The 72,089-nt window shown below is 36.1% G+C and overlaps 1 protein-coding gene and 1 long non-coding RNA gene across 2 annotated transcripts; one reads left to right on the top strand and one right to left on the bottom strand.

The window, feature by feature from the left end:
* Window positions 1–42,578: 42,578 nt before the first annotated feature.
* LOC129890599 (phenylalanine ammonia-lyase-like) lies at window positions 42,579–47,246 on the bottom strand. Its single transcript, XM_055966122.1, has 3 exons — window positions 47,139–47,246; window positions 46,470–46,774; window positions 42,579–42,702 (listed from the first exon to the last, which is right to left on the bottom strand). Exons 1-3 carry the CDS (start codon window positions 47,244–47,246, stop codon window positions 42,579–42,581), a joined length of 537 nt encoding a protein of 178 aa, XP_055822097.1.
* Window positions 47,247–47,747: 501 nt separating this feature from the next.
* Window positions 47,748–53,288, top strand: LOC129888323 (uncharacterized). Its single transcript, XR_008766624.1, has 2 exons — window positions 47,748–48,319; window positions 53,023–53,288. It is a non-coding gene; the product is annotated as an uncharacterized LOC129888323 (long non-coding RNA).
* Window positions 53,289–72,089: the final 18,801 nt, after the last annotated feature.

Below are 72,089 nucleotides of genomic sequence, written 5' to 3' on the forward strand. Positions count from 1 at the left end.
CATGACCATGCACCAAGAATGCTTCCCAATTCCAACTCCACGACTCCGCATCTGAAGAATCAGAGCATGACTCAGAACATGAGTTGGAGCAAGGGTTGGAAAGTAATGAATCAAGTAATTCAGAGGTCCAAGTGGCTACCCACATCTCTCCTCATTCTCCCCCAACAAATAGATCCAAAGAAGCTACCGAGGCTGAGACCACTCCCTCCCAGTCTGAAAAAGTGGAAGCCAACTCGACTAATGAGGCAAACGGGGATGATGCACAATACCAAAAGGAAGGCAGTGATGTTGGTAATAAGTATTATTGGTGTTGGGGATGATGGACTTGACTCTATAGAGAGGTTTTCTCATGCAAAGGAAAGTTACCTAATTTCACATTGAAAATTCATCATTTTTCTGAGAAATAAGTGGATGGTTTTGGGCCAACATGATATCTTTCTAAATGGCCTAACAAAAGGGTCTAAAGGTTTGTCTAAATGAGTCATTGCGACAGAGGTTCGAGTGGTCCCTGATAACCTCTCCTCCTTATCTGAGCTTAAAGACCTCTTCTACAAGCATCATTTTGGGTGGATGACCAAAGACCCAGGATATTATGGTGAAAGTCTATTCTGGGAGTTATATTCAGCCTATACAACCTCAATGCTAAATGATATGGTCGAGGGGCTCTCTAAAAATAAAAGAAGGGCATTAGTGTTCAAGAAACCATCATTGAATAAAGTCACAGTTCGAGGCATGATAGTGGATATCTCAAAGACTAGTAATCAACAGGTTCCTATATGGTCTTGAATTCCATACTGATGTTTGGATAAGTCTTGACGAGCACCAACACCACGAGGTTAGTGATGAGGCGAAGATAAGTGATCCTACGGTACGCTGAATAGTTGTGGAATGGATCGGAAAGCATATTGCTACTGAGGGAGAAAATGTGTCATAGGTCACAAATGTGAGGCAGCTGATTACTAAGGCTTCCCTCACATTTCCAGTTTAGTTTTGGTGGGCCATTATCCATGCCCGTCTCCGACCAACTACGAATGACAACACCCTTCATCCCATAAAGACATCTCTAGTAGCCTGCATCATGGCTTGATTTGGACTACACAATAGGAGGCTAATTGCATTTGAAATTTGGGACTGAGCATTTAATGAATGGGTTAAACTCCCATTCCCATGTTTGATCACTGCGTTATGAGAGGCCACAGGGATAATGGTAAATTATCACTTTGACAATAGCATACTAGCAACTAAGTCCACAAATGAGGTGCTAATAGAGGATTTGGACAACCTACTGTACAAATCCAAGCTGAGCTGACCTATTGGGCTAGTCATTTTGCCTACAAGCCCACCTTCTTATACTCTTACTTTGTAGGATGAGTCTTCATGCCCTCCGATGGAGGAGGAAACCGAGCAACCCGAGGTTGACACTATATCTAGCCCATCTATACTTGCAGTTTCAGCTATGATGATCACTATCCCTTATGCACTCCTTGAGCGAATGGTGTAGGACCAGAGGCAGACACAAGAATTGGTTGATCAGGTGATTGAGGGACTACCTAAGGTGGTCCAGACATAGATACAAGTGGAGGCCACTCAGATTCGCACCGAGCTCTAGCAGGAGGTAACATTGATACACAACCATATTGATGGCCTTGAGGTGCACATCACTACTCAGAGTGGTCTCCTAGGTGATGTAGAGACTGCAGCCTTAAACAAAGAGCTTGCTTCTTTATGAGAAGATGTAGATAAATGGGAAGTAAAGTCATCCTCTACTATCCCAGCGAGAGCTATAAATATATTGCTATAGTTGTTATCGGCACCGCCCGTACCTATACAGCTAGATAGAGTAAAGGGCTCCACTTCGGCACTTGAGCCCGATAAAAAAAGGCAATGTTAAGAAGTGGCGATAGGGAGATGATTCCCCAGATGAGGCAGAAAAGGATAGGAGAGCAAATAGAAAAGAGGAGAAAAGGGCTAAGCGTGCTTCTAGGAAAGAATTTCAGGAGAAGCAGGAGATTGAGAGGCAGAAGCTTGAAGCTGCTAAGAGTGGAGCAGTATCTAGTGTTACTTTACTTTCTATCACTATAGTTGAGATGGGGAGTGAGGTTCTTCCTAGCACACTTACTCATGTAACTGGCGATGACCCTTCGGGGAAGCCTCCATCATTGAGTGCACCAGACCACACTGGTGCAACCATACCACCACCTATTGACGCTTAAGGCATCACACGTATGATCACTTCCCTTGTATTTACCTTTTAGTATATTGACGTGCAATTGGGGATAGTGCACATATTTTTGTTAGGGGTTTGGGCATCCTGATGCTTAGAGTTTTTGTTGCCATGTTTCTTTTCTCTCAAGCGTATATCTAGTAGAACTAACATGTTTAGGATTGTTGTTGTGTAAATACAAGAGTTTGTAGATGGATACAATAGTTTGTGAAAGAAAAGAGTTGAACTGAGCTAAAATGACTCCCAACTGAAATTTTTGTAAAACACCATGTGATTGATCTGATTGTTGAAAACTGACTTGTTAGGATCATTTTAGGACATTGTATATATTGACTTGTCGATCAAATGCTAGCTATGACATGACTGGGTTGATTAGTGCTTAATAGTATATCATATGTTCCATGTGCATGTGAGCTTAACTACATAGTTTGAACAATGCACTTGTAAGCTAGAACTTGCCTGGTTTGTCTGAAATGATTGAATAGCCTTATTAAGACATATTCATAGGCCATTATTGATAATGAGTCACTTAGCCTAAATTGAACCAACCAAATGAAATTGTACTCTTTGAACCAAAAATTAGATATTTAATGACACTTTCTTTCAATAACCAAAATTCAACTTCCCTTGCTGTCAGTGAATTCAAATTTTGGCCTTGGGCCCTCCAAGGACATTGTGTACCTCAACTCATGCCAAAATCATAAGTTGAGAGTGGCTACTATAAGGAGAATCGGTTTTGTGAACCTTTATCTTGGCCATGATCCCTCTTAGGTGATTATGTACTTCAACTCAGGCCAAAAACCTAAGTTGAGGGTGGCTACCATAAGGAAATAAGAAAAGTTAGGGTATGAAAAGAATAGTGGAGTGAGAGGAAAAGAAAATCATGGGTAATGTCCGCAAATGAAAAAGAAAATTCTATGCAAAAAATGAGTCCTAAAGAAAAAGAAAAAGAATAAAATAGAGTGAACGAAAGGGGAAACCACACCTGAAAAGGAAAAATGAGGAAATAAGGGAACAACAAGAGTTTGGAGGGTTGAAAACAAGTAAGCTAAGCCAAAGTAGCATTTGGAGGGACAAAGTAGTCACTTTTATCTTAAATATATCCTACCCAAACCCCCAGCCTATATTACAAGCCTAAAAAGTCCTATTTTGATCCTAACAAGGTTATTCAAGAGTTGAAGTATTGAAAATAAGGGCAAACCTATGGTCTTTACTTCTACATTATTTGAATTTCTTTTGAGAGTGGGAGAGTTTTATTCTAGTCTTTGTTTATCCTCTATACACTGTGAGAGAGAATTCTTTATGGTGAGGGTACTATGATTATATTGTTGAGTTGCTATATTGCTTAGTACACTAGCAGTTGCATTTTTTGGTTGACTGTGAGTAGTGCTATGTCGTAAATCGAGCCTTGTGAGTTAGTTGGACTGTTAGTGTATTGCATAGTTTGTAATGAGTCATGATTAACGAGATGGGTTGCTATATATGTATACTACAGTCCTTTGAATTTGCATGTCGTGTTGTTTTGTTTTATATGAATGCTTGAGGAAAATCAATGGTTCTAAGTTGAGGGTGTTGATGTGTCCCATATTTAGGACATTTTTGATGCTCAAAATAATGAATTGGTGTGTGTTGCAAGCATGTTTTTGTAGATATGATGTGGTTTTTGTTTATGTAGAAGGAAAACTAAGTCGCACACAAGTTTTGCTGATTCTGTGGGTCTGAGTACTCTTTTTCTGAGTATTGAGGAGTACGAGCCTCACCACAGACCATAGTGCCTTGCACAGGCCGTGGTGATGGGCGTAGAGATGATGAGAGAAGTAAGTTATGTTGGAGGATTTTCCCAGTATAACTCCACAAAACCTACCACGGACAGTAGTGCCTTGCATAGACCGTGGTGGATGTCGTATTGTTGATCTTGTGAAGATGCTGTTGGTACAAATTTTGTCCAAGTGTAACTCAACGGAACCCATCACGGGTCATGGAGTCCACTACGGCCCGTGTTGGATGTTCCTGAAGGGTGAGGGAAGATGTGGGAGAATTGACAGGCTATTAACACAGAGGTCAGTACATACCGTTTTTATCAACATGATCCATGAGGATTGCCCATGAATAAGTGAGGATCTACACAATGTTGAAGCCCACGATAAACACTATGAGAGAAGGACCATGGACTATTAATTCTAGTACGGTCCATAATGGTCAAGCATGAAATGTGTCGACTTTAGTTTTTCTATTTGGTTTTCTATTTCTATAAATACCCGAATTTATTTTAGTTTTAGGGTTCCGAATTTTCACTAGTTTTTGAGTACTTTGTGAACATAGTGAAGCTACACTTAGTTACTTTTGGACATTGATTCTTGAAACATCATTCCCATTTTGATTCTTGATTTATGATTCGTGTGATTGATTCAAGATTGAATTCTTCATCTACATAGGTATTAATTCATTAATTCTACACAAATTGTTATTCTTTTACTGACAAGTATGAATAGCTAAACCTATAATAAGGGTTGTGGGAACCATGATGACCTAACTAGAATAGGCAAAAGTAGGATTGATATCTATGATTTGTTTTTATATGTATTATAATTTCTTCATTCAAAAGTCTTTCTTAGTGAGTGCACGCATTAAGAACTTGCTAGTATTTATTGCTTGACTAGGAAGGAGGTAGTGATTGGGAAAAGAATATCACAACGGTAATTCGAAGATCCTGACTTCACAAGAATGGATAAACTTTGTCTAAGTTACTTGAGACTGAGAGGAGATAGTACTCTGAGATCTAGAGTGAGGTTTAGTAAAGTATACATTTTGAGACCGGGAGGTAATGAATGAGATACGACTAAGAATCATCGGGAGGTGAATTAGATATTACCTAAATCGCTAGATTTTGCATGCAATACAATGAATGATAGCATGAATACAATTACCCTATTAAGTTACAAGTCATGGGGAACACAATCCTAGTCTAACCTTCATATTGTTTACAACCTTAATCCTGTTTACTTGTTATTACTTTGTCGTTTGTTATTAAATCATAATCAAAATGTCCACTTTTACTTTATGCAGATTTATTTTCGGGAAGTAGCAACTACGACTGATTAGTAATAGCTAATAGAACTTATTTCAACCTATTTCCTATGGGTTCGACCCCGACTCTTAGTTGGATAAAATATACTTTTATCAATCTTTTATATCTCTTTCGAGAGGTGTAATTGAGTGTTATCAATTAACCATCCTTACTTTCTAGAGCATCTCATGGCACAAAGTCAAGAAATCATGCGCATCCTTTCTTCACAGCCCTAAAATGATGGTGATTTCATCTTCTAAAATATCTCATAACACTGCAGGTTATCTACTGTTAGAACCACCGCAAGAGCAACTTGTACATAGATAGCTGGTGCAGGAACCAATGTTTGTTGACCCACGTAATCCCTAACAATCAAAAATTGATGTTTCTCTAGGGTTTGAGCCTTGTTCTAGTCAGAGAATGCTCGGAAGTACCTATCGCACCCACACTCTATGTAAAGCCCTCAATAACACCCAACACTTCCATCAAAGTGGCCTAAAGCAACGGCATAGTAGCAAGCTCTAAAAGGACCTAGTCCTCTCTAGCATCAACTTCTGGCTCACAAGAAACCTCTCTAGCACGGCCTATGACTAGTTCCTCTCCTCATGAATGGCCTCTATCTAATGTTGCTCCATGGCCACAGCCTTTAGCTTGGGACCTAACCCTACCCTTAGTTGGGGTCTCAACAAATGCCTTAGAAACTACCTCATCTCTACTGCATGAGATAGAAGATCTAGTTCTCAGCATCTACCAAAATAACATGCGACACTCAGCACTAGCGATAATAACCACGCACAATAAGAAAGAACGAATAAAGTAAGTTTCCTAATAGTTCTCATAGCCTCTTGAAGATAATTACATACATCTCCATAAAGATCCTCGAGACTCTACTTAGACTTGGCTTGTACACTTGAGACTTACGAACCTAGGGCTCTAACATAATTTTCTCACGATCCGAATTCAGGTGTGATGACACTTGTCCAATTCTACCAGAATAAGTCACCCTAATCCCAAATAAACTATGGAAAATAATATGGAAGCAATTTAAATGGGATAGATCGACAAAAGTGGAAGACTTAATAGCTACAATAACCCAATAAAGACTAGTTGTCACTTGTACAAGCCTCTAAATAAATATAAATGAAAGATAATTACATGTTTTGATGACTTTGTTCCTCAATTAGAACAAAGCATAGTAAAATGGATATGAAAGATCACCGATATTAATCAACTACCTCTCAAGTCTTTTCGAAGCCTTGGATAAGGAAAAGGAATATAGAGTAATGGTTTAGGCTCGGAACCTACACAAGGGATGAAGTAATGATTGATTACCAAACAACACAATACTTAGAAAGCTAACTAATAAAACAACGCAAATATAATAGAACACTAGAACTCCTTTCATCCCAAACGAACCTCCTCAACTACAAACCTGCAAAGAAATTAACCCAATCTAGAGTACGCAGTTTATATGGTACATAGATCAACAATAGCTCATTAACATCACCAAATAATCACATCAATATCAGGTATGTCAACCACAAAGACAACAAGGAATATATACACGACTTCATGATGACAGATCAAATGTAATGAAATGCAATATGATGCCAAGTAAAGTGATGCATGTCTGTCCTAATAATACACATTTGTTGTAAATTAGACCAGAACATATGGGGACTCACAAGGTCTATATATTCACCGAAATCATTTTCCATCAACATAATTATCAATCGACAGAATTATTTCTCATCAGCAATGCTAGAACCATTGCCCATCGGTATAATCATCACTTGCTGGAACTATTTCACGATGGCATCGCCAACATCATTTTTCATAATCATAATCATCAATTGGGTCTCATCACGGTGTTCCAGAACCAATGCAAATAAGCATGTTCATAAAAATAATGAGAATATAATAGTGTCCACAACAACAACACAATTTTTATCAATACAATTCACGTCACTCTGTCAATAGTTTATCAACACAAACTTTTACATCATTCACATAAAAATAAGTCATCAAAGTCTCTATTTCACTATCCTTTTATCACATAATGTAAAATCCCACGTGTTTGAAGGTTGGAATATGATTTAATAAGATTAAACATTGTAAAAATGGCCTTCATTGATTTTTAGATCAAGTATTCCAGAAAATAAAATTTTCAAATAAATTGAATTTCCAGTGGAGTCCGCAACCACTCTGCGTCGTAGACTTGTTCCAGGGTAGTTCAATTTTGTCAGTAATCAATTTGGCTCAAAATTTCCCTGTCATAAAATATTTACCCGTCGTGGACTTGGGTGCATATTTTTGTTCAAATTTAGTTTTTAAGTAGGGACACTTTAGACCTTTTTCTACCTATTAGTTAATGAACCTGGACATTTTGAGAACTTAATTTGACCCTATTAATTAACATAAACCCCAATTCCCCCTTATTCTTTCACAATTCTTTAATTAAAAAATGTTCTCTCTACAAAGAGTCTCAAACCTCCATTAAAGGACAAGCAAGCAATTCATTCAGGTTCTTCACCAAAATCTAATATTTCTTCAAGTTTCATATAGTTACTTATTCAAGGTAAGTGGTATCCATCCATTGGTTCTTTTCACCCATGGAGACGAACAAATTCATAATATTTTCACTCAATTCAAAGTATGTATTTTATGGGTTTTGTGATCTCAATTTTAATTACATGATATGATTTAAATTATGATTATGAACTTATTTTCAACATGAATTAATGATTATTGCATGGAATTGGAGAGTTTTCTATGAATTTTCTACATTACTATTTAGGGTTCATGACATGAATGATGGGTATTTTCAATTATACTTTCAATTGATATTATTTTTATTGATTATGTATGGTTTGATATAAATTATATGATTATGTATGTTTTCAATTTCATTTCATGATTTTAAGCCAATTAATTGTTAATCCATGTTTTTACCTTAATTGCAAGTATAAGTCATGATTATGGAATTTCAAGAGTTCAAGCAAGTTTTATGAGTAAGGGTGACTTAAGACCCTAATGATACACTTTATGAAATAAAATTTGTAATAATGGAAGTTCTATACCCATATTACATGAATCACATGATAATGAGATATTCCTATGAATAAGTTTTGTGAACTATTATTTATGAAAAGCATATAATTTATGACATGTATGATTTACGATGATAATATAAATTATGTGGGATATTGACTTAGCACCGATAGGACTTTGAGATTGGGAGTTAACCTTAGAAGACCTTAGTAGCAATCTCTAGTCCCTTAACTATGTTTCCACCGTAGGTTTGCCTTTACAGCCTAGTTAGTGGATCCACCTGTAGATCATTTTATGTTTATGATACGGAGCCTACCTTGGCAAGATGTCTCTCACTTCTCGATGTGCGAGTTATATCAAATTCTATGTTATAGCTCGCATAGTCTTAAATGTCAGTTATGGTTATTTCCTATATATGTATGGTCCCTTATGATGGTTTACTTGACTAATTCTAGCCTTTACTTTTACATGATACTCTTATGGTTTATTGTGAATTGATCCTTTTCATGTCTACTTATGATTTTACTACATCTTTTATCATGTTATTTGAAATATTCATTTGTACAACATCATTTTATTATGCATTACATTGCCAAATACTTAGTACATTCAAACATACTAATGCATACTTCATTGCCTACATTATATCACAATGTAGGGACGGATGCTCCATCCTATTCTTGTAGCTAGTTGGTGATTGTCGAAGATTGTGTGGTGAGTCATCATGCTTCAAGGGCAATCCGAGTCTATCTTTCCTTCTCTTTCCATTCTTAGAATACGATGATACATTGAGAATATTCCACATTTTTTCATTACTTTTCTTTGAGGGTGAACTAGGAACATGTCCTAATTCCCGCCTATCTTAGCTCATGTAGAGGCATGTTGGATATGTGTGTGGATTCTATGTTGTCTTATTTCGTTCTCGTTGTTCTATGTTCTTTGATTTTCTTATGAGTTTCCGCTTTATTGTTACCCTATGTATACTTATGATATGCTAAGAGGGTTTCTTCGGGAATCCTAATCGCCATGTCATACCTAAGGCCTAGCTTGGATCGTGACACATAATTAGGATCAACTAGTAAGCAAGTACTTCAAGCCAATTCCCACTATCAATAATGCGTAAATGGCAATTTCATTGAGTTCACAATAATATTAGGGCAATCATAGCATTTCATCGAATTCACATCAATGTAAAGGTCAAGAACTTAACATTGCCGATCACAATCATAGCACACATTGCCTTTTTTTTAGCTCCATTCATTCATTAAGGTTAATACACATGATTAAAGTCACATACCTAATTCCCATTAAACACTTACAAAATGAAATTGAGGGTTCGAAAAGATTTACGGCGATTTAGAAATTCACTTGCCGTAATCAATAATCGATCAATTAAAAAGTTGAGCCTTCCACTTTAGAACTAAATCCAAATCACAAAAATCTAATCAAACAATGATTCACAACCAAATTCCAGAACTAATGACACCAAAATCATGAAATTCGGCCAAAAGGGTCAAAACAACTAAAATATTTTATTCTGAAAACGAGATTCCAATTTGGAATTTTTTACACGAAAATGATCCCCCAAAGTATTTGAAATCCATTAGTTAAAACCATTAAGAAAATGGAATTGTAATCAACTCATAATCACAATTTTAAAAAATACCAAGTTTGTGAACAAATTTCCTAAAATTTGAAGTCCAAAATAAAGAATTTGAAGTGGAAATCACAATGTAATTGATGGATATTGAGAATTATTGGTTAAAAACACTTACCCTATCAACAAGCGTTGAAAAATTACTTCAAAATTGAATATATCGAGCTCTAGGATCCCAACAATGGAGATACGGGGAAAATGTAATATCCCTGGCGTTGGAAGGTTTGAATATGATATGATAAGGTTAAGCATTGCAAAAATGGCCTCGGTGGATTTTTACGTCATGTAAAAATCATTTCCTTTTTATTAACTCCATTGCCTTTTTATTAACTCTAGTCATTCATTAAGGTTAATGCATATGATTAAAGTTCCATACCTCATTCTCATTACTTATTAAAACACATATAGAATGAAATCGAGGGTTCTAAAAGATTTATGGAGGTTTAGAAATTCACATTCCTTAATAAATAATCGATCAATTAAACAAGTGAGACTTCCTCTTATGAATTAAATTCAAATCACCACAATCTAATCAAACAATGATTCACAACCAAATTCCGGAACTAATGACACCAAAATTATGAAATTCGGGCAAAAGAGTCAAAACGGCTAAAAAAATCAATTCCGGAAACGACATTCAAATTTGGAATTTTTTGTATATGAAAATGATCCCAAAGTATTTGGAATCCATTAGTTAAAATCATTTCAAAAATGCAATTTGAATCAACTCGTAATTACAATTTTATCAAAACCCAAGTTTTTGAACAAATTTCCTAAAATTTGAAGTCCAAAATCAAGAATGTGAAGTGGAAGTCACAATATAATTGTTGGGTATTGAATATTCTTGGTTAAAAACACCTACCCTATCAACAAGCCTTGAAAAATCACTTCAAAATCGACATCTCGAGCTCTAGGATCCCAACGATGGAGAAATAGGGAAAATGTAATATCACTAGTGTTTGAAGGTTGGAATATGATTAATAATGTTAAGCATTGAAAAAATGGCATCGGTGGATTTTTACGTCAAGTATTTCTAAAGATAACTGTTTCCAAAAAATTGTTTATCTAGTAGGGTGCACGATAGGTCCGCTTCGCAAACCTTCTCCTCCTAGTGCAATTTTTGCCCAGGTCAAATTTTTGGCCAAAATTCTCATTTGCTCAAAATTGACCTACCAGGGACCATCTCCGCATCACGGACTTGGATGAATTTTTCCGTCCGATTTAAGCTTTTAAGTAGGGGCACTTTAGAATTTTTCCTACTTATTAGTGAATGAACCTAGATATTTTTACGACTTAATTCGACCCTATAAACTACCCTAAACCCCTATTCTCATTCATTCTTTCACAATTCATCTATTTCAAATAATTCTCTCTCTACAAAAGCTCTCAAATCACCGTTGAAGAAATTCAAGCAATTCTCTCAAGATCTTCATCAAAAATATAAAATTTCTTCAAGTTTCTTCTAGATTCTAATTCAAGGTATGTCAGCATTTATCCAAGGGTACCTTTCACCCATTGAGCCCAAACTATTTTTAACTTTTTCAATCAATAAAAGTATGTATTTATATGGGTTTTGTAATTTCAATTTCAATTAAATGAATTTTGATTTAATTTATGATTATGAACCTATGTCAACGTGAATTAATGATTATTGCATGGAATTGAAGAGTTTTATATGAATTTTCAATATTACTCTTTAGGGATCATGATATGGATGAAAGGTATTTTCAATTATACTTTCACTTGATATTATTTACATGAATTATATATGGGTTGATATAAATTATAGGGAAAGGGGTCATATATGCCCCTAAACTTTCTGAAAATGTCAAGATATACCCTCTATTTGAAGTTTGGCTCATCCATACCCTCGCCGTCCAACTTATGTACCCCTTTAACCATTAGTTGCCTTGCTAGAAATAATCTGTCCCTTTTCCTTTCTTTTTTTTAAAAGGAAAAAGGGTCATATACGCCCCTAAACTTTATAAAAATATCTAGATATATCCTCCATTTGAAGTTTGGCCTATCCATACCCTTGCCGTCCAACTTTTTGAATATGTAGGTATACCCTCTAAACGTTATTTGCTTTGCTGGAGATGACCAACCTATTTTATTTTTATTAAAATGACATTTGAAATTGTCACATAACCCATTAATTGTCACATGACATTTTTATTAAATTCACCCTTTTAATATCTCACAATTATCCGACCCAAAAAACCCGTCCCTTTAAATCCAAAATCAAAGCTCTAACTGTGGATCCTCTTCTTCATTTGTCCCACTGAAGATTTGTCTTCATCTTCTTCTTTGCCAAATTCTTCTATTTCTGCATATTATCAAGCTGTAAATAATGCTGCTGTAAACAAATTCAAAAAGTTCATTTTTTTAATTGACAAAAACAGAACTGGTCATGCCAGATTCTTTTGACCTCCCTGTTTCAAAGTCATGAGCTTGTGTGCCTATTTTGAGTGATCTTCCTGCAGTAAATCACTTTGAAATCTGGAGACTAGACAAAAGTTCTTGATATAAACTCTTTGGGAAAAATAGGTAAGGGTAATATCTTTTCTACTTTAGAATTTTGCTTTCTTTCTAGCAATTTTTGGCTTAAGTTTCCGCTCCATCTCTTCCTTCGTTTTTCATCCATTAAACTGGCTTCCAACGTTTCAAATGCCAAAAGATCCCGCCCAAAGTTTCAACGAGAAAAGCCTTAGTTTGTTACTATAAATATCAACCCATGCACTCAATTTTGGCGAAGAACTTTTCGTCCATCCATACTCTTATAAACACGAATATTTTGCTCTATAAGATCTCATATTTACACTCTCTTTCGATCCCTGGCGAGATTCTAGCTTCGAGCGTATTCGAACTCATCTTTGTTCGACTGTATACTTGTGATCGAAGTGCCCCGCTCACTGCTTTGCAACCGGTGATTTTCCCCCTTTTTTCCCCTCTGTTTTGTCTCTGTGACAAAATGCTATATGTGATATATGAAAATGGCTTAGTTGCTATAATAAAAGTAATGTTAAAATGCATTTGTGTCATGGTTGAGATCTGAAAATGTGTTCTTCTCACATTTCAAAACTTGAACTTAAATAATGTTTGTTTTTATGTTTACATGAAATGGTTGGCTTGAACTTAAGAAATTTACATTTTTGTTTGTTTGTTTACTTGTTAGGCAGAAGCTTATTTTAAGGGAGGTGATTAACATTTGGTTTAGTTAGAAACGTTGTGTAGAGCATGTTTAAATATCTCTTCCGAGCTTCTTTTTTTTCTTTTCTTTATACATGCTCTATTTAGCAAAAATATGTGTATAAGTTATCATTTTTCTAAAAAAAAGATGATATAATGTTGGGAAGGCTCACGAATCAAATTTTATTTTTTAAGGTTTAGAAAAGTGGCATTTCTTTCCAGTTTAAATTTGTTGAATTTGAGAACTAATTTCGTGCGTAAAAGACATCTCTAGTGGCTTGGGTTATTTTGAATTTGGTTTAAAATTACTAATTGTGAGACGAGTATCTTGATAGGCATTTGCACGTCTTCATGTTTTGGATAACATATTCGTTCTATAACTTCACTTGGCCCTATGTTTGGTTTATTCGATAGAGTTTGAAGTGGATTCGTCTTACTAATCTTTTTATTCTCTCTTTTTTTGCATGAACACATTTGGAGCAAAAATGTAGTCTCTTTGAAAGACTCATACTACCCAAGTAGTCTCGCTTCGAGACTCAATGCCGCTGCTACATCCAAAACGTGCATCTCCCTCTTTCACTCAGTGTCTGTCACTCCCTCGAAAGTATCCGAACAGAAAAAATGAAAGTGGGAGTTGGAGAAAGTCTCGATTATACACCTGCTCGTATTTATTTCTCCTCTTTATTGAACTATCCTAACAGTGTTAAAAGGAGTGGAGGGGAAGAAAAAATATTTGCTGCATTTTTTATATTGTTGATTTGTCTTATTTCCTAGTTTAGATTTGTTAGTTGCATTGTTTCTTTGTTTATTTATTACTAGTTACTTACTTTTGAATTTTGATCATTAACATAGGTAGTAACGACTTTGGGGAAACACCATTACGTTAGAACTAATTTGCAAAGTACTAATTTTCTAGCCTATATCAATTTATATGTAAAATCATTTACGTATTTTACACTAGCTTAAGAGCTAATAAATTTTTGAAAAACATATTTTTAACAAGTATAAGACTTATTTTTGATTAACAAAGCCCGTGATTTTCTCAATTTTCTTGTCATTTGGCTCAAAAACGTGATTTTACTTCTGGTATATAAAAATGGATAAACTTTCGAATCATTTTCTTAAGGCATCCTTTTAACAAATATGGTCTTTTCTTACCTATGATTTGCTTGCAAAATTTTGCTTACTTGACCATTATATTTTCTTTAAATACCGATGAAGTAATTAGAATTTATTTCATATCTTATTAATTAACCAAAGTTTGACTGGTAATCACTCTTAATGAATCTTAAATGATGTTTAACCCCTTTCCTTTAGGATAATTAGAACTCCTACTTAGAATCACATAAGTTAAGTATACCACTAATTGGAGTTTATTTTAGCATTTTTAATTAATTATTTAGGTATCTTAATTTACCTTAAAAATAATTAGGTGGCGACTCCTTAAGTTAAATAATTGAGGAATCACCAATATGTTGTACACTATATTTGACGCGATTTAAAATAGGGTATAATAGCTAGACGGCTCTGTTGGGGACCTTAGGCTCTAAACCACAACAAACATAGGGTAATAATTTATTTATTCATATGTTTGCTTATTTTATTTGAATTATTTGGTTTTTTTTTATCTCATTTATGTGATCTAATTGTTTTATTTCTTATTGCTTTACATAAATTATGTATTTATATATTATTGCTTTATATAAATTGTTAATTTGTTATTTTTTTATATAAATTGTCATTCTATTCATACTTCCTCCAATTCTGGAAAATTAATATGATCACACGCACACGTGACGTGTGTTTTGTGCACCTGCAATTTTCTTCAAAATTCTAAAATTTAGGAGAGTTGGCGTATGTGTGGGGTTTACGGATCTTTTTTCATATGACCGCATAGCCTTCTCACTTGAGTTGCCCGCTCGAGAATCTTGTGTCCAGTAAACCCCTCTTAATTCAGCCAGGATAGAGCTAAACCTACACATTTTTAGGGATATGCATCATGCAAACTTAGGAGGCTTAATATCCTTGATATATTATATCCATTAGTCAACTTTGTCCAAATGCCAAGTGGGTTCATGATCCCAAGTGACTCTTATCATTTGTATGTGCAATATTTGAAAAATAGTTGTGTCAAAACATGAATCATTTGTCTAAATTAATTAAACTTTAGGAGGGAGGGTATTACTAATCCTTTTAAGATGCAGATAGCTGTGATGATCCCAAGCTTTAGCCTATGGAGATTGAACCATGAGCATGTAATAGAGTGAAGATGCTTAGATGCGATGAAGAATATTTTTTGTTAGTTCTTTCTTTTTTGGCATGTAATAAAGCTTAAGTCTATTTTTTGTATATAATTTTGGGAATAGATTTGTTTAATTAATTAAATAGCAATGGAATGACATATTATGGCACATTTATTTTACAAATACACGTTAGGCCTACCTATGGCATAAAGAGGTCACCCATATATTAGGACGCATTATGCTTGTGTTATGTGCTTCGTAAATATTTGCTAGATTACTTTCTACTTGACTTATATGAATTTATTTTCAACATGACTTTAATTGATTATTACTAACAACATTTTTATTTTTTTTTCTTATTTTTCAGAAGAGAGAATTATTTTTTCTTCATCTATCTTTTATTTGATTACCTATTGCATTTTTACAAATTCTTATCTCATGTTCATAAATTTTTATTGTTTTAATAATAAACTTTCCGCGATTAGCGCATTTTAACGAGTCTAGAGCAATGTTTAGGCTCATAATTATTCTAAGCTCGTGGAAATTCTTAGTGTCCTCAATTAAGACTTTCTTTCTTTAAATTTTATGTAACATTATCTTAAAATTTCTTCCTTTGATCCTTTCTATGCTTGCGTCTACAATTTACTTTAAGAATTTTCTTCTTACTCTTTTTAAATGGGCATAATTGTTCATCATTAGGTGTGATATTTTTGTCCGTTGATTCACTCCAAATTTTGCTAGTGTCATGCCAAAATTTTAGCATTTTAGATTATTCTTTTCTTCTCAAGCTCTTTCAAGTTCCTCTTTTATGGGTATAATCTTATTTTAACAACAAAATATATTTTTTTCAGTTCCATATTTCATAGAAATAATTTAGCACTTAATCTACGTCAGGGAGCTTTTACTTATGCTCTCAAACTCTTCCAATTTATCAGTAATCTTCACGCCGTTTGTTGCTTCTTAAATTGGTAGATGTCCAAATTTATTTTGCGCAATCTACCAAATTGCACTTGCTGATTATATCTTCAATTTATTTTCATCAAGTTGTTCAAGAACAACTATCCAAGTGCAATACTTCTCCAAATTTTCACTCTCTTAATTCAAACTATTTGTTTCTTTCTTATAATGGTTTGTCAAGATTTATCTTTTATGCACCCACTAATTTCAAGTTTTGGCATGCGAGTCGAGGAAAATCTCATAGACCACCCATTGTTTGACATAGTTTCCATCCTCGACCATTTTTAATATGCCAATACTAAAATAGAATTTTAAAATCATTCACAATCCTCCAATTTAGCAAGTCCAACTCTTGTGCGCTCGATTGACCTTAATTTTTTTTATCAATTATCTTAATTTCGTGCTTGCCATCAAATTTTAATATCCCTTATAGGACTGAATCCGTTAGTTTCTAAATGCTCTACTCTTAGCCTTTACGTACTTACTCTACGCTTATCAAATATTCATTTTCTGTCACGACCCAAGCCTAGGGCCTAGACGTGACATGGAGAATGAGAAACCCGAAAGTACCTCAAACAAGCCTCTTAGCATTCTTTTAGCCTTTCATAGGTAATGATGATAAATAAAACAAGCGGAAATCATAATAATATATCTTTAACTTACATATGTCCAACAATACCTCTAACTATTAGATTTAACGGGGCTAAGACAAGTCCCTAGCTCACCCTTAATCATGATAGAAGAAATACCATAGTAAAATATCTCAACATATCATAAGCTAGAAATATAAAGGAGTATTGTTCCGGGAACATGGAAACTCACCAAAAGTAGTCTTCAAACGAAGTCTCAAATAGCCACGTGGAGGAGAACGAGAAGGAGCACCGATCCCTACATGGTGATATCATGTAGGCAAAAGAGTATGCGTTAGTACTTTGAATGTACTAAGTATGTAAGGATGCATGAACATTGAGGAAACATTATAACATTTATGTAATATGGAACATAATGTAATACATGCATAATAAATCTTATGGATATCTTTTAAAACATTCATTTTGTGGGAAATTAACCATAACCGACATTTAAGACCATGCGAGCTATTATATGGAATCCAACATAACCCCCTACGTTGGCCAGGGAAACTACTTGCCGGGTAGAACTCCGTCAACTTCATTCATTTCTTTAACTTTAACTTTAAGGGCTTTCATGGATCCATTAGCCTAAGCCTACAAGGACTCCTATGTTGGCACATAGTTAATGAGACAAAGGGTTGCTACTAGGATTCCCTTACCGAATCCCACCTAAATGCCTCATTCGGTGCTAAGTCAATCCCACGGAATAGTTTAATACTTCAAAATATTCATAGCATATAACTTGAGAATTCAAACATCATATTCGGTAGAATAGCTCATTAAACCATTTGATAATTCAAATATGCAAGAATTGTCCTTATTACATAAAGAATCCATCATTCGTATCATTTCATCGTTCTTTCATTTCATAAGACTCCCTTTTTGATCATAAATATTGGTTCCATAAACATTTATTTGGTGTCAAAGTTTTCAAGTCAAACTTTATTAAAAACATAGTAAAACTAGGTGGGTTCAAATCACTTCAACTTGCAAATATGTGTGTAAATAAATATACATAAATACTTTGAAATCCATTAATTAAAAATCATTCTTTAAACAACCCACCATGAATTTCAAGAACCTTTAAATAGATAAATAGAGAAATTACTTGCAAACCATCAATTCATACATATGAAATTATGTTGCATCAAAATAGACCAATAATCATTAGTTTAACCATGATTCATACTATTAAATAAAAATAAGAATTACCATAAGAAAATATTACTTGAAATCAAAAGACTTAATTGAAAGAGTTTTTTGGACTACATGGGTAAAAGAACCCATGGATAAACACCCGCATAACTTAGAGTAGAGCTTAAAAAAAATATAATTTATCATATAATCAAAATAATTTAGACATGAGAGTGGAAGAAATACTCTCGTTGAAGCCTTACATACCTGGAATCCGAAGCTTTAGTCGGAATCGAAAGACTTAATGAATACTATTGAGTCCTAGCTTTTCTCCTCTCTGGAATGTTTTGTGTACTATCCGGAGTATATGAATCACCGGAATAGTATTTCTTCACTACTAAGAACTAAAACTATATTTGAGAATGAGTAAAGAAGTGTATAGATTGAAGACTTGCTTGAGAAAGCTTGATGAATAAAATGAGGAAATAAGGTGGGTATTTATAGGTGGGAAAGAGGGACCTAACAATAAATAAAATAATTATAAAGAATAATCTAAAAATTTAATGAAATATATTGATGTCATGGATGATGTTAAATGGAGGACAATTTATGTCATGAGTGATGTCAAATGTATCTAGATCTTTCCATGGTAGGTGAGATGAGTTCTTTTTAACAGAATACTCTTTTTCAGAGCTATATTTGAATAAGCTAAATTTCTTATTAGGATTTGATGTCTTCATAAGAAATGTAGATATGGAAGTCTAGTTGCATATCATTCAATAATCAACCCATTTGGATAATCCTACAGTGAGATATGATTTTTCTTCTATAAACACTCTTTTCCGTCATAGCATCCTGCCTTACAAAAATTAATTTATTTGACCTACTTAAACTCCGAAACTTAAAATATGATCCGCATACAAGTTGTAGGTTATGATCTTGTGGTTACTCAGAAATTTAAATCACCCAATGTAGATATTCCTATGAAAAGTTATGCCCAAAATACAAAGGTTGTATCATGTTTAGGCGAGAATTGAAACATCGTATACAACATTTTTAGGGGATGTTACATTATCTCCCCCTTGGGAACATTCGCCCTCGAATGAGGAAAGACTTAGCTTGAGTAGAGTAGAGTGTAAACAAACAACCTATCATTACAGCAATAGTATAATTTAAAACATTGTTTAAAACATATTTAATAATTTTGCAAGCATATGACAAGAAAAGTTGAGATGTAAAGATTTCTAGTAATTGAGCAAGGACAACTTAATACCTTAGGTTTGGGTAGAGGGGAAAAGATAAGGGTATCTCTTAATCATATCCGCTTCCACTTCCTATGTTGCACTTTCTATTTGTTGATTTCTCCAAAGGACTTTAACAGATGCAACTTCTTTGTTCCTCAATCTCTTAACTTGCCGGTCCAAAATTTCTACAGGAACTTCTTCATAGGTCAAGTTTTCTTCTATATTCACTACTCCCATAGGTACAATGGAACTAGGATCACCCACACATTTTTTCAACATAGACACGTGAAACACCGGATGAACCATGGCCATTTCCAATGGTAATTCCAACTCATATGCAACCTTACCAACACGTCTCACGATTCTATAAGGCCCTACATACCTAGGGCTCAATTTCTCTTTCTTACCAAATCGAACCACACCTTTCATGGGTGAAACCTTTAGATACACCCAATCGTCCACATTAAACTCAAGATCCCTTCTTCTAGTGTCAGAATAGGACTTTTGACGACTTTGAGCCATCTTCAACCTTTCTCTAATGATCTTCACCTTCTCTAAAGTATCAAGTACCAAATCGGGGCCTAACAAGGTCATCTCGCCTACTTCGAACCAACCAACCGGTGATCTACATCGTCTCCCATACAAAGCCTCAAACGGCGCCATCTCAATACTTGAGTGGTAACTATTATTATAGGCAAATTCAATGAGAGGTAGATGGTCATCCCAATTTCCTTTAAACTCTAACACACAAGCCCTTAACATATCCTCTAGTGTTTGAATCGTCCTTTCGGCTTGCCCATCCGTTTGAGGATGGAATGCTGTGCTCAACTTTACCTTAGTACCGAGGCCTTTTTGAAATGATCTCCAGAAGTGAGAAGTGAATTGGGTACCACGATCTCAAATAATGGATAACGGCATACCATGCAACCTCACCAACTCCTGAATATACAACTTAGCATAGTCTTTGGCACTATAGGAAGTTTTTATCGGTAGGAAGTGAGCTGACTTAGTCATTCTATCAATAATTATCCAAATTGAGTCATGACGCTTCTGGGTATGAGGCAAACCCACTACAAAATCCATATTCACATCTTCCCACTTCCAAGTAGGGATTTCAATGTCTTGGGCTAGGCCACCCGACCTTTGATGTTCGGCCTTCACTTGTTGGCAATTTGTACATTCGGACACAAACCTTGCTATGTCCTTCTTCATGCCACCCCACCAATCCAACTCCTTTAAGTCTCGGTACATTTTCGTTGAACCGGGATGAATGGAGTATCTAGAATTATGAGCCTCCATCAATATCAAACTCCTTAGGCCATCAACATCTGGAACACATATCCAACCTTGGTAGTATAGAACCCCATCTCCCCTTTGGGAAAAGACCTCTATCTTCTTTTCCTTTACCAACTTCTTTAACTCAATAAACTTTGGGTCAAGATCTTGCTTTGATTTAACATCCACTACCAAAGAGGATTTAGACCTATTTTGAACAACCATACCCCCATTATTAGTACTACCCAACTTTACCCCTAATCTAGCCAATTGGTGAACATCTTTCACCAACTCCCTCTTCCTTTTATCCACATGGCCCACACTCCCCATAGACACTCTATTAAGTGCATTAGCACCCACAGTGGCTTTACCCGGATGATAGTGCACACTCATGTCATAGTTCTTAAGGAGTTCTAGCCACCTCCTTTGCCTTAGATTAAGGTCCTTTTGGGTGAACACATATTGCAGACTCTTATGATCAGTATACACATCCACATGCACACCATAGAGGTAATGCCTCCAAATCTTCAGAGCAAAAACAACGGCCGCCAATTCAAGGTCATGGGTAGGGTAGTTGCACTCATGCACCTTTAATTGCCTAGAAGCATAGGCTATGACCTTGCCGTTTTGCATTAAGATACAACCTAAACCAATATTTGAAGCATCACAATAAACTACAAACCCTTCTAATCCTTCTGGGAGAGTCAAAATAGGAGCAGAGGTAAGTCGATCTTTTAAGGTCTGGAAACTCTCCTCACACTCATCTGTCCATATGAATTTGGATTTCTTTTGGGTCAATTTTGTCATAGGAGATGAGATGGAAGAAAAGCCTTTGACGAACCTTCTATAGTACCCGGCTAGACCTAAGAAGCTCCTAATGTCTGAAGGAGATAATGGTCTAGGCCAATTTTTGACTGCCTCTATTTTTTTAAGATCAACCTTGATCCCATCACCGAACACTACATGACCAAGAAATGCTACCTCCTTTAACAAAAATTCACACTTACTAAATTTTACAAATAATTGCCTATCCCTCAATATTTGAAGCACAACTCTCAAGTGATTTTTATGTTCTTCCTCACCCTGAGAGTAAATTAAAATATCATCAACGAAGACCACCACAAAGGTATCAAGGTAAGGTTTGAAAACCCTATTCATCAAGTCCATAAACACCGTCGGTGCATTCGTTAATCCAAAACTCATCACCACAAACCCATAGGAACCATACCTTATTCGGAAGGCCGTTTTGGAAATGTCACACTCCCTCACCCGTAGTTGGTGATAGACAGACCGAAGGTCGATCTTAGAGAAGTGACTTGCCCTTTGCAATTGATCAAACAAGTCATCTATTCTAGGGAGTGGGTACTTGTTCTTAATGGTCATCTTATTTAATTGACAGTAGTCTATGCACATTCGAAGCGATCCATCCTTCTTTCTCACAAATAACACAGGAGCACCCTATGGCGAAATACTTGGTCTTATGAACCCCTTCTCTAACAAGTCCTTTAACTGTTCCTTCAACTCTTTCAATTCTGCCAGGGCCATATGGTAAGGAGGAATAGAGATAGGTTGGGTATCAGGGAGGAGATCGGTACCAAAATCAACTTCCCTTTGGGGAGGGACATTGGGAAGGTCATCGGGAAAGACATCGGGGAATTCATTGACTATAGGAACTGACTCAAGAGAAGGACTTTTTGAGTTGACATCCCTAACCCTCACAATGTGGTAAATACATCCCTTAGAAATCATTTTGCGGGCCTTAAGATAAGAAATAAACTGACTCTTCACCACCAAATCACGACCCTGCCATTCAATAACAGGCTCATTTGGAAATTGGAACTTGACTCGATGATTTCTATAATCTATGGAAATATAAGATGCATGTAACTAATCCATCCCAAGAATGACATCGAAATCTGTCATGTCAAGCTCAATGAGATCACAAGGAATAACTTTATGCAAGATAGACACAAGGCAACCCCTATAGACCTTTCTAGCAATAACTGACTCACCAACAGGGGTAGACACCAAATAAGGCTCTAATAACATTTCAGGTAAAATATCAAATTTATTAGCAAGGAATGGAGTAACAAAAGATAAATTTGTACCCGGATCTAATAGTGCATGCACATCAAAAGAAAAGACCTTTAACATACCGGTAATGACATTGGGTGCATCCTCAACCTCTTGTCTGTCATGCAAGGCGTAAAAGCGGTTGGTGCATTAGACACCTCCTTAGACTTGTTGACCATGAGTAATTTGTCCTTGAGTCCTACCACCACTATCTCTACAATCCTTATCATGGTGGCCCAGCTTGCCACACTTAAAGCATGCATTGGAGCCGGCTAAACATTCCCCTTTGTGAGTCCTTCCACACTTCTTGCAAGCGGGGAAAGTTTGAGTAGCAACATTCTCTCTTGGAATCATTGGTTTACCACTATTGTCTTTGTTGAACTTTAGAGAAGGAGTATTGGTGGAACTTTTTCCCACAAATCATTGCCCACCTTGGCCTTTTCCATTGTTACCATGATCGGACCTTTGAGGATTAAACCCTCCACCATCCACTCTAGCCTTTTTGAACCCCCTTGATCTCTCTCTAAGCTTCTCTTCTTCAATTTGTTTTGTGTAAGTCATTAACCGAGAGATGTCCATCTCCTTGACCAACATGGCCATTTTGCACTCCTTGGACACCAAGCTTGAGACACCGGAAATAAACATGCTCATCCTAGCTCTTGGGTCGGAGACCATGAAGGGAGCATACTTTGACAGCTTAGTGAATTTGAAAGCATACTCTCTCACGCTCATACTCCCTTGATGGAGGTTGATGAACTCTTGGATTTTGGCCTCTCTTAGCTTCAATGGGAAGAAGCGGTCTAGGAAGGCACCTTTTAACTCTTCCCATCCTATCGACCCTATTTCTTCATCCCTCTCAACAACCCATTGTTTGTACCACACTCGAGACACACCTTTGAGTTGATAGGCCACTAGCTCGGCCTTCTCATTTGGTGGCATACCCATGATAGCCACAATATGGTACACCTCACTAATGAACTCCATAGGGTCCTCACCTAGTTTAGAACCATCGAACTCGGGCGGATTCATCCTTTAGAAATCCTAAATCCTAGAGGCTGGATTTTGCATTTGGGGAGGAGGAACACCTAGATTCCCTTGGTTGGCTACGACTTGAGCTAACAAAGTAATAATACTGCGAAACTCAGCATGGGTTACCCCATCCTCATGATGTTGGGCATTGGGAACTGGAGGAGTTTGGTCCTCATCGTCAACCCTTGCTCTTTGAGGTGCTTTTCCATGAGTCATTATCTAGAGAACACGAAATGGGTCATTAGTTAAAGGAAAGCTTAGAAAACTCTAAGGCATGACATGAATTTGAAAGAAGTGAAATTTTTTTCCTAAAAGCCTCATAGTCTCTTATTCATAATTGTGGTGTGCTTCACAACCATGAACAAAACCCTATTCGATGCAGTATGTTGGACTCCAAGGATTATTCAAAACCTCGTCTCTGATACCAAGTTTGTCACGGCCCAAGCCTAGGGCCTAGACGTGACATGGAGAATGAGAAACCCGAAAGTACCTCAAACAAGCCTCTTAGCATTCTTTTAGCCTTTCATAGGTAATGATGATAAATAAAACAAGCGGAAATCATAATAATATATCTTTAACTTACATATGTCCAACAATACCTCTAACTATTAGATTTAACGGGGCTAAGACAAGTCCCTAGCTCACCCTTAATCATGATAGAAGAAATACCACAGTAAAATATCTCAACATATCATAAGCTAGAAATATAAAGGAGTATTGTTCCCGGAACATGGAAACTCACCAAAAGTAGTCTTCAAATGAAGTCTCAAATAGCCACGTGGAGGAGAACGAGAAGGAGCACCGATCCCTATATGGTGATATCATGTAGGCAAAAGAGTATGCGTTAGTACTTTGAATGTACTAAGTATGTAAGGATGCATGAACATTGAGGAAATATTATAACATTTATGTAATATGGAACATAATGTAATACATGCATAATAAATCATATGGATATCTTATAAAATATTCATTTTGTGGGAAATTAACCATAACCGATATTTAAGACCATGCGAGCTATTACATGGAATCCAACATAACCCCCTACGTTGGCCGGGGAGACTACTTGCTGGGTAGAACTCCGTTAACTTCATTCATTTCTTTAACTTTAACTTTAAGGGCTTTCATGGATCCATTAGCATAAGCCTACAAGGGCTCCTATGTTGGCACATAGTTAATGAGACAAGGGGTTGCTACTAGGATTCCCTTACCGAATCCCACCTCAATGCCTCATTCGGTGCTAAGTCAATCCCACGGAATAGCTTAATACTTCAAAATATTCATAGCATATAACTTGAGAATTCAAACATCATATTCGGTAGAATAGCTCATTAAAACATTTGATAATTCAAATATGCAAGAATTGTCCTTATTGCATAAAGAATTCATTATTCCTATCATTTCATCATTCTTTCATTTCATAAGACTCGTTTTTTGATCATAAATATTGGTTTCATAAACATTTATTTGGAGTCAAAGCTTTCAAGTCAAACTTTATTAAAAACATAGTAAAACTTGGTGGGTTCAAATTACTTCAACTTGCAAATATGTGTGTAAATAAATATACATAAATACTTTGAAATCCATTAATTAAAAATCATGCTTTAAACAACCCACCATGAATTTCAAGAACCTTTAAATAGATAAATAGAGAAATTACTTGCAAACCATCAATTCATACATATGAAATTATGTTGCATCAAAATAGACCAATAATCATTAGTTTAACCATGATTCATACTATTAAGTAAAAATAAGAATTACCATAAGAAAATATTACATGAAATCAAAAGACTTAATTGAAAGAGTTTTTTGGACTACATGGGTGAAAGAACCCATGGATAAACACCCACATAACTTAGAGTAGAGCTTAAAAAAAATAAATATAATTTATCATATAATCAAAATAATTTAGACATGAGAGTGGAAGGAATACTCTCATTGAAGCCTTACATACCTGGAATCCGAAGCTTTAGTCGGAACCGAAAGACTTAATGAATACTCTTGAGTCCTAGCTTTTCTCCTCGCCAGAACGTTTTGTGTAATACCCGGAGTATATGAATCACCGGAATAGTATTTCTTCACTACTAAGAACTAAAACTATATTTGAGAATGAGTAAAGAAGTGTATAGAGAGAAGACTTGCTTGAGAAAGCTTGATGAATAAAATGAGAAAATAAGGTGGGTATTTATAGGTGAAAGAGGGACCTAATAATAAATAAAATAATTATAAAGAATAATCTGAAAATTTAATGGAATATATTGATGTCATGGATGATGTTAAATGGAGGACAATTTATGTCATGAGTGATGTCAAATGTATCTAGATCTTTCCATGGTAGGTGAGATGAGTTCTTTTTAACAGAATACTCTTTTTTCAGAGCTATATTTGAATAAGCTAAATTTCTTATTAGGATTCGATGTCTTCATAAGAATTGTAGATATGGAAGTTTAGTTTCATATAGTTCAATAATCAACCCATTTGGATAATCCTACAGTGAGATATGATTTTTCTTCTATAAACACTCCTTTCCGTCACAGCATCCTACCTTATAAAAATTAATTTATTTGACCTACTTAAACTCTGAAACTTAAAATATGGTCTTCTTACAAGTTGTAGGTAATGATCTTGTGGTTACTCAGAAATTTGAATCACCCAATTTAGATATTACTATAAAAAGTCATGCCCAAAATACAGAGGCTGTATCATGTTTAGGCGAGAATTGAAATGTTGTATACAACGTTTTTAGGGAATGTTACATTTTCCTTCCAAAGGTTGACTCTATTTGAGCACCAAAGGCATATACAAGGAAGATATGGCTGACCAAATAACTGTGATTGACCTAGTTGAAGATGAGTTTGATAGTAAAGAAACCAAGTCATACCAGGATAAAATTTCTAATCTTGAGGAAAGAATGAGAAAAATAGAACAAGAAATTCACGGCATCAAGGAAATGATAGCAAATCTTAAGAACTCTTCCAATTAAGACTCAGTAGGCTGCAACCTTAGGGACTCATCTTATGAAGATTCAGAAGGATACTCTCCCATTAACACAAATGAACCAAACTTTGATTGTAATAACACTTTTCAAACATGCATCCTCTTTTATAGAATGAGGCATTCGATAATTAAAACGAAACAAGCAAGGATGGAGAAAATGGTAGAAGATTGTAATGACCCTTCAGGTAATTTTTGTCTTTTCTGATCTTTTTATCTTTTAGATCTTTCGTGTAGCGACCCCAAGCTACTTATGACTTGTTGGCGCTGAAAGTTTAGTCGCATGATTGTTCGTTTGAGTTTAATGACTGATTCCCTATTTTGGAGCTCTTAAAGTTCGTCAGAACGGAATTTTAACAGTTTTATCAACTCCGAAATGGCCAAATTAGGCTAGTAGCATGGTTGGCACGAGTATTGAGTCAATCAGTACGAGTTTGAGGTCATTTGGCACTTTAGCCTTTGAAATTTGGCCTAAGGTTGACTTTAGTCAACATTCTTGAAAAAGGTTCTGGGATTGAAATTTTGTCAGTGAGGTTAGCCTGGAATGTCAAGTTTGGCCTAGAACAACCTTTTGTTTGTGTTCCAAGGCTTCTGATCTCATTTTGAGCCTCATTTTAGAATTGGCAAAAATTATGCTTGGGATTGGGACCCATATTTTTTCAAGCCAACCTTAGATGTAAATTTTGACATCGCTATTGAGTCTAGAATGTCGGATTTAGTAGGGTAGGATAGTCCATTTGCATGCACAGGATTCCAAATAAATTCCAAACCCCCATTGGAGAATCCAAAATTTCCTTGGCCTTAGCTAATGTAGGGTTACTGGTGCAGCCCACCCTTGTGCTCCGCATTCACGGACCTCTTGGGCGCGTTCACTAAAGTGTGGCAGCCAAGCCTCCGCATTAGTGGAGGGACAATCCCTGGACCTCTGTGCTCGCAGGAGTACTCTCCGCATTCGAGGAGGTTTAGCATGTTTAACCTCTGCATTTGAGGGCTTGTCTCTGCTTTCATTGAGAAAAAATAAGGTCAGTCAATGGTCTTAAAATAGACTTGTTCAGCAGCTAAGTCTCATTTTTTAACTTGGCATTCTTGGGGGGGGTTGAGAGCAATTCTCGACAAAAATTCGTTATTCTTATTCCTGTGAGTTAGAAATTCTTGTGGGAATATTCCAGGACCCTTTCTCATCCTAAAAATCTTGTAAGTTCTGCGTAAATTTGTTGTTTCCTTGCATCTTTGACTATTCTGGCGCTTGAAATTGATGGGGTTGTTTTGAGCTCTTTCGGTGCTCAGAATGTACCCATTTTTGGGGCATGGGTTCGTTGAGTATTTGGGAACTTGTGACAGAGTTAGTTATATGATTTCATGCGTGGGTCTCATAATTTAATTTTTGAATCAATTTTGGGTCTGTCTCAGAAAAATACGATCTTGGTGTCAAAACATTTGTATTGAAGAAGTGATCTACATTTTGATAGCATGGAGGCATTTGGGGTTGGTTTTAGAGAGAAAAGTTATCAGGAAGTGGATTTGGAGCGCGCGTGTTTGGCTTCGAGGTAGGCTACAGTTTATTTTCTTTTCATTGAGCTTTATGAGGTATTGTTTTATAAATACCTTTTGGTTTGGATTGTATATGAAGGGTTACATTTGATTCCTAGTTTATCGTCCTTTGTCCCGGTATGAGCCTTAGGATATGTTGCCTTAATGAGATTTCCAGTCTAGTTTGTAAGAATGTTTATTGTGACTTAGTTTGGCCGTGATTATCCTATTTTAGGTGGCTCATTCAATGTTGATGGTGGTTGGTGGATTTGCATCTTAGATTTGTTTTTGGGATGAAACTTATTTGATGTAGCTATTATTGTCTGGAATTTATAAGACTTAGTGTCCTTCACTATTGTAGCACCTATCTTGAAGCCTTGGTGTAGAGATGTCCATCCGGTAGGCTTTTGAATCACTATTGGATCCCATTTCTAGATTCAGATATAGAATTCCCTATGTTTTATTTGGATGTTTGGTGCGGCTAGCTGTGGTGGTAATCTTGAGGTTGTATTCCCAGTTGGATCAGGATGTATTATTTGACTAATTGAGCGTATGTTTCCTTATTTCCTCCTCCTTGTTGCCTAGTTATGATTGAGTTCCCTTTTAGGCCTTGTGATTAAGTTAGAGGAGGAGAGTTAAGCTTTAGGTCTTGATTGGAGGTTGGTTGCTTTTGTTAGCCCAGGTTTTCATGCTCTAGATGGTAAGGTATTGGTTGCGTCATTATTGTATGTGATTGTGCGTGTTGTATGGGTGCTGGTGATGACATGCATTATATTGGATCATTATTTTCTCACGGATGTAGTCGACCCTAGTGCATGAATTGGTTTATGGAATTGATTTGAGGAAGCTGGGTTGTAACCCAAACTATTTTATACTAATTCTTTGATTGTGGGGTCATACTACCTTTATTACTACTATTTTCAGTCGACTAGAGAAATAGAGGAAGCACTCATTTTATGATATTTACCTGGTCGTAGAGATTTTTGACCCTTTCTATGCAGATTGGACTTTTATCTTTGATCACCGAAACAAAGCGAACTTCGATAATCAGATATACAAATTGATATTTGCATTAATATAAGCACTGGATCGGGATCAGATAGGTATATAGGAGCATTCTCGAGCCCCCCATAGTGATCCTAGAGTGGAGCATGGGTCTTACTTTATGGCCGGGATTGGAAGTAGGTGTATAAATCTTGGTTTGAGACACTTGGAACTGATGGTACTACTGGTTTTCTTGCATGACTCTCATACATATATGCATTGCACATCACTAGCATAGTTGTTTATACCTATCGGTAGTATGGAATGTCGTGCGGGTTTACCTATTTGTGAATTAACTTCCTGGGTACATCTGGGCTCGGGAGATATTGTCTTAATATTTGTGAACTTATGGCGGTATAAATGGTGGTCTCTTGTTCGAAGGTAGTTACTACCCTTGTTCTTATTTATCTATCTTTTTGTGTATGGTGCAAGCATGTTTCTCTAGATATGATGTAGGTTTTTGTTTGTTTTTGCAGGAAAACTATGTCACGCACAAGTTTTGATGATTCTGTGGGTTTAATTACTATTTTGCTGAGTATTGAGAAGTACGAGCCTCACTATGGAGCATAGTGCATTGCACGGGCTGTGGTGGAGCGTAGAGATGATGAGAGAAGGAAGTTGTGCAGGAGGTACTAAGTAAAAATCCACGGAACCCACTACGGACCGTAGTGTCTTGCACGGGCCATGGTGGGTGTCATACTGCTGATCTTGTGAAGGTCTTGATGTTATAATTTTTTGCCAAGTGTAACTCCACGAAACATATCACTGGCTGTGGAGTCCACTACGGATCGTGCAGGATGATCATGAAGGTTAAGGGCAGATGTAGGAGAATTCGCAAAGGCTATCAACACGAAGGTCATCACGGACCGTATTCATCACCACGGGCCATGAGGATTACCCATGAAGAAGTGAAGAGCTACACAGTATTGAAGCCCAAGTTAAACACTATGGGAGAAGGACCACAGACCGTTAACTCCCGTATGGTCCGTAGTGGTCGAGCGTGAAACGTGTCGACTTCAGTTTTCCTAGGTGGTTTAGGATTTGGTTTTGTATTTTTATAAATACCCGAATTTATTTTATTTTTAGAGTTCGGCGGTTTTACTAGTTTTTGAGTACTTTGTAAACATAGTAAAGCTACACTTAGTTACTTTTGAAGATTGATTGTTGGAATATAATTCTGGTTTCCATCCTTGATTGGTGATTAGTGTGATTGATTCAAGAATGAATTCTTCACCTGCGTAGGTATTAATCATGAATTCTTCACAAATTCTTATTCTTTTACTTACAAGTATGAGTAGCTAAACCACAACTAGGGTTGTGGGAACTATAATGACTTAACTAGAATAGGCAAAAGTAGGATTGATATTGGTGAATTGTTTTTGCATGTATTATGATTTCTTCATTTAAAAGTCTTTTTATCTATCTTTTTATGTAGGGATTTAGTGATATGGTCCTTTAGGCCTTTATGTGATATTTGTGCTTAGTCCTGTTAGTAGGTTGTCAATTTGTTTCCTCCTTCATAGTGGGTTATCGTGTTTAGGTCTTTTTCTAGCGCCACCAGGTACGTCCTTGGTTTCCTTTCTTGTTCCCTATCTCTATCTTTCTTATATATGATGCTTCGTATTACAGGCTTCCGTATTATTTTTTATTAGTTACTTGTGATATATATTCCTTGTTGTATCTTTGAGGCTCAGTCGGCTGATACCTATTAAGGGCCACTTGTTGGTACTCATACTACACTTCTGCACCATGCAGATCATAGTATGGGTTTTTACTACTGATTTGGATATCATGTGAAGCAGCTCTTGGATTTTAGAGGCTAGGGTGAGCTCTTGGTGTTCGGAGCTGCCTATCTCTTTCTATTTTGGGCTTGGACTAGTTTTTATATGGTATTCGGAGACAGCCTTTATTATTATTACTATTATTTTATATGTATAAACCTTGTCCTTCCTTATTTTTCTTAGTAGCTCGACTATCGACTGATACCAAGTCTTGTGGTTTATCTTATTATATTTTTCTAATTCTTCTTTTATTATTATTATTAGTAGTAGTATTACTAATGAAAATGAGAAACCCCCCTAATCTTGTTGATATTCCGATGTATGATGGAATTGGTATTCCCCAAAACCACTTGAAGGCGTATTTGGATTGGTTAGAAAGCATAGCATAAGACAATGAACTTAAAATGAGGTTTTTGTTTAAGACACTTACAGGGCCAGCTGATGTGTCACCTATTTACGATATATTTGACGCTCAAAAGGTGAAGTAGTGTGTGGTGCAAGCATGTTTCTCTAGATATGATATGGGTTTTTGTTTGTTTTTGCAGGAAAACTATGTCGCGCACAAGTTTTGATGATTCTGTGGGTTTAATTACTATTTTGCTGAGTATTGAGGAGAACGAGCCTCACCATGGAGCGTAGTGCATTGCACGGGCCGTGGTGGAGTGTAGAGATAATGAGAGAAGGAAGTTGTGCAGGAGGTACTAAGTAAAACTCCACGGAACCCACTACGGACTGTAGTGTCTTGCACGGGCCATAGTGGGTGTCATACTGCTGATCCTGTGAAGGTCCTGATGTTATAATTTTTTGCCAAGTGTAACTCCACGAAACACATCACTGGCTGTGGAGTCCACTACGGATCGTGCAGGATGATCATGAAGGTTGAGGGCAGATGTAGGAGAATTCGCAAAGGCTATCAACACGAAGGTCATCACGGACCGTATTCATCACCACGGGCCATGAGGATTGACCATGAAGAAGTGAAGAGCTACACAGTATTGAAGCCCAAGTTAAACACTACGGGAGAAAGACCACAGATCATTAACTCCCGTACGGTCCGTAGTGGTCGAGCGTGAAACGTGCCGACTTCAGTTTTCCTAGGTGGTTTAGGATTTGGTTTTGTATTTTTATAAATACCCGAATTTATTTTATTTTTAGAGTTCGGCGATTTTACTAGTTTTTGAGTACTTTGTAAACATAGTAAAGCTACACTTAGTTACTTTTGAAGATTGATTGTTGGAATATAATTCTGGTTTCCATCCTTAATTTGTGATTAGTGTGATTGATTCAAGAATGAATTCTTCACCTGCGTAGGTATTAATCATGAATTCTTCACAAATTCTTATTCTTTTACTTACAAGTATGAGTAGCTAAACCACAACTAGGGTTGTGGGAACTATAATGACTTAACTAGAATAGGCAAAAGTAGGATTGATATTGGTGAATTGTTTTTGCATGTATTGTGATTTCTTCATTTAAAAGTCTTTTTATCTATCTTTTTGTGCAGGGATTTAATGATATGGTCCTTTAGGCCTTTATGTGATATTTGTGCTTAGTCCTGTTAGTAGGTTGTCAATTTGTTTCCTCCTTCATAGTGGGTTGTCGTGTTTAGGTCTTTTTCTAGCGCCACCAGGTACATCCTTGGTTTCCGTTCTTTTTCCCTATCTCTATCTTTCTTATATATGATGCTTCATATTACAGGCTTCCGTATTATTTTTTGTTAGTTACTTGTGATATATATTCCTTGCTGTATCTTTGAGGCTCAGTCGGCTGATGCCTATTAAGTGCCACTTGTTGGTACTCATACTACACTTTTGTACCATGCAGATCATAGTACGGGTGTTTACTACTGATTTGGATATCATGTAAAGCAGCTCTTGGATTTTGGAAGCTAGGGTGAGCTCTTGGTGTTCGGAGCTGCCTATTTCTTTCTAATTTGGGCTTGGACTAGTTTTTATATGGTATTCGGAGACAGTCTTTATTATTATTACATTTATTGTATATGTATAAACCTTGTACTTCCTTATTTTTCTTAGTAGCTCGACTATCGACTGATACCAAGTCTTGTGGTTTATCTTATTTTATTGTTCGAATTCTTCTTTTATTATTATTATTATTATTAGTATTACTCGTTTCCTTCCTTCCACTTGTGATGGTCCGTTGCCTATTGTTTAGAACTATGGGGTTAGGCTTACCTACTGGTGGATTGATAGTAGGTGTCATCATGATTGGAGAAATTAGGTTGTGAAAAAGATATTTCAATATCGAGACTAACCAAATTTTCTTCACAAATGAGCTTTCTACACAACTTGGGATGAATGTGGTTGATTTAATGAATGAAAATGAGAAACCCCCCCTAATCTTGTTGATATTCCAATGTATGATGGAATTGGTATTCCCCAAAACCACTTAAAGGCGTATTTGCATTGGTTAGAAAGCATAGCATAAGACAATGAACTTAAAATAAGGTTTTTGTTTAAGACACTTACAGGGCCAGCTGATGTGTTGCGTATTTACGACATATTTGACGCTCAAAACGGTGAATTAGTGTGTGGTGCAAGCATGTTTCTCTAGATATGATATGGGTTTTTGTTTGTTTTTGCAGAAAAACTATGTTGCGCACAAGTTTTGATGATTCTGTGGGTTTAAGTACTATTTTGCTGAGTATTGAGGAGTACGAGCCTCACCATGGAGCGTAATGCATTGCACGGGCCGTGGTGGAGCGTAGACATGATGAGAGAAGGAAGTTGTGCAGGAGGTGCTAAGTAAGACTCCACGGAACCCACTACGGACCGTAGTGTCTTGCACGGACCATAGTGGGTGTCATACTGCTGATCTTGTGAAGGTCCTGATGTTATAATTTTTTGCCAAGTGTAACTCCACGAAACACATCACTGGCTGTGGAGTCCACTACGGATCGTGCAGGATGATCATGAAGGTTGAGGTCAGATGTAGGAGAATTCGCAAAGGCTATCAACACGAAGGTCATCACGGACCGTATTTATCACCACAGGCCATGAGGATTGACCATGAAGAAGTGAAGAGCTACACAATATTGAAGCCCAAGTTAAACACTACGGGAGAAGGACCACAGACCGTTAACTCCCGTATGATCCGTAGTGGTCGAGCGTGAAACGTGCCAACTTCAATTTTCCTAGGTGGTTTAGGATTTGGTTTTGTATTTTTATAAATATCCGAATTTATTTTATTTTTAGAGTTCGGCGATTTTACTAGTTTTTGAGTACTTTGTAAACATAGTAAAGCTACACTTAGTTACTTTTGGAGATTGATTGTTGGAATATAATTCTGGTTTTCATCCTTTATTTGTGATTACTATGATTGATTCAAGAATGAATTCTTCACCTGCGTAGGTATTAATCATGAATTCTTCACAAATTCTTATTCTTTTACTTACAAGTATGAGTAGCTAAACCACAACTAGGGTTGTGGGAACTATGATGACTTAACTAGAATAGGCAAAAGTAGGATTGATATTCGTGAATTGTTTTTGCATGTATTGTGATTTCTTCATTTCAAAGTCTTTCTTAGTGACTGCACATATTAAGAACTTGCCTGTATTTATTATTTTCCCGGGAAGGAGGTAGTGATCAGGAAAAAATACTTGGCTCTCACCCGAGAGACCCGAGTTGAAGTTCCCAACAACGGCGCCATTTTCATAATTATCTATTACACCTCTCGAAAGAGATATAGACAATCGTTAGGAGTATATTTTATCCAACTAAGAGTCGGGGTCGAATCCACAGGGAATAGATTGAAACAAGTTTTATTAGCTATCACTATTCAGTTGTAATTACTACTTCCCGAAAATATACTTTCATAAAGTAAAAGTGGTGGTTTTGGTTTTAGTATAGAAAAAGTAACAATGCATAGATAAGTAAATAAAATTAAAGTTGTAAAAATATGAAGACTACACTAGGATTATGTTTCTCATGACTTATAAGTTAATAAGCTAATCGTATTTATGATATCATTCAATGTATTTCATACAAAATCTAGTGAGTTAGGTAAAATCTAATTCATCTCCCGGTCCTTCTTAGACGTATCTCATTCATCTCTTCCCATTCTCAGAATGTATACTATACTAACCCTCACCCTGGACCTTAGAGTACTATCTCCTCCGGGTCTCAAGTAACTTAGATGGTGTTTATCCCTTCTTTCGAAGCCAAACTCTCTAAATTTCTATTGTGAAGTCTATGACTACGACAGGTATTATGGTCCATGAAAACTTCATGGACTATTTTCCCTTCCGTGAATCCCACGTAAACCATCATTATTTTGTCCACCTTTCACATCACGATAGGGGAGTACAATCTGTGGTGATCTCTACGAGTATACACCATGGGTGGTGAAGCCTAGTTGACTAAACCTCATTTAAGTCAACCTGATTTCGACTAGGATGATATTTACTTAGGGATTTTAGGCTTATTACCCACTTCCGTTTCCAAATCTGGGTTACTTCATCATCTCTCAATATGAACCACCTCGCCGAACTACCCTTCGATCCTTTGTCATGAAAATCACTTCCCTTCCCATTGATTCAAGTTGCAAGGAGTGATTTTTGTGTGTTGTCGAGTGCCCTAGTCGCTAGAACTATACAAATCCATGGTGTAAATCATTCATTGTTTAATTCGGGTAAGTTCTCTTTTCAAATTCCATATGTAAATGAATTTTAGGAGGTGTATTATAGTTAAGCTCATTGGACAATGCAAAATGGGAGTTTAAATGATTGGGATATATTTGAAATTATTGTCTATGTGCCTGTTCAATTAAGTGTGATAATTTGATTTCAAATTGTAAGTACGTGAAATAAGAGTCAAGTGCATGATTATCGTAGTTTAAAAAAAAGTTATACTGGTGTTTTGTAAGTATTAATGGGCTGAATTTGCTTTATCTGTTGTAAAGTTTGGGTTGAAATTGAGGAATTGGTTGTTTATGGAAGAACTAAGAGGTAGGGGCGTTGACATTCATGAAGAACCGTATTACACTTCACGATCCATGGTGGAGGCCCGTTGTCCTCCGTATAGAAAATTTCTAAGTATAGGATCATGGAAGACATTACGTACCGTGAAGTTCATCATGGGCCGTGGTGCTGTTCCGTGGTTCCTACACTTAAAAATTTTTCAAACACTTCCTGTGACATAGCTACTGGAAGGCAATAAAGAATCCTTCATGGTCCATGATGATCTTCATGGCCCGTGATGGTCTCCCGTACTACAACACATGGATAGTTTTCTGAAATTCTGAAAAATATAAAAATATTTTTATTTTAGTTTCCGATTGAGATCACCCTATGATAGATTGAGCAACATAACTTCTTAAGGGTTATTGTCATGCTTGTATGAATCACGTGGAAGTCCGAGTACCCATTATAATTCATTGCATCATCTTGTTCAAATACTTACCATTTGGAGCTTTTGCATATACCATGGCATGACCACGCACGAAGAATGCTTCCCAATACCAACTCTACGACTCCACGTCTGAAGAATCAGAGCATGAGTTAGAACATAAATCGGAGCAAGGGTCGGGAAGTGATGAATCAAGTGGGTCAGAGGTCTAAGTGGCTACCTATATCTCTCTTCACGCTCCCCATATGACTAGATCCAAAGCAGTTGTCTAGGCTGAGGCCACTTCTACCAAGTCTGAAGAGGAGGCAGCTGGCTCAGCCAATGAGGCGAGCGGGGATGATGCACGATATGGAGAGGAGGGTAGTGATGCTGGTGAAGAAGTGTTGCTAGTGCTGGGGATGACGGATTGGACTCTATAGAGAGGTTTTTCCATACAAAGGAAATCCACCTAGTTGCATGCCAAAATTTCATCATTTTTCTGAGAAATAGGTGGTTGGTTCTAGGCCACCATGATATCTTTCTATACAGCCTAACCAAAAGGTATAAGGGATTGTGTAAACGAGGAATTGTTCCAGAGGTTCGGGTGGTCCCTGATAACCTCTCTGCCCTGCTTGAGTTCAAAGATCTCTTCTACAAGCATCATTTTGGGTGGATGACCAAAGACCCGGGATATAATGGTAAAAGTCTAGTCTGGGAGTTCTATTTGGCCTATGCATCCTCAATGCTAAATGATATGGCTAAGAGGAACTCTCAAAAGAACAAGAGGGCATTAGCATTACAGAAACCACCATTGAATGAAGTCACAGTTCGAGGCATGATAGTGGACATCTCAAAGACTACAATCAACAGGTTCCTATATGGCCCGAAATTCCATATTGATGTTCGGACAAGTCTTTACGAGCACCGACACCACAAGGTTAGTGATGAGGCAAAGATGGGTGATCCTACAGTACGTCAAATGATTATGGAATGGAGTGCAAAGCATATTGCTACTGAGGGAGAAAATGCACCATGGGTCACAAATGCGAAGCAACTAATTACTAAGGTATCCCTCATGTTTCCAGCTAAGTTTTGGTGGGCCATTGTCCTTGACCATCTCCGACCAACTGCGAATGACAACACCCTTCATCCCACACAGGCATCTCTAGTATCCTGTATTATGGCTTGGTTTAGACTAAACAACGGGAGGCTAATTGCGGTGGAAATTTGGGATCGAGCATTTAATGAACGGGCTAGACTCCCATTCCCATGTTTGATCACTGTGTTATGCGATGTCCTGAGGACAGTGGTAAATCATTACTTTAACAAACTCATCCCAATAAGTAAGTCCATAATTGCGGCACTAATAAAGGATTTGGACAACCCACTACACAAATCCAAGCTGGATTGACCTATTTGGCCAGCCACTATGCCTACAGGACCACCTCCTCCTACTCTTACTTTAGAGAGTAAAATTCATGCCCTCCTACAGAGGAGGCCATCGAGCAGCCTAAGGGTGACACTAGACCTACCCCATCTACACCCGTAGTTTCAGGTATGATGATAGTTGTCCCTTATGCACGCCTTGAATGAATGGTGCAGGACCAAAGGCAGACAGAGGCATTGGTTGATCAGGTGATTGAGGGACTACCTAGGGTGGTCCATACATAAATACAGGAGGAGGCAACTCAGATTCAAACCGGGCTCTGGCAGGAGGTGACACTGATACAGAACCATAGTGACGGCCTTAAGGCACACATCACTACTTAGAGTAGTCATCTAGGTGATGCATAGACTGCGTCCTTAAAGAAAGAGCTAGCTACTTTAAAAGAAGTTATAGGTAAATTGGAAGCAAAGTCGTTTTCTACTTTTTCGGCGAGCACTATATATACTTTGCTACAGTTGTTGTCAACACCACCTGCACCGTACAACTAGATGGAGTTTGGGGCTACTTTTTGGAACCCAAGCCTAATAAAAAGGGCAAGGTCAAAAAGCGGTGATAGGAAGATGATTCCCCAGATAATGCAAAAAAGTCCAGGTCAGGATAGAGAAAAGAGAAAAAAGGGCTAGGCACACTTCTAAGAAAGAATTTTAGGAAAAATAAGAGCTTGGGAAGCAGCATCTTGAGGTTGCTAAGGTTGGAGCGTCATCCAGTATTGCTGCACTTTCTAGCATTCCAGTTGAGACTCTAAACAAAGTGCCTCCTAGTGCACTTACTTCTGGTACAGGCGATGAACCTTCGAGGGATCCTACATCATTGAGTGCACCAATCGATGCCGGTGTCCCTACACCACCACCGAATGATGCCTAGAGCATCGAAGGTATGATCACTCCTCTTGTACCTAGTATTGAGTCCTTTTGACATGCAATTGAGCACAATGCACACTCTTTTGATAGGGGATAGTGCATCCCTGACGCTTGGAGTTTTTGTTGCCAAGTTTTTTTTCTCTCAAGTGTATATCTAGTAGAACTAGTATGTTTAGGATTGTTGTTGTATAAATACAAGAGTCTTTAGATAGTACAATAGCCTGTGAAAGAAAGGAGTTCAAGAACTAAAATGACTCCCAACTTAAGTTTTTGTGAAAAACTATCTAATTAATCTAGTTTTGAAAACTAACTTGTTAGGATCTATGTAGGACATGATACATATTGACTTGTTGATCAAATGTTATCTAGGATATTACTGGGTTGATTCATGCTTAATAGTATAACATATGTGCCATGTGCATGTGAGCTTAACTACTTAGTTCGAACAATGCACCTGTAAGCTAGAACTTGCCTGATTTGTCTTATTGAAATAATTGAATAGCCTTTTTAGGACATGATCATAGGTCGTTGTTGATAATGAGTCACTTATCCTAAATAAAACCAACCAAATGAGATTGTACCCTTTGAACCAAAAATTAAAGATTTAATGAACCTTTTCTTTGAATAACCGAAATTCACCTTCTATTGTTATCAATGAATCTAAATTTTGGCCCTGGTCCCTCCAAGGACATTGTGCACCTCAACTCAGGCCAAAAGCCTACGTTGAGGGTGGCTATTATAATGAGAATCATTTTTTTGAACCTTTATCTTCGCCTTGGTCCCTCTTAGGTGATTATGTACTTCAACTCAGGCCAAAAGCCTAAATTGAGGGTGGCTACCATAAGGAAAGCAGAAAAGTTAGGGTATGAAATAAATGATGGAGTGAGAGGAAAAAAAATCATGGGTTGTGTCAGCAAATAAAAAAGAAAATGCTATGCAAAAATGAGTCCTAAAAAAAGAAAAAAAATGAAATAGAGTGAACAAAAGTGGAAACCACGCTCGAAAAGAAAGAATGAGGAAATAAGGGAACAACAAAAGTTTAGAGGGTTGAAAACAAGTAAGCTAAGCCAAAGTAGTGTTTGGAAAGGCAAAGTAGTAACTTTTATCCTAAATATATCCTACCCTAACCCCGAGCCTACATTACAAGCCTAAAAAGTCATATTATGATCCTAACAAGGTTATTCAAGAGTTGAAGTATTGAAAATAAGGGCAAGCATGTGTTCTTTACTTGTGCATTTTTTGAATTTCTTTTGAGAGTGCGAGAGTTTTGTTCCAGTCTCTGTTTATTCTCTATAAACTGTGAGAGAGACTTCTTTTTGATGAGGGCACTATGATTATATTATTGAGTTCCTATATTGCTTGGTACACTATCAGTTGCATTCGTTTAGTTGACTGTGAGTAGTGCAATATCGTAAATCGATCCTATTGAGTTAGTTAGATTGTCAGTGTATTGCATAGTTGGGAATGAGTCATGATTAATTAAATGCACTGACATATATCTATATTATAGTCCTTTGTATTTGCGCATTGTGTTGTTTTGTTTTGTGTCATTTCTTGAGGACAAACAATGGTTCTAAGTTAAGGGTGTTGATGTGTCGCATATTTGCGACATTTTGGATGCTCAAAACGGTGAATTAGTGTACATTACAAGCATATTTCTGTAGATATGATGTGGTTTTTGGTTTGTGTTTGTAGGAAAACTAAGTTGTGCACAAGTTTTGATGATTCTATGGGTTTGAGTACTATTTTGCTGAGTATTGAGGAGTACGAGCCTCACCACAGACTGTAGTGCCTTGCACAGAACGTGGTGGGGGCGTAGAGATGATGAGAGAAGAAAGTTGTGCTAGCGGTGCTAAGTATAATTCCACGGAACCTACCACGGACCGTAGTTCCTTACATGGGCCTTGGTGGGTATTCTACTGCTAATCTTATGAAGGTGCTGATGATACAAATTTTGGCCAAGTGTAACTCCACGGAATCCATCACGAGCCATGGAGTCCACTACAGATTGTGCTAGATGATCGTGAAGGCTAAGGATGGATGTGGGAGAATTGGCAAAGGCTATCAACACGTAGGTCAGTACGAACTGTATTCATCACCGCAATATTAAAGCCAAGTTAAACGCTATGGGAGAAAGACCACGGACCATTAAGTCCAGTACGGTTCGTAGTGGTCGAGCGTGAAATGTGTTGACTTCAATTTTTCTAGGTGGTTTAGAATTTGGTTTTGTATTTCTATAAATATTTGAATTTATTTTATTTTTAGAGTTCAACGTTTTTACTAGTTTTTAAGTACTTTGTGAACAGAGTGAAGCTACACTTAATTTTGGAGCTTGATTCTTGGAATATCATTCCGGTTTTCATCCTTGGTTTGTGATTAGTGTGACTGATTCAAGATTGAGTTCTTCACCTATGTAGGTATGAATTCATAAATTCTTCACAAATTCTTGTTCTTTTACTTACAAGTATGAGTAGCTAAACCCACAACTAGGGTTGTGGGAACCATGACAACTTAACTAGAGTAGGCAAAAGTATGATTGATATTCGTGATTTGTTTTTGCATATATTATAATTTCTTCATTTAAAAGTCTTTTTATCTAATATCTTATTATTTTGACATTTATTTCATATGTTCTCATGCACTAAAAGCGTGTTTTTTTTGTGCTTAAAGTTTATCTTTCTCTTTAGAGGTTGCCTACCATTGAACACTAGTTTGGTTGTGAATCTACATTAAGGACGAAACTATAATGGCGGACAAATTTAAAGCATTCAATCGTGGCATGGGATTAATGCAAGCACAGAGTGATGATTGTGAGAAGAATGTGGTTTGAAGAAATAATTTGGTCAATCTAGAAACTACTTTTAACCTTCTTCCTACCACTATTAAAACTTTCAGCTCAACTCAGAATATTTGTTTAACTATATCTCCTCTCTGATCTTCTACCTATACAATCTATCTGCAAATGTCATCCATATACACTATCAATCCTAATAATTTTCAAGTCACTATTATGCCAAACATCCATCCTCCCACAAGTATGTTTCCTATAAAAGAAAACAAGAAGGATTAACTAGCAACTCATCTATATTCTAAACATGAGAAGGATAATCAGTGCCATGAAAATTTGGGAAAAGAGCTCCATAATTTGAGAAAATCTTTTGATGAAGAGTTGCGCTCAATAAATCATCAGAATTTAAAATATAAAAATTTGTGTGTGCACCCGAATGTTGAACTTCCTCTATGGTACATGATATCTAAGTTTAATACTTTTAATGGAAAAGGACTACTGCATTAGATTAATTGGAATTGGACATGATGAGATTATTCATTCAAAGTTTATCTGGATTGGCACTTGCTTGGTACACTAAACAAGATTTTAGCAAATAACATATGTGGGAAGATATGGCAAATGACTTTGTAAAGCAATATGAGTTCAATAATGGAGAAGATTTTCATATAGCTGATTTGCTCAAGGTAAAGAAAATGACACATAAATCATTTCAAGAATATGTCATACGATTGAGGTTAGAAGCTTCAAAAATGCATCCTCCACTACCTGAAAAGGAATTGATCTCTGACTTCATCCATGTTCAAGAAGGGCTATATTATGAAAAGTTGCTTGGAACTTATGCATGTAATTTCTCTGGCTTGATTCGAATTGGGAAAAAGTTAAAAATTTGTACTCAAGGAGGAAGAATTGTAGACAACTTAGTAGCACAAGTTGTCTACCAAATCTACCAACCGAAGATATCATAAAATCCATAAAGCGAAAGGAGAGAAAATAACTCAACTTTTATGACTATGCACCAACTGCAACACCATCAAAATCATCAATTTTTACAATCTTATGTGACTTCCAACTTTTGTAAAGTGCATCTCCAGTATCCTTGCCAACAACAGTTTCACCAAGCACAATCGAGCTCCTAAAAACAAAAAAAGATGAAATCATTTTCTTTCACTCCTCTGGATGAGCCATATGCAAATATATTTGAGAGATTGAGGGAAAATTACTTCTAAAATCAAGAAAATAATTTATATCTGAGTACACGCCTCAAAATTTTGATCAGTCTAAGAATTGTACTTACCATTCAAACAATCAAGGACATGACACTGAAGATTGTCATGCACTAAAATTCAAGATTCAAAGCATGATTGAAAGTGGCTAGATAAAGCTACAACTACCGCCTACAACCAACAATGGTAATATCATAAACACGAGCACAATTATTGTTAAGGGTGATCCATCATAGCTAGCACCAAAGCATTTGAAGAGAAAGTGTGCAACCAATCAAGAAGACCAATAAGGACATTATCCTCACAACTTGAGAATATTATTTTCCATTCTCCCTTTTAAGAAGTATCTACTCTTTTGTGATCCTTTCTAGAATTTTATAATGAACTATGTGTGGCCTGATTCCTATTAGTAACAAGATACATAGGCGCCTACATCGGGTTTTGTATCAATATAATAAAATTTTCATTTTCTCCAAGAGCAAGATTGGGACAGCTTTGCAGATGGCCTATAATTATTCAAAAGGATAAAAGTTGTGATTAGTATCCATATTCACGCCATTAAATTGCTTCAATGCCATTGCAACAAGAAATGGAGATTTAAAGCCAAAGCTTCATGGTACAATGCAAGGCAGCAATTTTATTTTATACTAACAAGTTTTCTTTGACTAGTCCAAAGGTTGATTTTTAGTTAATCTTGAACGATAACATCACAAAGCTCAACATCAAGCCAAAATTTGCAAGATTAAGATGGTGCAACATCATTAAGAATCAAATTTGAAATTCACAATTTTCTTTGAGTGCAGGATTTTCTTACAAATAAATTTTGCTAACGTGAAAGGTTCTAAAATTATGGAAAACACACCATGAATATTCGCTACTACAAAGGGCATTATACTTTGGATAATTGCTACTACAAAGGCACTGCACCAAGCTCTCTACACCTCACTTTGGATATTAAATACTACAAAGGCACTGCAACAGGCTCTCCATACTAGATTACCAATTTTAGCTACTACAAAAGACATCGAATTTTGGATATTAAATACTACAAAGGTACTGCAAGAGGCTCTCGAAATTATATTATCAACATTCTCTACTACAAAGAAATCGCACCAAGATCATTGAATTGAATCAAGATTCTCATTGGTAAGTTTGCATCATATATTGGGTTAATCCACCCTAAAATAGGATATATTAGGTTTTTCCACCCTCAAATAGCACACATTGGGTTCATCCACCCTAAAATAGGATATATCAGGTTCGCTCACCCTTAAATATGACACATCAGGTTCTTCCACCCTCTAAAAGGATATTTTGGGTCCATCCACTCTAAAATAGGATACTTTGAGTTTGTCAACCCCAAAATAGGATATATTGGATTAATCTACCCTAAAATAAGACATCGGTTTCATCCACCTCGAATTGGACATATCGGGTCCATCCACCCTAAAATAGGATACATTGGGTTAGTCCACTCTAAAATCGGACACATTGGGTCCATCCACCTAAAATAAAATGCATTGGGTTCAATCTCCCTAAAATAGAGCATATCAAGTTTTTCTGCCTCATATAGGACATGTTGGGTTAGTCTGCCTTCTAATAAGACATTATAAGATCATCCATCTTTAGTGAGACATCTCGCAATGCATTATATATTTATTTTTAAAATATACATATGAGCACTGTATGGTATCCTTTAAGTTTCCCAAAAAGCTCATTTGTCTTTAATCAGACATCTCGCAATGCTATAATTATTTATTTATTTTTTAAAATATACATTTGAACTATGCATGCTATCTTTTAAATTTCTTGAAAAGCTCATCTGTCTATAATTAGACATCTCGCAATGCTTAAATCATTCATTTATTATTTTTAAAATATACATATGAGTATTGTATGGTCTTTTAAATTTTTTTTAAAATTTGAGCTTGTTTGCTTTTACTAACATTTCTACTCAGTATGTTAGATTTTACAGCAGTTATGTAAGATTAAGAAAAATGCTGCACATTTGATTAATTACATCTAGAGCATCACTTCAGAATGGAAGCATTTTTTTATGATCTTTGTGTCAGACTTTTATTCACATTAGTTCAATTTTACATTATTTGCCAACAATTTTATCAAGACTTGACAGGAAGCATAATCCACATGCAATAGCAAGAGACATAATGCAATATAGAACTTTATCTAAGCAGTGAACTGGGCAATTTGTTGGAGAGTCAAACTCATCGACAATAGTCAAGGATCTACTCTCGAACTCTACCCAACCTATGTCCAATAGTTCGGGATATGTACGAATTTTCACATTGAATTTTTCCCATATTCATAACAAATCTAAAATCCCTTAGCACTTTTATAATTATCATTAAACTTATTCTTCATCATAACTCGATATTGAGACAGTTTTTTGGTTAGAATTTACTTCATCCCTCCCAATATTCTTGTCCTTTATTGAGTTCGGGTTTCAATTTTACTTCTATCACTTTATAACACACTCTTTACCCTCTTAATCATTTTATTTCACTTTATTTTAAAGTTATTCTCCACTTGTTCAATATTGATCCTTGCTTAGTTGCTTCTATCTTCATTTTCGTCAATCATCAATATTGGGGCAATTTTATGAATGATGGTATTCTAAACTCACTCCACCTTATTCCTACATAATTCTTGAACTGCATTTGGCCTTATTTTCATGCAATTCGAGATATATAGGAAACTCGGAGATTAAAGTTCTGTAATAATCTTTTCGCAATTCTTTTTGTCCCCACATTTTCCCAAACTCTGCTTTAACGCTGATGGTTGAGACAAAATTGACTACTATGTCAACTTCTTAGCCCGAAAATCCTATCATCGTCTCCGGTCAAAGAGGGACAACTGTTGACACCCAATTTTGACCACCTTTCTTTGAATTACATTTTTGATTGAGCTTCTAAGTTAATAATTACTTTTACCATTATTTTCTATTATATTTACGACTTTCTACTACGAATATTATTATTGTTATTATTAATATTGTGATCGTCGTTTTATTTAAGAATTAGTAATGAAGCTATCTTTTAAACTTTTCTATTGTCATCTTATTTCATGTTTTTTTTACTTATTAAATTAGTTATAAGTCAATATTTTTCTAAATCATTAACAAAAAGTTGTAATGTGAGTACTTTATTTTTACGTATGAAATATATATTGTGTTAGTTATTAAATTAGAAGCCCAAAATAATTTAAAAGAAGAAGGAAAAAGGCCATCAAACTTGACCCAACTACCCCATATATTCAGACCAAATCAGCCCAAGTCTACTACAATATTTAGCCTAACAATAAATAATAGTATACTTTACCTAAATCTCATAGTGAAAAAGCTCAATTATAATTTATCCCTCATTTTTCTTAAATTATCCAATTTTCTTGATTTTTTCCAGAATTCTGATACATTAGTGATTCTTCTGATACATCATATTTTGGGTGTATAATAATTAATGTTGTTGATTTATTTATGAATAGTAACGTAATTTAAGTTAGGATTGGTTGTTTCAATCAATTACCGTGCTAATTAAGGGAAACAATCCTTAAAAAATGTAACAATTATGAAGAGAAAGAAAAACTCAAAAAACAGAGCATAACTGCGAACAAAAAATTCAATCCAAAATTCGATTTTCATCAAGCGAATCGAGCTGACAAAACTTCAGACATAACAACAAGAATATTGAACTCAAACAGGACCATTGATGCCATACTAGAACCAACTAGTGTACCATTCACAAGTGCAAGTCCTTCCTTAGACTGCAACTCAAAAAATCCACCTATAACTCCAGCAATGCGGAACGCTTCCTCAGCATTAAGATCCTCACCATTGGGTCCAACAACCTTGGAATTACGCCTACCAATGAGCAAACCAGCAATGTAGGACAACGGGAAAAGATCACCCAAGGCAGTGATCATGCCACGTAGAGGCAAACACGGGGTTATGTTGTTGTTGATCAACTTTGTAATTGCTTCCAAGATTTCAAATCAACAATATGTATCAGAAGCAGTAAAACTTGATACATGAGAATCCGATACAAAACACGATGTATCAGAAGCATTAAAACTTGATACATAAGAATCTGATACATAAATTAGATGTATCAGAAGCAGTAAAGCTTGATACATGAGAATCTGATACATAAACAAAATATATCAGGACCAATAAAGCTTGATACATGAAAATTCGATACAAAAACACGATGTATCAGAAGCATTAAAGCTTGATACATAAGAATCTGATACATAAACTAGATGTATTAGAAACAGTGGATCTTCAGAAAAAACGACATTTAATAAAAACACATATTAGATAAACTCGTACCTTTGGGAGATTAGGGCGTGTTATAACCCCTTCAATCTTCTTGTCTTCTTCTTTGAGTGCATGTTGAACCGGAGATTTTGACTTCAATTTCGCACGTAGCTTATCCATCACTGCTGGATCGTTACGATGTTTGGATCTAACCTCATCGTAACCTTCCCAAGATGAATTAGAATCCGATTAAACAAGAATTCCTTGAACCCTTCGATAACTAAAAGCTATGAAAATAGAGAGAGAATGCAGTTGAAAATCAAAAGGAGATGATAGATTGTAACCTCTAACTCGTGTGAGTGATTTTAGGCAAGAAATTAGGGATATGCTCAGTGAATTCCTTCAATTTTTGAATCTTGAAAATGGAGAGAGAACGAGAGAAAAGGGTTTAGAGGAGAGAGAATGTTTTTCAGTTTTGTATTCGTAAGATGAAGGGACAAACTGAAAATAAGGGATTTTAATAAATTTTTTAAAGAGTTGGGACTTTTAGAAAATATGGTAATAAAAGGTGTGTACTTTGGTAATTTTTCCTAAATAATATCCAATGCAGCCCTAAATTTTTCTTCTCATCCAAACAACCGCAACTTCTCTCTTTCTCCTGAATCGTCAATTTCACCCTCTGCATAACAGATAAAAAGTTTTGGCTTCTTCTTCATTTCAAAAGGTTTTGACCTCCCTGCTTCAAAGTCACGAGCTTGTGTTCCTATTTCAAGTGATCTTCCTACAACAAATCACTTTGAAATCTGTAGACTAGACTAATGTTCTTGGTATAAACTCTTTGGGAAAAATAGCCAAGGGTAATGTATTTTCTCCTTTAGAATTTTGCTTTCTTTCTAGCCATTTTTGGCTTAAGTTTCTGCTCCATCTCTGCCTTTGTTTTTCATCCATTAAACTAGCTTCCGACGTTTCAAATTAATAAAATCATTTTGATTCAATGCCAAAAGATCCTGCCTAAAGTTTCAAATAGAAAAATCTTAGTTTGTCACTATAAATATCAGCCCTTGCACTCAATTTTGGGAGAGAACTTTATGGCCATCCATACTCTTGTAAATACTAATATTTTGGTCTATAAGATCTCATCTTTACACTCTCATTCAATCTCTGCCGAGATTCTAGTTCCGAGCATGTTCGAACTCATCTTTGCTCGAGTGTATACTTGTGATCGAAGCGCCTCGTTCACTGCTTCGCTACAGGTGATTTCCCCCTTTTTTTTCCTTCTGTTTTGTTTCTGTGACAAAATGATATATGTGATCTATGCAAATGGCTTAGTTGCTATAATAAAAGTAATGTTAAAATGCATTGGTGTCTTGGTTGAGATCTGAAAATGTGTTCTTCTCACGTTTCAAAGCTTGAACTTAAAAAATGTTTGGTATTATGATTACATGAAATGGTTGGCTTGAACTTAAGGAATTCGCATTTTTGTTTGTTTGTATGTTTACTTTTTTGGGAGAAGCTTATTTTTAGGGAGGTGATTAACATTTGGTTTAGTTAGAAACGCTGTGTAGAGCATGTTTTTTAATATCTCTTTCGAGCTTCTTTTTTTTCTTTTCTTTATACATGCTCTGTTTAGCAAAAGTATGTGTATAATTTATCATTTTTCTAAAAAAAGATGATATAATGTTGAGAAGGCGCATAGCGGGAGCTTAAGTGCACCGGACTGCACTTTTTATATAATGTTGGGAAGGCTCACGATTCAAATTTTATTTTTTAAGCTTTAGAAAAGTGGCATTTCTTTCCAGTTTAAATTTGTTGAACTTGAGAACTAATTTCGTGCGTAAAAGACATCTCTAATCGCTCGGCCTATTTTGAGTTTGGTTTAAAATTCCTAATTGTATGACGAGTATCTTGATAGGCATTTTCACGTCTTAGCGTTTTGGATAACATATTTGTTCTATAACTTCACTTGGCTCTATGTTTGGTTTATTCAATATAGTTTGAAGTCGATTCCACCAAGTTCGGGATGGATTGGTGTGGTTCCTCTACGCCTAGGACACCAGAATATCGAACCATGAACGAAGAAAGGCATTGGAGAAAAGCATATTGGCTAGTGATTGTGAGGCCCCAATTCTTGACTGGAGGGGACACCAAAGGCCTCTGCCCTTCCATCCCTTGGATAAATAGAGAGGGAGGGTCGTAGACAGTCAAGTGAAATCCAATCCACGAAATAATTTGATCTGAACTCCCATGGATTTCTTGGAAAAGAGGCGAGTATCCCTCTCTTTCAATTGAGCTGATCACCTCCCTTCGCTAGTTAGAGTTGTGCTCTTCCTGAGCAGCTTGTGTGCGCTGTTGGCGGAGCTACTTCTTCTTACTGGATGCCCGGTGCCCACGAAGGCCCATTGGGATTGAGCATGGACGAGCCTCGACTGGGCCAGCATTGATGAAAAAATCTTACTAATCCCTTTATTCTCTCTTTATTTGCATGAACACTTTGGGAGCAAAAATGGAATCTCTTTGAAATACTAATACTACCCAAGCAGTCTCGCTTCGAGACTCGATGCCGCCGCTACATCCCAAATGTACATCTCCCTCTTTCACTTAGTGTCTCTCACTCCCTCAAAAGCATCTGAATAGAAAAAATTAAAGTGGGAGTCAGAGAAAGTCTGAAATATACACCTGCTCATATTTATTTCTCCCCTTTTCCAGACTATCCTAACAGAGTTAATAGGAGCGGAGGGGAAGAAAAACTATTTGCTACATTTTTTATATTGATGATTGTCTTATTTCTTTGTTTAGATTTTTTAGTTGCATTGTTTCTTTGTTTATTTATTACTAGTTACTTACTTTAGAATTTTGCTCATTAAGGTAAGGCTGCGTACAATAGACCCTTGTGGTCAGGCCCTTCTCCGGATCCGACGCATAACGGGAGTTTTAGTGCACCGGACTGCCCCTTTTACCATAGGTAGTAACAACTTGGGGGAATCACCATTATGTTAGAACTAATTTGCAAAGTACCAATTTTCTAGTCTATATCAATTAATTTGTGTAAAATCATTTACCTATTTTACACTAGATTAAGAGCTAATAAATTTTTGAAAAACATATTTTTAACAAGTATAAGACTTATTTTTGATTAACCAAAGCCTGTGATTTTCTCAATTTTCTCATCACATGGCTCAAAAACGTGATTTTACTTTTGGTATATAAAAGTGGATAAACTTTCGAATCATTTTCTTAAGGCATCCTTTTAACAAATTTGGCCTTTTCTTACCTTTGATTTGTTTGCAAGCTTTTTCTTACTTGACCATTATATTTTCTTTAAATACGGATGAAGTAATTAAAATTTATTTCATATCCTATTAATTAAACTAAGTTTGATCGGTAATTGCTCTTAATGAATCTTAAAGGATGTTTAACCCTTTCGCTTTAGGATAATTAGAACTCTTACTTAGAATCACATAAGTTAAGTAGACCACTAATTGAAGTTTATTTTAGCATTTTTAGTTAATTATTTAGGTATCCTAATTTATCTTAAAAATAATTAGCTAGCGACTCCTTAAGTTAAATAATTTAGGAATCACCAATATGTTGTACACTACATTTGACGCAAGTTAAAATGGGGTATAATAGATAGAATGACCAACTCATCCCATTTTCTATCGGTCAAGACTTCTTATTGTGCCAAAATGTATATTCGGAAATTGGTAAAGTTACATGGTGTCCCATTGTCCATCATTTCAAATCATGGTATTCAATTCACTTCGCACTTTTGGAAATCTTTTCAAAAGGGTCTTGGCACCAAAGTTAAGCTAAACACCGCATTTCACCCTCAAACTGATGGACAAGCCAAAAGAATGATTCAAACTCTAGAAAATATGTTGAGGGCTTATGTTCTTGATTTCAAAGGATGTTGGGATGATCACCTATCATTAATTGAATTTGCATACAATAATAGCTATCATTAAAGTATCGGGATGACACCATTTGAAGCTTTGTATGGAAGAAGGTGTCGATCACCTATTGAATGGTTTGAAGTGGGAGAGGACGATGCCTTGTTAGGGCCGGAGTTAGTGTTTGAGGCCTTGGAAAGATCAAACTTATTCGAGAAAGGTTAAGGGCTGCCCAAAGTCGTCAAAAATCCTATTCGAATTTTAAAAGGAGATTGAATTTGATGTGAAAGATTAGATTTACTTGAAGATTTCGCCTATGAAAGGGATAATGCATTTCGCAAAGAAGGGAAAGCTTAGTCCTTGATATATAGGCCGATATAAGATCCTAAGGTGTATTGGCAAGGTGGCTTATGAACTTGATTTTCCAAAGGAGTTAGCCTCGATTCATCCAGTATTCCATGTATCAATGTTGAGGAACTGTGTTGGTGATTCCAATGCCATTGTACCGTTGGGTAGTGTGAGTGTTGAAAAAACTTGACTTATGAGGAGGTTTCGATCGAAAATTTGGACCGTCAAGTCAAAAGGTTGAGAAACAAGGAAATTGCATCCATTAAAGTCATGTGGAGGAACCAAGAAGTTGAAAGTGCTACATGAGAAGCGGAAGCAGACACGATGTAACGATATCCTTATCTCTTTCCTTCCATTCCAGCCTAAGGTATTTAGCTATTCATGATTAAATCCTCCAAACTCCTACGTTCCAACCTCTCTATGTCTTATTACATGCATGTATATTCATGAACTCGATTTTAAATGAAGTTTAAATTGCATTATTTCATTCATGCTGGGTTGTTAGCTACACACTCTACTCTACTCATTCGCAGACGAATGTTTCCAAGGGGGATATAATATAATATCTCCGGCATTTGAAGGTTGGATTATGATATAATAAGGTTAAGCATTATAAAAATGGCCTCGGTAGATTTTCACGTTAAGTATTTTGAAAGATAATTTTTTTAAAAAAATTGCATTTCCCGCCGTAGTGTAATTTTCCCTGTAATATAATATCTCCGAATTTTAATTTAAATTATGATTATGAACCTATTTCAACATGAATTAATGATTATTGCATGGAATTGAAGAGTTTTCTATGAATTTTCTATATTATTCTTTAGGGATCATGACATAGATGATAGGTATTTTAAATTATACACTTGATATTATTTTCATTAATGATGTATGGATTGATATAAATTATATGATCATGCACGTTTTCTATTCAATTTCTTGATTTCCGTGTCAATTAATTATAAATCCATGGTTTACCCTAAATTGTAAGTATAAGTTATGATCATGAAATTTCAAGTGTTCAAGTAAGTTTTATGAGGAAGGGTGACTTAACATCCTAATGATATTCTTTATGAAATAAGATTCGCAATGATGGAAGGCCTACACCCGCATTAAATGAATCACATGATAATGAGATATTCCTATGAACAAGTTTAATGAACTATGATTTATGACTAGCTTATGATTTATGAAAAGTATGATTTATGATGATCATATATATTACGTAGGATATTGACTTAGCACCGAGAGGAATTTGAGGTGGGGACTCAAACCAAATGGTCCTTAGTAGCAATCTCAAGTCTCTTAACTGCGTTACCACTATAGGATTGTCTTTATGGCCTAACTAGTGGATCCACATATAGCACATGATGATAATGATACGGAGTCTACCTTCTCAAGTAGCCTTTCTCTTTTTGATATGGGAGTTACACCGTATTCCATTTATAGATCGCATGGTTTTAAATGTCGGTTATGGATCTATCCCACATATGTATGACCCTTTATGATAATTTACTTAACTAATCATATCCTTCACTTTTACATGATATTGTGCATTGTCTACTCTCATGTCTACTTATGATTTTACTACCTCTTTTACTATGCTATTTGAAATGGTCATTTGCACAACATAGTTATATTATGCATAACATTGCCTACATACTTAGTACATTCAAACGTACTAATGCATACTTCATTGCCTACATTATATCACAATGTAGGGACAGACTCTCCATCCTATTCGTGTGGCTAGTTGGTGATTGTCGAATATTGTGTGGTGAGTCCTCATGCTTCAAGGGTAAGCCGAGTCTATCTTTCCTTTTCTTGGTACATTGAGACTATTCCACATTATGCCATTACTTTCTTTGAGGGTGAGCTAGGAACATGTCCTAGTCCCCACCTATGTTAGCTCATGTAGAGGTATGTTGTATATGCGTATGGAGTCTATGTTGTCTTACTTCATTCTAGTTATGCTTTGTTTCTTGGATTTCTTATGGGTTTCCGTTTTATTGTTACTTTATGTATGCTTATGATATGCTAAGAGTCTTGGTTGGGGTTTCTTCAGGAATCCTAATCTTCATGTCACACCAATGACCTAACTTTTGTTGTGACAAGAAACCTTGACTAAACCCCTCTCAAGTGTCGCTTAAGAGACACAGGGTTGCTTTTGCGGGCCTCTCTTTCGCGAACCCAACTTATGTGGTCCTTATCGCAAAGCGACATGTCTTCACTAAAGCGAAGGTCGCTTTCGCTATCCTTCCTTCGCAAAAGCAAAGTCTTGCATTAGATCACAACATTCAAAATCCTTCCACTTCTCAAGCTTCCGAATGGGCCCTCAGGATTCGTTCAAAACCCCATGCACACAAACCATACATGCTACCCTACTAAATTAGACATTCCGAACTTAGTGGAATCATTGGAATTCGAGTTTGTGGTCTCCTTGACCCTAAATTCATGTAGTCGCAACTAAGCTAGTTTAAGACTCAAAAGGACCATAACCCCCTCGGAGCTCCCGAAAAATACACTAAATTCTTTCTAAGCCTAAAATCATCTTCAGAATCCAAAGAAGTCGTCGGAATTCCATTACGAACATCCGAACTCTAAATGTCGACCAAGGTCAACTCTAGGATAAAAAAACTCAACAAGTTCAAACTTAGGACCTCAAATCCACGATACCACTCCAAATCTGATTCCGTCAAATCTCCTAGACTAAATTCCACATTTCAGAGCTAATGGAATCAGGGAATTTTGTTTCGAGACTAGAAAATTGAAAGACACCAAAAATCACTGTTTGGCAACTTAAGCCTTCAAAACCCAAAACTTTTCAAAAATCTTAACTTTTCAAGCGATTTCACAAAACCAACTTCGAATACTGATCAAACATGACTCAGGACAATATTGAGAGGGGTAAAACGATCATTTTGTAAAAATATACCAAAAATAATCTTCAGTATCATTACAAAATTTTAATGTGGCGGATTTATAAAATTAAAATTAGAACACGCAATGTGTTAGTGTTGACTTTCTTATTTTTGTAGTTTAAAATTATAATTGTAGTGTTTCTTACATTATATTCTAACATAACAATATGCATTTACTAGTAAAACTGTTTTTTTTTGTTAAAAAAATATTTATTTTAGTGAGTTGTGTAATTTAATTTAATATGATTGACGGCGGCATTTTAACCAAATTCAATAAATTAGGGCCAATTCTGTCCTTTTTTTTTCATTTTGTCTAAATTGTCCATGAATTTTCAAGGCACTTTTGAACAAAAAGAAAATGATGGGTGCATTTTTAACTCAATCGGTGGACGAAGAGAATTTTTACATCAAATCCAATAGATTCGGGGCAATTTTGGCCCTTCTATGTTTATATAAATCACATGAATATATGAAATGTATCCTTTAGATGTACCTCAACTAAAATAAATCAGTGAGTACTTTTACCTTAATATATCATTTTATCATAATAAGCTAATATGATTTGATATAATCATCAAGAGCGAGTAATTGTTTTTCCCTTTTCTACCTATAGTTTCATGTAATAGCAAAGTCATGTAAGCTCAAGGTGGTCAATTAAATATTTTTTCAAAAATATTTTTGATATATCAGTTAAATATTATTAAATCATGAATACTCTTAGTGGCACTTCAGATTTTACCAATGGTTCAACACCAAAAAGATTTAGAAATATTTTAAAATCTAGAAATTAAATATTATAAATTTAAAATGGAATACAATAATTTATATCACATATATAACTCCAATTATTAAAATATTACTGAAGTGAGGTGGTGGAATCCAACAAGCAAAATATCCTGGGGAAAAGGTGGTGGTGTGAAGATTGTTTTTGAATTACTTTATAATTTGGAGGCTAAGAATTCAATTATTGGATTAATTGGCATGAGGGAGGATATGATTACGTCAATGGATGCATGCTTAAGAAAGAAATGTTTCATTAAACCAATCAAATCATGATTATAACATATTTTATTTGTTTCTTTAAGTAACTTGTTTGCCTTTTTTTTTTAGACTAAGCATCAAATCTAAGCACCCACAAAGTGGAAATTATGAACACTTTAAAAAGGAAGAATAAACGAATGTGTGATATCCTGCAGAATGGGTTCCCTTATCTGTTCTTCCCCATTATTGCAATTTAATTAATATAAAGTATAATTACTTTCAGCTGCTTCACGTTGGAGAACCTGTTTCTGTTTGTGTCCATATTCTATTGGTTCAAATACAATATACCATTCCTAAATTTATCATTTTATAATAGAATTGGAGAAGGGACCTTGCCACTATATGATCCTTGATTTTGTATATTTCTAGATGTCACAATCTAAATTGAAGAGTCAGTCACTAGCATCTAAACTAGATACTAACTATCCATTATGCAAATAATTAATTTACTGGGTAAATTTTAGCTATGATCACGTAATTATCACTCATTTCATAAAAGTCACTTAAATATTATTTCTTATACAAAAATAACTAAACATTAAATATAGTAACACAAAAATCACCAACCTAACATACTAACTTTTCGGTGGATAATTCATTCTTTACTCTTAAAAAAATCTAATAAATAAGGAATCAATTAAAAATTTCAACCCAATAGTACAGAACCCCAAATCCAAGAATAAAAGGGCGTAGAAACAAAAAAGGAAAAAATACCTAAATACAATGCTGGGGGAGGAAGCACCATAACTAAAATTTGATACGATAATAAATAATAAAAATAAATTAGACACGAGAATTTTACGTTGAAACCCCTCAAACAGATAGAGGGGAAAAACTATGGGGTAGAAGGATTTTACTATGATAATATGAGAGTACACTGCTCTCAAATATAAGGAGAAAACAACAATAAATATTTCTCTCTTATAAAAGGAACAACTACTAAAGAGGACACTCAAGACTATAATATTTATCTTGGTGTATAACTTTCTTTGTATTCTTACTCTCTCTTTTTCTAAATGAATCAAATGAGGGCACGAGACCCTCTATTTATAGGAGGATGAAAACGCGTAAAAAAAATTACGCGTAATTTTCTACGCGTAGGCAACAACTTTTTCTTCTTTTTCTTGAACGGTGCCTTTTCTTTCAAAAGTTGCTGCCAACTATTTCCTCATCTTTTGTATTTTCTTTGACTTTCTTGAAGATTTAATTGAGCTTCACACCATACTTTCTACCCAATTATTGCAATGTTATGTTTCTTCTAGGCCAATAGAAGATCGACACCATTTAAACTTGTTACTGTTGATCGGCTTCGTAAACATATCTGCTAGGTTGTCATTAGTGTGAATTTTTTGAATATCCACACTGCATTCTTCCACCTTCTCACAAATAAAGTGATACTAAACTCGTATGTGCTTTGTCCTTGAATGAAATGCCGGATTCTTTGTAAGATGCAAAGTGCTCTGACTGTCACAAAACAGAGCAACCTTCTCTTATTTGTGCCCGAGCTCCTTCAGTAACATCTGCATTCATATTGCCTCTTTGCTAGCTTGTGTAGATGCTACATATTCTGCTTTCGTTGTAGATGTAGACACGATAGATTGCAGTTTTGAAACCCAACTTACAGCTCCTCCAGCAAGAGTAAACACAGAACCTGTGGTGGACTTGCTTTTATCAAGATCACCTGCATAATCTGAATCAACATAACTTTTAACAGTAAAGTCTGATCCTCCATAACACATTGCAACATCTGAGGTACCCTTGATATATCTCAGGATCCTCTTAACAGTATTCCAATGCTCTCTACCAGGATTAGCCATGTATCGACTAACCACTCTCACTGCTAGTTCAATGTCAGGTCTTGTACATACCATGACGAACATTAAACTTTCCACTGCTGATGCATATGGTACTAGAGACATCTCCATTCTCTCTGCTTTATTGCTAGGACACATACTTGAGGATAACTTGAAATTAATAGGAAGTGGGGTAGAAATTGACTTACAATCTTGCATCTTGAAGCGTCGCAAGATTTTCTTTAAGTAGTTCTTTTGAGAAAGCCAAATCTTCTTATTATTTTTATCTCGGTGAATTTGCATTCCTAGAATCTTATTTTCTGGTCCCAAGTCCTTCATTTCAAACTTCCTAGCCAACCGTATCTTTAAATTTGTGAGACGATCTTTATTGGGGCCTGACCAACATGTCATCAACATATAACAGCAAAATAACAAAATCGTCATCACCAAATCTCTTGTAATAAACACAAGGATCTGAATTATATCTGTTGTATCCAAGGCTTATAATGAAGGAATCAAATCTCTTATACCAACACCTCGGCGCCTGTTTGATATCATATAGAGATTTATTCAACCTGCAAACCAAGTTTATTTTCTCTATTCTTCAAAACCTTCTGATTGGAGCATGTAAATTTCTTCTTCAAGTTCTCCATGAAGAAATACAGTTTTGACATCTAACTCCTCCAGGTAAAAATCAAATATAGCACACATCGCTAGGACCACTCGAATTGTTGTGAGTTGAACCATCGGAGAAAATATTTTGTTGAAGTCTATACCTTCTTTCTGAGCGAATCCTTTTACCACCAATCTTGTACGATACTTCTCCACTTGATCATTACCATTGCGTTTGATCTTGTAGACCCATTTATTTCCAATGTCCTTCCTTTCTTGTGGTAATTGAACAAGATCCCATGTTTTATTTTAATAAAGAGCTTTAATTTCTTCTTGCATTGCTGCCATCCAAAGAGATGATTCTTGTCCTTTCATTGCCTCGTGAAAGGTGGAAGGCTCTCCATCTTCTGTTTATAGACAATATGCAACATTGCTCTTCATAGAATAATCTGAGTGCCAAGTTGGTTCTTTTCTCTCCCTAGTTGACCGTCGAACTTGTGGAGTTTCGATCTCATCTTGCTCTTTTTCTTCGTGCTCTGGTGCTGCTTTAGAAGGAACTTGAACTTCTTTTATTTTTTCAACTTCAACTATAGTAGTCTCTGATTTTTCTTTTGAAGTGCTACCTTCTTTTTTTTGTATCTTATTTTCAACTAATACAACATCCTTGCTGATTACCACCTTGCGGGCAGTGGGATCCTATAAGCGATACCCCTTGACTCCATCTGCATATCCTAAGAAAATGCATTTCCTGGATTTTGGATCCAACTTCGATTTTTCTTGGGTGTTGTACATAACATAAGCAGGACTTCCGAATATATATAAGAGAGAATAATCAACTGGTTTTCCTGTCCACATCTCCATTGGCGTTTTCAAATCAATTGCAATTGATGGTGACCGATTGACCATATAACAGGCAATTTTGACTGCTTCTGCCAAGAATGATTTTTCCAACCCTGCAGTTGCCAACATAGCTCTTGTCCATTCCAACAAGGTTCTGTTCATCCTCTCTGCTACTCTATTTTTTTGTGGAGTATATGCCACCGTGAACTACCATTTAATACCTTATTATTTACAAAAGTTATCAAATTCATCACGAGTGTATTCTCCTCCATTATCTGTCCTTAAACACTTGATCTTTTTCTCAGATTCAAGTTCCACCCGCGCTTTGAACTCTTTGAAACCTGAAAAAATATCTGCCTTTCTCTTGATTAGATACACCCAACTTCTCCTGGAGTAATTGCCGATAAATGACACAAAATATTTTGCTCCTCCTAGGGACTCCACCGGTGCTTGCTAGACATCAGAGTGGACCAGATCTAATATTTCCTTTCTTTTAGCAGAGAAACTGCTAAACTTTAGTCTATTTTGCTTACAGGTAACACAATGCTCACAAAAGGGTAGTGAAACCTTATTGAGCCATGGAATAAGCTTTTGCTTAGCATCTTCAAACCTCGTTCCGACATATGGTCAAGTTTACGATGCCATATCATCATTGATTCTTCAAATGAACTTGCTGACGCGGTTGATGCTTCTCTTTCTTGGTGTGTTTCAACTTTCAGCACATATATATTTTGCAGTATGTTTTTCCACTTTCATCACTACAAGAGCTCCTTTTGATAATTTCATAACTCCACCATGAGTCTTATATGAACATCCATTATCATCTTATTGCCCCAAAGACAATAGATTCTTCCTCAAGTCTTTTACATGTCGTACCTCCTGGATGGTGCATATCATGCCAACATACACCTTTATTTTGATGGACCCAATACCAATAACATACAAATCATGATCGTCTCCCATAAACACAGACCCTCTTGAGATAGAATTATATTGATGGAACCATTCTCTCCGGGAAGTCATGTGCCATGTTTCTCCTGTGTCCATGATCTAGATATCAGTAAAATGTTTTCTGCCTTCATTATTTGATATTGCTTCACTAAATAAAATATTTCCATCATCTGAGGTACTTGCAACATTCACTTGAGCATTTGATGACTCAGGGTGTTCACTCTTCTTCTTGAACAGACAATCTTTCTTGAAGTGCCCTTTCTTGCCACAGTTGTAACACTTGATATTCTTCTTACTTCTTGATTGAGATCTATCATGATTGTGACTCCCACTAGGGTCATATTCCGTTGGTCTTTCCCTCACCATCATCAAAGCTTTAGCTTGTTGCGAACTTGCTTGTCTATCTTCCTTATTTTTGCACAAATTTTCTTCTTCTAAGACGGCGACTGTAATTTTATTGAAAACTAGACTGTCTGTATGATTCGTCAGGTTGATGATGAGTTGATCATATGAGTCAGGCAGACTTTGAAGTAGAAGCTCCGCACATTCAGTCCCCTCTATTTTGCAACCCATTGTTGTAAGTTGCGAAAATAAAGTATTCAAAGTATTGATGTGTTCAGCAACTGACATGGAATCTGCCATTCGAAGAGTATACAATCTTTATTTAAGAAGATTTTATTATGCACATACTTGGCCTCGTACAATCCCGTAAGAGTATCCCATATTTTCTTCGCTGTCTATTTTTCAGCCACACTAGATAACACTTGATCAGCTAGTGCCAAGTGTAGATCAACAACTGCATTGGTATCTATGTCGTTCCACTTGCTATCATCAGTGAAGTCTGTGGGCCTGCCTTCAATTGTAGCTAAGCAATTGTCCTTTCTCAATATCGCATTTATTTTCATTTTCCACAATGAGAAATTAGTCCCATTGAATTTTTCAATATCAAACTTTGTTGTATTCGACATTATTATTTACTTCACACCCTTCTAGATCATTTATGAATATTTTTGTAAACAATTGTGATAAAATATACCGTCACCGAAATTTACTATTCACATGAATAATATTTTTCACCGAATTTTACTATTTATAAAAATTTACTATTTACAGTTAGTACCTTCGCATAAAATAGATAGAATAACTGAGGGCTTTGATATCACTGTTGAGAGGAGGAAGCATCACAACTAAAGTTTGATACGATAATAAATAATGAAAATAAATTAGACACGAGAATTTTATATGAAAACCTCTCAAACAGATAGAGGAGAAAAACCACAGGGTAGAAAGATTTTACTATGATAATATGAGAGTACACTGCTCTCAAATATAAGGAGAAAAACAATAAATATTTCTCTCTTATAAAAGGAACAACTACTAAAGAGGACACTTATAAGACTATAATATTTATCTTGGTGTATAGCTCTCTTTGTATTCTTACTCTCTCTTTTTCTGAATGAATCAAATGAGGGCACGAGGCCCTCTATTTATAGGAGGATGAAAATGCGTAAAACAAATTACACGTTAATTTTCTACGCGTAGGCAACAACATTTTCTTCTTTTTCTTGGACGGTGCCTTTTCTTTCAAAAATTGCTGCCAACTTTTTCCTCCTCTTTTGTATTTTCTTTGACTTTCTTGCATACATAACTTATTTTATCATATTTTCTAAAATTCTTTATTATTTAAAAAAATTATAAAAATCTCTACTTTCTTCTATTCTCGGATATCGATCAGATACACCACTTTACGTGATGTATCAGGATATTTTGAGATGTAGCCGAATTCCATCAAATTTAAGAAATTTTTGTAATTTAAAAAGAATAGAAATTGAATGTAATTAATTCTTAACACTATGAAATTTGTGTAATTATTCAGAAAAGAAAATTTGCCAAGAGTATCCGAAAAAGGCAACATACCACATAGTTGCTCAATTTTGCAAAGGGGTTGGACATAATGCTTGAGTCCACGGTAAATAACTAAATATGCAAAAAAAACTTCCTCTAGCTTTCCTAACCAACAACCACCTTCTCGAAAACGAAAGTACTGACCTACTCCAAACCAAAATCAACAAGATCCCTAAAGGTGATATTTGGGAACACTACTAAAAAAATAAATTTAAATCAACGAACTCCATCGATCTTGCAATGAATTTTTTAAAAAGAAAATTGACGGACTTCTGTTTGTTATTTTTGCACAAAATGCGTGGAAACTATTTTTTTTAAAAAAAAGATGGATAGATTTTCTTGATTTTTTAATTTTTTTACGAAGATAGATTTTGTCAATTCTTTGAACTGCAAAATTACCAGAGAGTATATATAAAAATAATAAAATTATTTAATGACAATAAATATCTGGGTACAATTCCAAATTACTACATTTTTTTATATATTTCTGAAAAATCGACTGACTCCATCTTGATTAACTTGGGTTCCTAGAAGAACTACTTAGAATTATTTTGAATCATGTGTTAAAATGGTAGGGAAAAGGAAAAAACATGAATAATTATTTACTATCTTCATATGGGTTTGGGTCAGGTTGCAGCAGTTAGATTGAATTTTTTTTATTTTTTTTTATTTATAACATTTTAAAAAAGAGTAAAAAATTATGACTTATCCACCGGAAACTTTGTGTTCTAAGGTTGTGTGATTTTGTGCTATTATACTCAAAGTTTAGTAATTTTTGTGTTAGAAATAATAGTTAAGTGCCTTTTGTTAAAGAAACAAAAGTGCCTTTCGCCGCAAGCCTTTGACTAAAGCGAAGTCTTTGGTCTTCAATTTACGAATATAACCATTAAGAATTTGGACACAAATCTTCTCATTGGACAAACTATCTTTCACTCCAATGTTTTCTATAGGAACTACGAGTGAAGGATCTCCCAAACATTTCTTAAGAATTAATATATAGAACACTGGATGGACATCATCTATGTTGCGAGACCGTGGTAAACCTATAATGAGATCCATCCTGATCATCTCCCGCTTTCACTCTGGCAACTCTATATTCTGAGCTATACTACAAGGCCTTTGATGCTCAACCTTGAGTTGTTGGAAATTAGCACACTTCGACATAAACTCTGCTATATCTCTTTCCATACCATTCCACCAAGAAACTTCTCTCAAGTCATGGTACATTTTGGTAGAGCCTTGATGAATCGAATATTTGGATCTATAGGATTCTACCATAATTCTATCTCGAAGACCGTCAATGTTTGGAATACATAATCTTCCTTGATATCTTAATATTCCATCTCCCCCTTTGAAAATGCCATCACCTTCAATTTGTGAACATCTTCTTTCAACTAAACTAGAATTGGGTCTTGGTCTTGCTTTTTCTTTACCTCAACAAATAATGAAGACTCAGTCCTATTCTGAACAGTAACACCTCCCTTATCACAATCCACCAGATGAACTCCTAGACGTGTAAGTCTATGCACTTCCTTTTCAACCTCTTTCTTATCTTCGCCAACATGAGCAGTACTCCCATTGATAACCTACTAAGAGAATCAACACAAACATTAGATTTACATGGATGGTAGAGAATACTCATGTCATAATCCGAGAGAAACTCAAGTCATCTCCTATGCCTTAGGTTCATCTCTTTTTGACTAAACACATACCGAAGGCTCTTGTGATCAGTGAACACATCTACATGCACGCCATAGAGATAATGACACCAAATCTTGAGGGCACATACTGCCACTGCCAACTGTAGATCATGAGTCGGATAATTCCTCTCATGGATCTTAAGTTGTCTTAAAACATAAGATATGACTTTATCTTTATGCATCAAAACACAACCCAATCCAACTCTGGACACATCGTAATAAATGTCAAAGCCATCTGTTCACTCAGGTAGGGATAAAACTGGAGCAGTAGGCAATCTCATTTCCATTCCTAAAAACTCTTCTCGCATGTATTAGACGATTAAAACTTAATCTTCTTCTGAGTCAACTTAGTCAATGGCGATGATATGGATGAAAATCCCTAAAAAAATCTTCTATAGTAACTAGCCAAACCAAGAAAATTCTTACATATATTGGAGACGTGGGTCTAGGCTAGTTCTTAACAACTTCAATTTTTTGAGTATACTTGAATACCATCACGATAAATAATGTGTCTTAAGAGCACCACATCCGCAAGCCAAAACTCACACTTTGAAAACTTAGCATATAACCATCGGTCCTTAAGAGTTTGGAGAATAATTTTGAGATGGTTAGCATACTACTCCTCACTCCTCGAGTAGATCATAATGTCATTGATAAACACAATAGAAAACATGTCCAAATACTACTTGAACACTCCATTCATGAGGTCCATAAATGATGTAGGAGCATTAGTCAAATCGAAGGACATAATTAGGAACTCATAGTGACCATATCTGGTTCTAAAGGCTGTCTTTGTGACTTTCTCTCACTTTCAATTGATGATAGCCTGAGCTGAGATTTATCTTCTAGAAGCAAGTGGCACCCAAGATCGTTGATTCTTTCAAGAGGGTACTTTTTTTTATAGTTATCCTGTTCAACTTAAGATAGTCAATGCACATCCTTAAAGAACCATTTTCTCTAGAACAAATAGGAAAGGAGTGCCCGAAAGCGAGATGCTAGGCCTAATGAATCCCTTATCTAAGGGATGTTTCAACTACTATTTAAACTCTTTAACTCTACTAGAGCCATTCTATATGGAAAAATAGAGATATGTTGGGTATCGGGAAGAACATCTATTTCAAAGTCAATCTCCTTATCAAGATGGACTCTAGGTAAATCTTCAGAAAAGACTTCTGGAAACTCACTTACAACTGGAATTGACTGAAGGTATGGTATCTCCAAACTGTCATCTCTAACTCGGACAATGTGGTATATAAACTCCTTAGAGACTAACTTTCTGGCCTTAGGTATGAAATAAATTGACCCTTAGGCAAAGCTGGACTACTTTTCCACTCAATGACTGGCTTATTTTGAAATAGAAACATGATGACTCGGGTTCTACAATCAAGTGAGGCATAATAAGCATAAACCAAATACTTGCCAAGAATGACATCGAAGTCTACCATGTCTAACTCAACTAAGTTTGCATACGTATCTTTATGATAGATAGATATAGTACATTATTGATAAACTCTTTTAGCTAGAAAAGACTCAGCAACAGGAGTAGAAATACTGAAGGTTTCTAAGAGTCATTTGAGAAGGATCCCAAACTTTTCATGTATATAAGGAGTCACAAAAGATAAGGTATCACCTGGATTAATGTAAGACCCCAGAAGTTGAAAAGTCAAATGAAATAAAAATTTTAGGAGAATTTGGACATACCCCCATGTCTACAAGTCAGTCTATGAATCATAAAAATTATTATGAGTCATAAAGATGACTCGTAGAAGTAGGGTTAAGGTGGGAAAATTGGCATGGCATGAAGGTAGGTTGACTAGTCAAATGAGAAATGAGTCATCATTGTAGAGTCTAATGACCTATAGATGCCCACCCCCAGATGCCACTTTACGACTCAACAGGACGAGTCATAGAGGAGTTTATGACTCTTTTTGACGAGTAATACCAAATCTTCAGAGGCCCCGAAAAATCTGAGTTTTGACGACCTGCAGGACGAGTCGTCTAGATGACTCATCACCGTTCCTATGACTCATAGAGTACCTTTCATAGGATCTTCTGACTCTTATTAATAATGGGTAGTTTGGTCCTTTCTCCTATGTTTTATTAATATATGTGTACTTTTTTGGGACTAGATTCATTATGTAATTGTCCTAAATACTCCTAAATCTATTCTTTTCCCTCATTAACTCTAAGATCACTTTTAAGTCTCCTTTCCTAAGGTTCCTCAAGAGATCTTCATCTTTCTCAAATTTTGGTTAGGGTTTCTTCAAGAACAAGTTTCCTTTCTTAATTTCAAGTTCAAATTCACCAATGTATGTTGGGATTGATCCATAGGTTCTCTTCACCCATGGATTCCCAAGGTTTTCCCCCAAATTCTCTTTAATTTCAATTACTTTTAAACCCTAGTTTTGATGAATTTTGTTGGGTTGTTTCTGTTACGTTTTTAATTATTATCAATGATCATTATAAGTATTATTTTATATTAGTTGCATAATTGTAAGTTAAATTATGAATGCCCATGCATGAAGCTATTTTCAATGATGATTTACATGAATTATGATTGGGAAGTTCAATGAGTTTCAAGTATTCATGATTTTCAATCAAATTGACTATGTATTCAAGTTTTACCCTAAATTCAAGTATGAAATATGATTACAGATTTCAATTATGTCCAAGTTATTAATTCCATGCAAGTGATGTAAAAAGGTGACTTAGGATCCTTGATTAGTGACCTAGGAACCTAATGACGTAAATTATGCATGTATGATATTGTGATATTGAAAGGATTTTACTCACATTGCATGTGTGATATGAAAATGAGCTAATCAATGAATTATGAAACTTATGAACAAGTTTATGATATATGTTAAGTATGATTACTATGTTATGTATTCCGTGGGATTTGCCTTAGCACCAAATGATGACTTGAGATGGGGCCTCAACCTACAGGGTTCTTATATAAAGTTTCATTTCCCATAACTACTTGCCACCGTAGGGTTTTCCTTGATGGATTACCTAGGGAATCCATATATAGCATATGTACATGACCCGCCTAGCGGGGTAGAGTCTACCTTGTCAAGTAGATACCCATTTTATCATTGTGTGGGGAGACATTGGGTCCATGTTATAGCTCTCATGGTCTTATTGTTGGTTATGGATCTATTCCACATATTCACACTCTTTTATGTTCTTTTATTATTTCAACTATTTCTCTTAAATGCATTGATCATTATGGTTTTCTCATGACCTTACTTGTCCTCTTTACTATGTATGTTCCTTGCTCATTGTAACCTATGGCATATTGTATGGCATGCCCACATACTTGGTACATTCAAATGTACTAAAGTATATTGTTTCCTACATTATTCATAATGTAGGGGTTGAGGATCACAATCCTACATGTGGCTAGTTGAACTTCCATCTGGTGAAATTTTGGTGAATCCTTATCTATCGAGGACTAGTTATGAGCTGAGCTGAGCTAGGGACATTTCTTAGCCCTCTTCCTTCTTGTTTAGTAGTGGCATTTGTTGGGCGAAATGGTGTAGAGTCTATGCAGTCAAGATTACTCTTTCTTTATGATTCATGATTTTAGACTCTTTCTTATGCTATGTTCCACTTTACTTTACCTTATGTATGCTTAATTACATGTCAAGAGGCTTGGTCAGAGCCCTTCGGGGTTTCGATCATCGTGTCACGTCTAGGGCCTAGTTCGGTTTGTGATAATTAAGTAATTAATAAACATCAATACAAAAGACTCGAATCATACCAATGACAACATCTTGTGAGTTATCTTGGTCATGGTGATTAGCCATAGCATATAAATGGTTTGGACCTTTATTTGCCTCCAAATTAAAACCTCTATGATAACCTCTTTTTGGTAGATCTACCAAATAATATTGGGCTTCATTACCCTCATTACCTTGATTCTACATGGTCATCCTTTTCAAAAATTACCCAACTACCCACACTTGTAATACCCATTGGTGCCGACAAGACACTCTCCTGAATGAGGCCTTTGACACTTACTACAAGGCAGCTTGTGTGAAGAACTCTGGACCATACTTCCCTGGGACTAAGGGCCTTGAGCTTTGAAATAATGGTTACCTTGGGGCCTTTGGTCATTTCTATTAGTGGTTATAGGTGCATTCACTGAAGATGGTGCATAACCAAAAGATCTCTTCTAAAAGAAGGAGCGGTTGCCATTTTCACCCTTTTAATGGTTTGACTCATTAACCTGTGGACTTAGCTTTTTTGCTCTGATGCTCTTCCCTATCCTTCTTCTTGATTGCCTCAAGTTGTTGGGCATACATTATGAGTCTAGGGGTGTATATATATGAAATCAACAAGGCTTCCTAATACTCCTACTTCACATGTCTACCCAAGCCCAAAACAAATATCCTCATCTTGACTTTTGCATCGGAACCATCTCTGAAGCATATTTTTATAATTGAATGAACTTGAGGCTATACTCCTTGATAGTCATCCTCTCCTACTTCAAGTTCACAAACTCCTTTACCTTTGCTTGCCTTAGCTCTACCCGAAAGAAGTGGTCTGGGAATGCATTTTAAAACTCATCTTACATTATAGGCACAACATCCTCACCTCTACTTTCCTCCTACAAGTTGTACCAAATATTAACAATATATTTCAACTTATAGGAGACAAGTTCAACTCCCTCTATCTCAGCCATATGCATTACCTTTGGGATCTTCCATATATCATCAATAAAGTTTTGAGGATCTTCCTCAATTCTGGATCTAGTGTAGGCTAGTGGATTCATATTCAGGAAGTCTCTAATGCAATTAGCAGTAAATGGCTCTTGAGAACTAGAGCTGGGACTTGGAGTATTCTAACAACCAAACTATGCAGCCATCAACTGGGTTAGCATAAAGATATCTCTCCTTAATTCATCCTTTGAAGTCATAGCAAGCTGAATAGTCTGTGGAACCTCTTGAGTTGCATTATCACTCTCATTCTCACTTGCTTGGATTTGGTTCTGAGTCTACATTCCAGATGGTTATTATCATGCCCCAAACTTAAGGGGTGCAATTATACCTAATGGCAAAACTTAGGCCCGAGCAAACTGTATTGAACTATTTACTACTAGCTCATGACAGCCACCCTCAATCAAGAAAACAAAAAGGTATATCTCGGCTTAAAATTAAGCCCTCAGTCGGTAAATCCCCAATCAACAACTCTATAAATGAAACAACTACTCCCAATAGTTTATACAGAAATAGTTAATTAGCACACAAGACCTACTTGGGCCATCGAGGCCACCATGATCTCTCTATAGAAGTTTAGAGTAGGTATGTAATAATATAATGCATCAAACAATTTTTAAGCCCAGCAACCCAATAAACTAGACAAATATGTCCATAACGTAGTTATACAACCCACACACTAGTGTGCAAACCTCTAAGAGTAGTAAAGCTTGGCGGAATAGGGGCCTCAGCCTACCCAAAAAGGAATATATACAATAAAAGCTAATAAACCATCAAATTATTAGTGGTGTAGAAAGTGAAGGAAACCCCTCCACAAACCTTCTATAATAGACAACTAACCCTAGGAAACTACAAACCTCTATTGGAGTCGTGCGCGTGGGATAAGTCTTTAGTGACTTAATCTTCTGTGTATCCTCCATAATACCTTCATCTGATATAATATGGCCTATGAAAGCCACCGATCTCAACCAAAACTCCCACTTAGATAACTTTGCATGAAGTTTTTGATCTCGAAGAACCTGAAGAACTGGTCGCAAATGATCTGTATGTTCAGCTTTTGAATGTGAATATATCAAAATATCATCAATAAATACGATCATGAACAAGTCTAGATATAACCTTAATATGCTATCCATTAGGTCCACAAACACTACTAGGGCATTAGTCAATCCGAAGGATATCAACACGAACTCAAAGTGTCTATATCTTATTCTAAAAGCTGTCTTTGGAATATCTTCCTCCCGTACTTGTACCTGATGGTTACCTGATCTCAAATCAGTCTTTGATAAGCACTTAGCACCTTGCAACTGATCAAACTAATCTTTGATCCTCGAAAGGGTATACTTATTTTTTATAGTCACCTTATTTAGCTGTTGGTAATCGATACACATTCTTAGTGAGACATATTTCTTTCTCAAAAGTAAACTACCTCACCCCACATTGAAACACCTGGCCTGATAAAGCCTTCATCGAATAAGTATTTCAATTGATCTTTCAACTTTTTTAGCTCAGCAAGAGTCATTCTACAAGGAAGGATAGATATGGATTCTGTACCTGGTAGCATATCCATAGAAAAATCAATTTCCCATTTTGGGAATACTATAAAGCTCATCGGGAAATACATCAGGAAACTCATTAACTATCGGAATAGACTGGAGAGTTAGTGGTGGTTTATCTATATCCTGAACGTGCACAAGATGATAAAATACCACCCTTTATAATCATCCTCCTTACCTTAAGATAGGAAATAAACCTAACTTTTGGTGTTGATGTACTACCTTACCATTCTTGAACTTTCTCTCCTGGAAAATGGAATCTAACAATCTTGTTCTAGACTCAACATTAGCATAACAAGACGCTAACCAGTCCATACCCCTAGTGACATCAAAATTAATAATTTCTAACTCTACCAGGTCTACATAGGTCCGACGATCAAAAATTTCTACCATGCAACCTTGATGGACTCTTTTGGCAATAATAGACTCACCAACTAGGGTAGACACAATAAATGGTCGATTTAATGACTCTGCTACTATACCTAACTTCCTCGTGATATATGGAGTAATGTAGGATATAATAGATCAAGGATCTATCAATGCATAAACATAATGGGAGCAAACAATCAATGTACTTGACACAACATCTGGTGATGACTTTGAGTCATATCGGTCAGCAGGTGCATATGTATGGTTCTGGCCACTACCAAAACTATATGCTCCCTCTCTGCCTCTTCCTCTACATCTACCTATTGATGTTTGGGGTCTACGCCCTATAACCTATGCCAATGAAGAGGAACCTATTGCTGACCCTGTCGGATGACTCATACCACTCTGACCGATGATCGGGTAGTTCCTCCACCCATGCCCTTCCTATTCACAAGAGTAACATCATGTGGAACCCTGCCTACACCTCTTGAAATATATATTACCGCAAGTAGCACAATGAGGTGGGGTTGTCCTAGCCTGGTTTGAGCTCCTCTACTGCTGAATGGATGATGCTCGTAAACCATCACCTGATCCTGACTGTCCCCAATGATCAATTCTACTACACTAGAACTACTGCAATTGGGTAGTTCCTCCACCCATTCCCTTCCTATCTATAAGATTAACATCATGTGAAACCCTGTCTACACCTTCTGAAATGTATCTTATTGCAAGTAGCACAATGAGGTGGGGCTTTCCTAGCCTGATATGAGCTTCTCTACTGCTGAATAGCTGATTCTCGTGAACCATCACCTGATCCTGACTGTCCCTGATGATCAATTATACTATATTAGAACTACTGCAATGGATGTCTAGGTGGACTATTCGAATATCGGGGTCTAGGACCACCCTGAAACTCTCCTTCTGAACCAATGGTCCTAGCCCTCTTCTACTTCTCTCTCACGACCCTCTCACTCATATACTACTGATGTTGGCGGTTCTCTATACCATGTACAAAGTCCTGAATTCATGAGATATCCATACTATCATTTAGTGCAGCGATAGAACAAGCATTGATATAATTTGAATTAAGACCTCTAACAAATCTATTATAACACCCCTCAAAAATTTTCCCTAAGATTCGGAACCTTCTTGTATATGGAAAGGGTCGAATTCGAGTATTGAAGAGCATATACATGAGCTAGGATGAGTCCCCGAGAAATTTAAGGATGTTGGAGGTGATGTGGGGTCACAAGGGGGCCCCTAGGACCAAATCAAATCCAAAAGATTCGTCGTGGCTAAGTTTGAGAAGGATTTCGCATAAGGGGTTGACTTCTAACGACCCTATCTTTTGAAAGACGACAATTTGGGTGGCCCACAACCCATCAAATTAAAGATCGTTGAGTCTTCTTTTTAACGCCACCAAGAATGTAATTTTTGGAGTTCGGAGTCAAAAGATATGTCGATCATAAGATGAACTAGCACAGCAGGGATTTTCAGGCCTGGGGTTCAACTATTGGAAATCTGGGCTTGGCGCCGCAGTGATGCGACATGCCACTATCGCGCTGGGAACAAGCCTTAGTAGTTTAGCCCCTGGTGCGGTGCGCCACTATAAGGTGTGCAGGGTTTTCAAGCCAATTTCTAAAACCCAGAAAGATTTGGCCTTGGCGCTGTAAAGGCGCGACGTGCCACTATCGCGCCAAAAACATGCCTCAGTAGTTTGGTCCTTGGCGCGGCACGCCACTAAAAGTTGTGCAAGTTTTTAGGTGTAATTGGCCTGGCGCTGCACTGGCGCGATGCGCCACTATCGCGCTAGGAGCATTTTAGCCTATTTCAGAACTTTTTGAGAATGGGCAATTTGTTAACTTACCCAAATTATATATGTATCACCCTAGTCCATTTTGGGATCACAATTTTCAGCCCCACTCTCTCTCTAGAAAAGCCCTAGAAATCCCTCTCTCTTCTTCTTCTTCTTCTTCTCCATTTCCAATAAGAAAAGTTCCAAGAGCATCAAGATTCGAGTTCTCTATTGAAGACCCAACACCAAGATTTTCTTCAAGTCTTCACTAAGGTATGTAAGGCTAACCTAAAATATGGATTTAGTTCTTCCATATGCCCATAGATGTGTTGGTTAGGAGTTGTGTAAGAGTTGCACCTTCTTGGAAGGTTTCCTTGAAAGTTTTCCCTAAACTATGGAATGTTTTTAGATACTAAATAGTTATTTTTCATATTATTGACTACAAATGTATCCTTGTATATAGATTTATAGGTATTGACGGTATTCTTGAGTTGAGTTTTGTTGAGAGTATGGATTCATATTTCATTCACATGATCCCAAGATGAGATTTCTTGTCATAAATGTCTTGAGGTTGAGATGGATAG

Source organism: Solanum dulcamara, chromosome 5 (genome assembly GCF_947179165.1).
Source record: "Solanum dulcamara chromosome 5, daSolDulc1.2, whole genome shotgun sequence".
NCBI lineage: Eukaryota > Viridiplantae > Streptophyta > Magnoliopsida > Solanales > Solanaceae > Solanum > Solanum dulcamara.

What these genes read in the sequence shown, in the direction of transcription:
- LOC129890599 (XM_055966122.1), bottom strand. Translation starts at nt 47,246, where the DNA reads ATGGATAAGCTACGTGCGAAATTGAAGTCAAAATCTCCGGTTCAACAT. An exon ending in CACGCCCTAATCTCCCAAAG is followed by an intron (nt 46,775 to 47,138) that starts GTACGAGTTTAT and finishes GCAATTACAAAG; the next exon opens with TTGATCAACAACAACATAAC. An exon ending in GTTGTTATGTCTGAAGTTTT is followed by an intron (nt 42,703 to 46,469) that starts GTCAGCTCGATT and finishes TTTTGTTTTTAG; the next exon opens with GAGCTCGATTGTGCTTGGTG.